Source organism: Sapajus apella, unplaced genomic scaffold (genome assembly GCF_009761245.1).
Source record: "Sapajus apella isolate SASKATOON/1434 unplaced genomic scaffold, GSC_monkey_1.0 scaffold62, whole genome shotgun sequence".
Classification (NCBI taxonomy): Eukaryota; Metazoa; Chordata; class Mammalia; order Primates; family Cebidae; genus Sapajus; species Sapajus apella.
The window spans coordinates 13,380,611-13,451,329 of record NW_022437002.1 but is presented as its reverse complement, the minus strand read 5'-3'; the positions used below and the strand labels follow the sequence as shown (position 1 = coordinate 13,451,329).

The following is a 70,719-nucleotide window of genomic DNA, read 5'->3' as shown; positions in this document are numbered from 1 at the left end:
TGTCTTTATCTGCCTCCCTGTTTGTTTTCCCCCCCCACCCTGACCCCCTCCTCTCCCCGCTGACCTGCTTTTCCTTCTGTCTTCTCTTCACAGTCCAGCGGTTTGAATTCTCTATCCACCCCGCACCAGCCCCCGGCCCTGTTTAATTCCTTGTTCATATTCTCCAAGAGGCTGGTAGAAATGACTGTGAGTATTGCTCACCTCATTCCAGAAATACTCTTCTAAATTCTTCGAGAGGCGCGACGTGGGAGGGCAGCGAGCACCGCACGGGGAGTCCCTTGTGCTTTGCTTGAGAGACCAAGCCATCTGCCTCAGGGTGGCCTTGGCCAAGCCGTGCTCCTCTCTGAGCCTCCTCGTGGGCATTCCCGTGCTGACTCCCCAGTGATAACAGCTGCCTCCTGGGGTGTGGTGAGGAGGAGTGACAGTGCTCCAAGCACATAGTGGGTGCTCAGGAAATATTTGTTCTTCTTTTCACAGTAGCCAGCCCAGCCTCAGGAAACCTCAGGTGACCTCACTGTCACCCTCCATCAGTTCAGCCAGCTTCTCCAGGATTTCACACATGCACACTTGCTCTGGGCACACCCTAGGAAGATGCAAACTTGCCTGTTCCTGGTGGTCACCTATTGTCCCCTTCTTAAATGTCCAATGACAAAGGAGCTGCTGAGTACAGGAACTGAGCTTCGGGCAGCCTGGGTTCTGCAGGTAGAAAGCCAGGTATGCATCTCTTCATGCCCCGCCCTCAGAAAGCACTCTCAAGGCCCCTACTGTGTGCAGGGGAGGCATCAGGCCCTGCCTCCTTTAGGGCTCTGGACCTTGAAGTTGCAGGGGAGATAAGTGTGGTGGCATGAGTCAGGCAAGCATGAGAGGCACAGGCCCTGGGAATTCCGAGACATGAGAGGGCCTTACCTATTGTGCCTGGAGACAGGGTCCCTGGGAAGACTCTGGCAGGAAGTGGACTCTGAGCCAGGCCAGGACAGGAGCAGAGGGTGCCTGCCAGTTCCCCGGGCTGCTCAGCACAGCTGGGGTTCATGCCTGCTCCCCACTCTCCAGCAAGGCTTCTGGGCCATCAGGAGCAGAATGCCGGCCCCCAGAGAAGTCCCCCTGCCTGAACTTTTTTGCAAACAGTAGCCACCGATGGGAACTGAGCCATCCTGCCATGGCCAGGACTAGAGACTGCTCGAGGGGCGCTTTAGGTATGTCCTCAGGGGCATCTTTCTGGAAAGGGGTCTGAAGCCACCTTCTTAGTCTCAAAGGAGCCCGTAAGCCAAACAGGTGAAGTAACTTCTTGTTTTGGCCTTGTTTGCAAACAAGGAAACTGGGGTCAGGAAGGATGCTCTTGGCCTTGGCTGCATAGCTGAATACCTTCTGGAAGGGACTGGAACTCCTCTCCCAGGCCCTGGGGTGATAGAGCTGGTGTTGAGGGGGGCACTTCCTGGGTGAGGTGAGGATGAAGCAGTTCCAGGCTGGTCAGGAGTCAGGCATGAGCTGTGTCCTTCACTGAGGGAAGCAGGCCCAGAGAGGGCTCTGACTTGCCCAAGGCCACGCAGCCTTGCGTGGGCCTTTCACAGCCCACACAACAGAGGGGCATCCTCAGCCTGGTTAGCAGAGGGCAGGCAGGATGGATGGCAGAGTCTCTGAGGAGAGGGGTTTGCTCAGGGAACCTCCTCCTCCACACTCAGCCCTGGGTGAGACCTGTGGAGCAGCCTCGGAGAGAGTGGGGGAGGGGGCTTGGGGCAGCTGGGGGTGACTTGAGGAAGTTCAGCTGGACTTCGAGGGCACCCTGGGGACTGCCAGGGAGCCTCAGGACTCCCAGAGGTGCTCCAGGCACAGAGGGAGGAGCAGGCCTTCCATCTCCCTCCCCTTTCACGGCAGAGGCTGCGTTGGGCCAGGCACCCGGGGAGGAGGCGGTGTCCCTGGCTCCCAGCCCGCCGGTGCAGCAGGGCAGGGCTGGACCAGAAGGGGTGGGGCACCACCCTGGTATTATAAGAGGCAGCCAGGGCACAGAGGCAATGAGCTATCTGCTCAGCTTAACAGCAGGACGCTGGCAACAGACGCTCCCTGCTCCAGTCCAGCCTGCCCACTCCGCCGCCGCTATGGTCTCGGTGCCTACCACCTGGTGCTCCGTTGCTCTAGCCCTGCTCGTGGCCCTGCACGAAGGTGAGCTGCCCGGCCTCACTCACGGCCTCACCCGCTGCCTACAGCTCCCGGGTCTGTCTGTGTGTGTCTCCGCCTAGGGCTGCAGTGCCTCTCAAGCCAGCTGGGGGCAGACAGGGACGGGAGCCCAGCGTCAGTGGCGGTGGCAGGGGGACGGTTCTGCAAATACAGAGGCGCCTGGGCGGGGGCAGCCACTGGCCCTCCCCACGGTCTGCTGGGGCTTCCCTGGAGCTCCTGAGCAGCAAGAGCACCAACTCCCTCAATTGTGCAAGAGGAGGTGCCCGGTGGGTCCCCCACTGCAGGATGTGCCAGGCACCCCAACCCACCTCTCTCTCCGTCCTGTGCATGCAGGAAAGGGCCAGGCTGCTGCCACCCTGGAGCAACCGGCGTCCTCACCTCATGCCCAAGGTGCCCGCCTGCGGCTTCGCCGTTGCTCCTGCAGCTCCTGGCTCGACAAAGAATGCGTCTACTTCTGCCACTTGGACATCATCTGGGTGAACACTCCTGAGTAAGCATCCACGGGGGTGGGGCCGGGGAGGCTCTGGGGCAGGGTGTCAGGGTGGGAGCTATTGGCATGCTGGGGAACCCTGACACAGTCAAGCTCTCCCTGGGCCTCCAGATGGGGGCATTGGCTAATACCAATAGTTAATTGTTTCAACTCCTGTGTGGGGACCACCTGAGCCATAAAAAGGGCTGTCTCCGAGAATTCTTAAGACAGCCTGGTAAGCAAGTGTGGGCCCCTTTTTCCAGATCCAAGTACTGAGGCTCAGAGAGCTTAAGTGCCTTCCCCAAAATCACACAGGAAACCATAAGGGGAGGCGCCATCCTCAGTGGGGGAATGCCAGAGCTCACACCCACTCTGCCATCCTGCCTCTGCATGGTCTTCCAAGAATAATACGATTAGTGACAGCACTCGTGCTTTGACTGTGCCAGGCTCTTGCCAAGCACTGCACGTGCATTATCATCTCAGGAGCCCCCCATCCTCCCCATAAGACAGGATTGTCCCTCAGACGACAGATGAGAACCTGCCCTGTGCTACCTAGCTACACCCGGGGGGGAGCCCAGCGCGTCTGTTCCACCTGCACCCGCGCTGCCTCCAGGCCACTGCATACCTTCAGTTGAAGTTTCTGTGTGTGTTTGTGATGTTTTTCCCTTCCCCAAATTGCAAAAGGCAGGAGAAGCCCTGCACGTAAGCGTGTGTGGAGCTAATCCGCATCCAAACACTTGCTTAGGGCGGGAACCCTGCCAGTCCCTGCGTGCTGAGTCTACCTGGAGTCATTACAACTTCAACCATGCCGTCTAAAATTAGCTCTGTCACTCAAAAGTGCTGGTCCAGCCAGCCACAGGGCCCCTGCCCTTCCCCTGGCCTGCTTGATCAGACCCTGAATCTGAAATCAATCCCATCTGAACACGCGCACACACCCCACTTTCAGGTCAAGGCTCTAAGGCACATTTGTTACCCCTCCAGACAAGTGGGGACCAGGTGGGGGCAGCTTAGCTATGAGCCTGTGTTTACTCCTGTGAGATGGAGTGTCTGCCCTTCCTCCAGAGCTAGGTGAGAGCCTTCTTTGAGAACAGGGGGGCCAGCCCGTCCGAGAGGGGAGGGAGAGTAGGAGGACCCCAATTCCCAACTTCAAGTAGGACCACAGAGTTCCTTCCCCCCACTGCTGGGAGCTCCCACTGAGCTAAGCCAGGCCCAGAGAAGGGGAGGGTCTTGCCCAGGGCTACCATGACCCTTGTGGATGAGCCTGTGACTTTAATGGTGTGACTTCTTGAGGTCAGGGGCTGGTCACCTTTCATCAGCACCCTGGTAACATGGGTGGCTGTCCCAGTGGGGAGCGTGGACAGTCCCTGCCTGCCAGTGATTGTGGTTTATTTAATCCTCTCTCTCTCTTTCTCTCTCTCGCTCCACCCCACACCACTACCTTGCTGGCTGCCCGCCCACAGACAGACAGCTCCTTACGGCCTGGGAAACCCGCCAAGACGCCGGCGCCGCTCCCTGCCAAGGCGCTGTCAGTGCTCCAGTGCTAGGGACCCCGCCTGTGCCACCTTCTGCCATCGAAGGCCCTGGTAGGTGGGCACCCAGCCTGCAGGGGCATAGGGTAACTGCAAGCCCGGATATGCCCTGGGGAGCAGGTGTCTAGGAGACCAGCCGAGGTGTCAAGTGGCGAGTTGCGGGTGAGCAGCGACTCAGGGGGCCACAGACTGCTTTGGGTCCATGGGCAGCATCCCTTCCTGCGGGAGCCAGTCACCCCAGGGGAACTCCCGATGCCCAGCTCTGGGGGCTTCTGGGAATACTCATGTCCTTACTCCTGGCCAGGAGAGAGTCTCCCGGTGACAGCTGAGGCAACGCAGGCCCAGAGAGGAGCAGGGCATGTCAAGCTGCACATTTCATCAAAAGAAGGGCCAGGTCTTGAGCCTGTTTGTGATCTCATCGTAGTGGGCTTTGGGTTCCGACCTGAGGTTCAGGGGACTTCGGAGCTTACTCAGGGGAGAAATGGCATCTGGAGTTGGGAAGCCATGTCACCATCCCAGGGTGGCCCCAGAGTTGCTGGGGGGCCTTTGCCATGTCTCCTATCTTACCTGAGCCTTAGTTTTCCCATCTGTAAAAGGGGTATGAAGTTTTGTTCCTTCCCTCCCCCACATGGAGCATTTGGGCAAACTAAACTGGCTGCAAAATCTCAAGCTCCAGTTCCCATGATGGTTTACAAGAAACTCCTCCTCTGGGGCTCAAGCTGAGGCTCCGCCCCTTCCTCAGTTTCCCCTGCAGGTGGCCAGATTCTGGGAAGGCCAAAAAAGCTGCCTCTTTCTGGGGCTAAGAACACGTTCCTGGTAGCTCAGTTTTCCTTAGTCCCCACCCCGCCTGGGAAGGGAAGGATGCCAGGTGCACAGGGGTGAAAATGGATCTGCTCCTGCAGGCAGGTGGGGGTGGGGAAGAGGTGGGGGCTGGGCTGGGCCTGCAGCCAGGTGGCTTCAGGGCCCTGGGCAGTCCCTCACTTGGGCCCTAATGGTATTCATCCAGGGCTGAAGCCGGGGCGGTCCCAAGCCGCAAGTCCCCGGCAGACGTGTTCCAGACTGGCAAGACAGGGGCTGCTGCAGGAGGCCTTCTCCAAAGACTGAGGTGAGGGTGTGGGACACCTGCACAGATTGAGCACCTCCTGTATGCCTTGCACATTTCCCTTATTCTCTATGTGAAGCAGGCCTGGGTCCTCATTGGGCAGCAAAGAGAACTGAGGCTCAGAGAGGGAAAGCCACTTGCCCAAAGTCACACAGCAGTCAGAGGCATCTGGCTGACTCCAGAGTCTGTGCTCTAACCCACTGTGTTACTTGCTACCACTAGGCCTGGAGTGGACTTTTTAGAGGGTTTGAGCGCTCATGACTGGGAAGGACCACAGTTGGTTCAGGTTGTGCTGAATCAAGCATCTTACACATACTGGGGTCCAGAGGGACCAGATGCTCAGCCTCCTCCCTCTCTGCTGCCCAGATTGCCTCTCCTCTCTGGTGCCTCAGTGTGACTCAGACCTGGCCCCTAAGAGGTGCCCCTGGATGCTTGTTCAACCAAACGAACTCAAGAACAGACACTTGTACCTGGCCGGGCAGCAGAGTGGCTGTAGGAGAGCCTCTGCCCCAGGGACTGCTGGATCTGAACCCCGGCCCAGCCTGGAACAAGCTTTGTGACCTTGGGTTTGTCCCTCAATTTTGCTGTGCCTGTAGTTCCTGTGATTTAAACAGGGGAAACAGAGAAATCGCACCATCCAACCCCGCCTGGGGTTGCTGTGCGGTCAGATGAGCGGAGCACATGAAGCGTTTAGCCCAGGGTCTGTGCCTGGGGGAGCTGCGGAGGGGCTGGCCGTTCCCACTTCTGTCACTGCGGCTTCCTTGCAGCTTGCCAGGTCCCAGGGCCCAGCTCAGCCCCTCAGGGATTCTCACCTTTTGGTTGGGGGCGGGGTTGCAGAAAAATAGGAGAAAAGGCAGGATGGAAAGATGGACAGGACCCAGCATATGCTTAGGAACCTTCTGAGAATGAAAAAAATGAGTACAAGACTTTTCAAATGCACACATTTCTTGGTGTGCAGAGCTGGCTCTGCCAACCTTACACTCGTTTTCATCAGTTCAGGCCTGTTTTTGTTTTACAAGTTGAGAAAGGGGATCAGAGAGGTTGAGATCCTTGCCCAAGTTTCCGTAGCTGGGAACTGAAGCCAGCCTTCCAGCTCCAAGACTAGAGTTCTTTGAGCCAGGATGCGGCCACCCAGCCAGGTTTAAAGGGCAGCAGGGTCCCCTATTTTCTAGGCTGGACTACCTTGAGCTGGACTTTGAAGAATAAGTAGAATTTTAGCAGGTGGCATCTGGGTAAGGGGAAGGCACACAGCCTGGAGGGAAGAGCAGGAGGAAAGGTGTGGGAAGGGGGGGAAGTGGGAAGGTAGACGATGGAGACACGCAGGGCTGTGCTTGGCTGTCCACTCATTCTGGCAGCATTTGATGCTGAACATTAGCTCTATCAAAGCCCCCACGTGCAGAGAAGCTTCTTGGCCTGGGTTGGCCTGTGCTTGTTGTGCAGACCTTGTTTTTAGGCTGTGGCCGCTCTCTGACCCCAGGGCAGCTGTGACCCCAGGATCTGGACAAGGGCTGTAGCCCCATTGCCCCTGCCTCTTGGGGGCGCTCCTGGACAGTCCGTTTCTCCTGAGATGCTAAGTTGACCCTTCTTGATTCCCAGGGACATTTCCGCAGCCAAGAGCCTCTTTGCCAAGCGACAGCAGGAGGTGGTGCGGGAGCCGCGGCCCACACACTCCAGGTGGAGGAAGAGATAGCTCAGAGAGCTGGAGGAGCGAAGTAAGCCCTCGGGGAGACAGAAGGAGAGAAGCGGGCCGGGCCCGTGCGAGACTCTCTGCCTGCTTCCTGGACCGGGGCCTTGGTCCCAGACAGTTGGACCCATTTGCCAGGATTGGCACAAGCTCTGGCCCCCTCACCCTGGTGAGGGAGCCTCCTCCAAGGCAGCTCCATGCCCTCGCACTGCCCAGGGAAGCCCTCTGCCTCCAGACTGCAGAGCAGCCTCCATCGCTGGCTGCTGGCCCATGGCCCTGCTGGAAGGAACTGCCTGGGGAGAACATTTACCTGGAGGCTGCATCCTGGGGCGTGTCCTGGCTGCTGGGCTGCAAACGAGGAACAACTGCAGCCTCGAACACTCATGCTTCAGTCAGCTCGCGAGGCTGGATGGCTCTCCTGGGGCTGGCGTCCTGGCTGGCTCTTCCTCTCCAGCTCTCCTTCCCCAGTCCTTGCGCCTCATCCCCTCCAGACCCTCCTGGTGAGAAGGGCCTGCTCTGCTTCTCCTGTCTGTATATAACTTATTCGCTCTAAGAACTTGGAGAATCCCAATTATTTATTTTAATGTATTTTTTAGACCCTCTATTTACCCACGAACTTGTGTTTTTCATAAATGAGGAAATGTACGCTGGTGTTTTGTCTTGGCCGAGGCAGGGGCTGGAGGTTCCTCTCAAGAAGGGGCTGCTTAGAAGTTGGAGGACAGAAGACAGAAAGGGCTGAGGCAGGTGGCTGGAGCCCTGGGTTCTATTCCTGCCCCTGCTGGGTGTCTGGCTGCTAACCTGCCCTCTCTGGGCTTTTGCCTGTCATATGCCTCGACAGCCCCCTGCAGCTATGATGTCAGGGTTCTAGGACCTATATTCCCACGAGACCAGTAACCAATGGCCAACCCTTTCCTGAGAGCATGTCTGGAAGGAGCCAAGACACGAGGGCACAGGGATTCATCTGCCCCAGCGGCTCTGTCCCAGCAGAGGCTGACTGTAAGGCCCTGAGCAAAACTGTCCCACGAGGGAGGAGACCAGGTAAATCCCAAGGCTTTAGATGCCCCGTTGGCTAGTGAGGGGTGCTGTGATGGAGCCACAGCCGAGCCCTGGCCAGGCCGCTCAGCTTGGGCTTTGGACATCATAAATACCTGCTGATTGAACTCATGAGTCATTACTGCAGTGTGACGCTGAACAAATCTCTTTCAGTTTCTGAACCTCAGTGTTTTCCATCTAGAAAATGGGAAGCAGCAGCCCCTACCCCACAAGGCTGCTGTGGGCACTAAACAGAGAAGTGATGGTGCCAGGCTCAGCCCAGGGCTACTTGTGGGGCTGGCAGTGGTGATTATGGAATAAGTGGGACGGGGCAGAGCTAAGTGGCTTGAGGGGAGGGCGAGATGGGGGCTAGCTGGGGTGGAGATGGGCGGTCAGAGGAAGACTCTGGTGCCACTCCTGTGGCCTCAAAAGATACACAAAGTAAATAGAAAGGCCGAAAAGAGACCAGGCATGGCAGCTCATGCCTGTAATCCCAGCACTTGAAGAGGCTGATGTGGGAGGATCACTTGACCCCAGGAGTTTAAGACCAGCCTGGGCATTATAGGGAGCCCCTGTATCTACAAAAAAATAGTTTTTAATTAGCTGGGCAAGGTGGTGCACACCTGTGGTCCCAGCTACTCTTGAGGCTGAGGTGGGAGGATTGCTTGAGCCCAGGAGGTCAAGGCTACAGTGAACTATATCATGCCACTGCACTGCAGCCTGGGCACCAGAGAAACACCCAAATGAATTGAATACATAGAAAGAAAATAGGAAGGAAATTCCAGGCAGAGGGAGCAGGGAGGATGAAAGTGTGGGAGTGGGATTGATAAAGGAGCTTCCTTAGGAGAGGCCTCAGGCGTCTGGACCATGCAAGGGGACAGCAGCAGGAGGCAAAGCCAGAGAGGCCTTGAAGGCCAAGGTTAGGAGCCTGGACTTCCTCCTGTGGGCCACAGGGAGCCACAAAAGCTCTGTGAGCAGCAGGGGACCTGGGCAGAGCTGGGCTTTGGAAATATGCCACAGAGGGCTGGTCAGGGCTGAGTGAATGAGGAGACCCATGGCAGAGAAGCAAAGTCACTGTACATCCTAGGGATCCTCTGTCCCTCCTGGTGGTGAGGTGGTCATGGGGTCAGCACAGGCCCCTGCTGTCTACTCCAGCCCAGGGCTGGAACACACCTCTCACGCACGTTTCAGCTGAGCCTGATGCTAGGGCAGCCTCACTCCCTGGGAGTGCATTACAGGCTCCCATTTAACATGACCCTGCCGCCTCAAAAGCCCAAAAGCAACAGTCCATGGCCAGGCCGGGCAGCTGGGTAAGGAAGCCCTAGAGCTGCAGCTGTGACGGAGGCCTGGCAGCAGCAGGAGGGGAACCTGGTGGAGGGTGTGTTGGAAGGAAGCATTCACTGCCCTTGGCACAGGCCCCGGGGGCCCAGGCCAGGGTTCAAAGATCACTGACCCAGATGATTGAGCCACAGAGATAATCAAAGCAGGAGAGGAGGCCCAGAAGGCAGGGACAGGCAAGGGTGACACCGTAGTCCTTTAGACTCTTACACCTGGGAACAGGGGCCTCTGGCTGGGGCCCTGCGCTGTAGGGGACTCCGCTCTGGCCCTCGTCCAGTTATACCTCCCTATGGGACAAGAAGTTTGCAGGGCCAGGGGACCATGTGTGCCCGAAGTCTGTCGCTGCTTCTAGCCCACACCCCAGGTAGTTGGAACTTTAGCTGGGTGGGGGAAGGTGTGCTAGAGTTTGGGAAGAAGCAGAGATAAAGTTATGAGAAGCCGCTACCAGGTCAAACCAAACCCTGGGAAAAGGTATCTAAACTTCAGGAAGCTTAGGTTTTCTGGGATAAAATCTCCCTTCCTCCTGCCTTTTCTGTAAATATACAACAGGATTTTTTCAAGGCTTTTTGAGTCAAATTTGCGTTCCTTTTGACTGGAACACTAGGCAGAGGTAGACCAGAAGGGGGCACAGGATGACCCAGATTTACTCTGGTTGTGTGGACAGGAGGAAACTGAGGCAGAGAGAAGTGAAGTCCTCTGTCCAGGGCTGTGAGGCTGCAAATGGGGCCTTTTGCTGCCTCTCCACACCCTTCACTCAGGAAAGAGCCCTGTGGAATTGGAATTCTTTCTCTCTTTCTCTTTGAAAATAGAGTCCAGGCAGCTAGGTCTTCAATTCAGAAAAGTCATTTGCCTAATTACAGTGATAAACTTTGGGAATGTGGCCATCCATTAATTCAACATTTATGAATAATCACCTCTGGGGGGACTCTGGTGAGCAAGACAGACACAGCTCCTGCCTCACAGGCCAAGAGAAGAGTCACTCAGGAAAACAACAGTTAACTATGAAGATAAGAATCATAGCAAACATTCGCTGAGCACTTACTAAGGGCCTTCCACACGTTAACTCCTTGGCTCCTTACAGCAACCTTATGTAGCAAATTCTGTCATTATTATTCCCATTTGATAGGAAAGGTTACTGAGCCACAGAGAAGTTAGGAACTTGCTCAAAGTCACATAGCTAGGATGTGGCTGAGCTGGGATTGAAGCCCCAGGCTCTTAACTTCTGTGCTATCCTACCTGTCTGACAAGGTATATCCACACTGTGATGGAACCCCTGAGGAGGGGGAGTCCAGGGTGACTTCCTGGAGAAGGGGGCATCTAGGCCCACTCTGGGGTAGTCAGTCAAGGAGGAGGGTGGAGAAGGGCGTTCCAGGCAGAGGAAATGGCATAGGGGAAGGTTCCTGTCTTTGAAAGAAGGGAGCTATTCCTGGCCTCTTTTGGGGAGTAAAAGGAGAGGTTCTGGGAAGGGCTGGACGGGGCAGGCAGGAATGGGCAGTGCACGCCTGAACACCAGAGCAAGCCCTGAGCAGCTGGCATGGGGGTGCTGTAGGAAGTAGAGACCGCCACCGCTGTCACCCCCACCACAGCCTCAGAAAATGCCTCCCAGGAGAATACTGCCATGCCCAGCATGCCCTCCATGAGGGCTTCAGGCCTCTGGAAACCTCTGTGGCTGCCCGCCCGGGTCTCACAGCCTGGCAGGAGACAGACGACAGCAAAGTGAAGGGCCAGAAGGTAGACCATGTCGGGAGCCGGTCTTCCAGCTGGTGGGGTGAGGGTGAAGGGCGGGCAGGGCTTGCACAGGCTGGGATGAGGAAAGGGCATGGTGGGAATGGTGTGAGTTGGATCTGGCCAGAGAGTGAGAGAGTCCAGGGAGGGGCAGCTGGCCTGATCCACAGGGGCCAGGCTGGGAATAGCATCCGATGCCAGCAATTTGAACTTGAGTGATAGGTAGCCAGCGAAGGTTGCTGAACGAGGGAGAGCCAGGACGGGAGCTGGCCTTGGACGGCTGGTTTATTGTTGGCTCCTTCCTGGCCAATGCTTCCAGCTCACAAGGGCCCTCCCAGCCCCTCTCAGGGGAGAGCAGAGTGTGGGCCTTGCCTTGGCCTGCCAGGGATCCAAGCCAAAAGCCCTCGGCAGCTAAGAAAGGGGCCGTGTGCAGGCCCGCCGGGAGCCCTGGAGAGGAATGCAGCCTAATTAATTCTCTGCAGCTCACAGGGCCTCGCCTTGTGGGAGCAGCTGCCAGGACAGGCCTGCCAGGATGCCACCAGCCCAGCCTGTCGATCACTTGGTGCTGAAGGCAGCGAGGGGGACTGCAGGCTGGGAACTGAGGGACAGGGGCTCGGGGGGCCAGGCCCTGCCTCCAGACACACACGTGTCCTCCAGTCCCTGCACAGCTAATAAAACAGTCATAGTAACTGTAATAGCCAGCAGGCCCTGAGGCTGTCAGCGCAGCAGACCCTGCTGGTACACTGAGTACCAGTGAGAACATTGCATCCAATTTTCCTACAAGAAGTAAGATAAGTGTTGCTCTCATCTCCATTTTGCAGATGAGGAAACTGAGGCTCAGAGAAGTGAATTTCCCTGCCCAGGGTCATGCAGTCAGAAAGCAAAAGCAGGGAAGCTGGATGTGGACCCGGGCAGTCTGGGCCCTGGACTGTATTAATCATAACCACCATGCTAGACTGGTTCAGCAAGGGAAACTGAGGCTCTGGGGAGGTGGGATGTCTTTCTCAAGGACAGTTGGCTAAAAAAGGGCCTGGGGACGCTGGCTGGAGAGGGAAAGGCCATGCCCCCAGCCTCTGCTTGAATTGCCTCCCCCTGAAGTTTCCCATGGGGCTGTTCCTTCCCTGGCCTGCAGGTCACCTTGAGGGATGTGTGGCTCACGACCTCCAGGCCAGGCAAACTGTAGGAAGTGATCCTGTCTCTGGGGTCTCTACCTATGTGGTCCCAGTCCCACTGCCTGGGGCCTGTCCCAGGAGTACAGTTCCAACATTACCCAAGGTGTCTCAGGCTAGGCTGCACGTGCTCACAGAATCCTTCCACAACCCTAGGACTCCCTCCACAGGCAGGACACTGAGGCCAGCAGAGGCTCAGAGTGGTGCAGGAATGGGCTGGACCAAGACCTTGCCACCAGAAAGTGACAGAACCTGGGCGGGCCCCCAGAATGGCCTGATGCCAAGACCCTGCCCTTCCCTAAGAGCAGGCCGGAAAGGGGCCAGCACATCCATGTCGTGCCTCCTCTCTGAGCCTCAATTTCCTCATCTGCCACATGGAGATGAGGAGTCCAAGGTTACAGGGTTGTCCTAGTGTTCGTTAAAAACAGCTAACACTAAAGGCACTTAGTAGTTGTAAGATACTGTCCTAAGTGCTTTATTAATTTTTTTTTAATTTCCAAAGCCAAAATTTTATTCATGGCTACATAATACATCATTATAAAGCTGCTCCATAATGTACTATATGGGGGTATTTATTGCCCCTTAGGTGTATATTTAAGTTTGTCCAATTTCCCACTGAAGAAGATCAGAAGATGCCACCCCAAATATGCCACTTTTGCATAAGGATTGCTTTGAGCTAAAGGCAATTAAGAAATTGCATGTGGCTGGGCACGGTGGCTCAGGCCTGTAATCCTAGCACTTTGGGAGGCTGAGGCGGACGGATTGCCTGAGCTCAGGAGTTCGAGACCAGCCTGGGCAACACGGTGAAATCCTGTGTCTACTAAAATACAAAAAAAAATTAGCCGGGTATGGTGATGTGTGCCTGTAGTCTCAGCTACTTGGGAGGCTAAGGCAGGAGAATGGTTTGAACCTGAGAGGTGCTGGTCTCAGTGAGCCGAGATCGCGCCACTGCACTCCAGCCTGGGCAATAGAGCGAGACTCTGTCTCTGAAATAAAAAGAAAAAAAGAAGAAGAAGAAACTGCATGTGTAGAAAGGGCTCTTTGCCCTCCCCTGGCTGCCTAAAAGCAGGACATAAATTTTCCTTTGTGAAGATTGTTCCCCTCCCCTCTCCTGTACCAGAAAGAGAATGACCATTAGCACTGAAGTCAAACAGTCAGCAAGAAGACGGGTCTGCGCGAACCAGTCTTGCTGAAATAACCCTGATCTTCCATAAATTTCACCATGTATTTATCTTCCCACAATTTGCCACCTCTAGGAACCCAAAGCCCTTTTCCTCTGTCTTGTCATTTCTCCACAAATTTATCATCCTTTGTTAAAATGGCGGGGGGCTTATATACCATTTTAACAAAGGATTTTCACTTCTTTTCTAAGAATGCAATCAATGCCTTCATGCACATCACAATTAAAGTAGGAACATCAAATAAAATGTGTATGCCTTTTCTCCTGCTAATTAGTCTTTTGTCAGTTTCATTTGCAAGCCCCACTCACAGACTATAAAAGGATACAGGAAAAACCTTTTTTCCTCTCCTACACCACCAATAAAATAACACTGTGTGGTGCACTTGTACATAATTTTTTCTATTTATTCCTTATCCATTTTTTGCTACATTTTAAAATTGAGATATAATTTATACACCATAACACGCACCCTTTTAAGAGACACAATTCAGTGGATTTTAATCCTCACTTAACATCGCTGATAGGTTCTTGGGAACTGTGATGTGAAGCAAAACGTTTTTCTCATCAATGTAATGACAAAACTCCGTGAAGGGAACATTATTCGAGGATCTACTCTACATTTCTTTTCCATAAAGTCGCAGTTTCCAAAAACTTATCAACAACATTAAGTGGGGATTGATTGTATTCGCAGAGTTTTACAAGGATCACCACTGTCTCATTCCAGAACATTTTCACCACCCCAAAAGGAAATCCCTTACCCATTAGCAGTCTCTCCCACATCCTACTACCCCACTCCCAAGCCCTAGGCAACCGCTAATCTACTTCTAGCTCTGTAAATTTGCCTATTCTGGACGTTCCATATAAATGCAATCATACCAGATGTGGCCTTTTGCATCTGTCTTCTTTCACATAGCATAATACGCTCAAGGTTTATCCGTGTTGTAGCATGTATCAGTACTCCATTCCTTTTTACGGTTGAATAATATTTCATTTTAGTACTAGATCATATTTTGTTCATTCATCGGTTAATAGATATCTGGGTTCTTTCGTTCTACTTGAAACCTCAATGACCCTATGGGGAGGTTATGTTAGCGTCATATAGACAAAAGACAGCTCTGAAGAGGTTAAGTAACCCACCAAGGTCAGGTAGCTAGTGAGTAGCAGGGGTGAGATTTGCCTCAGAAATCTGGCTCCGGAGATGATGGCCTTAACCACTGCACCATACTGCCTCCTCAGTCAAAGTAACATATCGTATGGATGCCAGCACAAAAGGAGGCACTTGATGGGCACTTAGTAATGTGTGGCACTTCTCCACAGCATTTCTACAAGTGGCAGCACCAGAAGCTGCCAGGCAGGACCCTAAGCTAAGACAAGGTTGTCAGGACAAGCGATAAAGAATTGCCATCCAGGCGGATTGTGAGGTCAAGAGACTGAGACCATCCTGGCCAACATGGTGAAACCCCATCTCTACTAAAAATACAAAAAATTAGCTGGGCATGGTGGTGGGTGCCTATAGTCCCAGCTACTCGGGAGGCTGAAGCAGGAGAATCGCTTGAACCTGGGAGGCAGAGGTTGCAGTGAGCTGAGGTTGTGCCACTGCACTCCAGCCTGGCAACAGAAGAAGACTCTGTCTAAAACAAAAAAAAAAACAAAAAACCAGGAATTGCCATCTCAGCACACAGGTGACTCTCCTAGGAAGGAGACATCTCTCCACACCCAAGTGGGCCTCTCCCTCCACTGAGCATCCCTGGCCTGCATCCCAGACCTCATTCCTCCACCAATTCCTACCTAGGAAGCCCTGGCTGCTCCACTCTGGGCCCCAACCTCCTGCCACTGGGCAGCAGAGGAAGGTCTTTGGGTGAGATCAAGGTCTGAGCTGCGGTCCTAGTCAGCACAACCCAAAGCATGGTCTTGGGCAGGTCTCTGCCTCCTCTGGGCCTCCATCAATTAAATAATGGGATGAGAAAGCTGACTACTTTCTAGTTAATCATAAAGGTAATATAGCATATGAACAAAAGCCGTTGCTAAAACTATGCAAAGAATATAGGAATCTCTGGATTAAAAAGGACATCTCCCTGCCTTGTCAGCCCAAGAGTGGAATATGTAGCCCTTTTCTATGGATTCAGATATGTATTTTATAGCCAACTCTTTAGAGGTGTTTTAAAATCATAAATAAAAAACATAAATCTTACGCTTGTGCGACCCGCTTTCCTCACGCCGCAGAACTCGTTCCAGCCGGTTACATCCGGCTCCATCTTAGTTTGTTTTAACAGCTCCATGGTGGTCCACAGCGCACAAACTGTGGTCTGTTTTAACTATTTGCCTACTGATGCCATTTGGATGGCCTTCACTTACTGTTTTTACAAACATGCTGCAGTAAACACCTGTTTAAATATCTTTGTCCAGAAAGGACAGATTGTTAGAGGTCAGTCACTGGGTTGGAGGACATCACATATTCAATATCTTGCCAAAAATGGGACTCTGGTTTCCACTCCTACTGCCACTTGGGGATGAACACCCATTTCCCTTCATCCTTTCCAGCACTGGGTTTTATCAGCCTCTTATTTCTTGGTCTAATGAGGAAAGCATTTATTAACATGGAACCTGACATGTAAAAGGTGAACCTGGTTGGATTCGGGTTGGAAGAGGAGGGACGTGGAGTCCCATTCCATCTGGAGTTGGTACAGAGGATCCCTCTAGTCTTCTAGCGCTGGTATCAAGGATCTGCTCAGCTGCAGGTCTGTCCCCCTATGGCTGATGTTCCGCTCAGTCTCTCAGTCCCTCCCTCCAGGGCAGGCCCACCTGGGGAACTTGGGCATGGAGGAGGGACTGGCCTGCCTTCCGTCTCAGCTAACCCACCTCCCATAATAATCATGCCTTTAACAGGGACCTTCTGGGGACATCTTCATCTGAAAGCAAGTGCAATGAGGGGACTTCAGGCATCTGAGCCTGCAGGTGTTTTGAAGGCAGGGAGCATGGGGTGTCCTGGTTGCCTCTCAGCCTGTGGTCCAAACTGGCTCTTTGCAGAAGACTGGAATTCAGTCTCCTCTCTGCCTAGGCTTTGCTGTGTAGACCCAGGCAGGCCCCTGTTCCTTCTGGGCTCCAGGTTCCCACCTCAGCTGCAAGACTGGGGGCATTCCTTTCAGGGAGTAGGTGCAGAATCTGCCCCTCTAAAAGCTCCTCACATGCCACACACATTAAGTACTCTCAGGGTGGGAGCAGGCCTCCTCCTGGGAGGTGGCAGATGAGGGAAGGGGAGGGGCAGAGAGGGCAAAGGAAGTGAGTGCACCCATGCCCCCTCAGGGCTAGAAATCTGAAGCTCCTTCCCTACTACTCTCCACGCTGGCTCACAGGAGATGGTACGTGTGTACATACGAGCCATTGATGTGTGAGCACACATGCACATAGGAGTGGCCTGTGTGTAAAATGAGTTCCTGTACGTGCAGCTGGGGATCTTCCTGCACATCTACGGGCACGTGGATTGCATCTCATGTGATGAGTACTCACGCACAACCCACATACGTGTCTGTTCCTGTTGTATGTATGTGTGTCCATATTGACATGTACATGTGAGTGTTGTCAATGTGTGTGTCTTTCCCTCACTGTGGCTGCACAGATGTGTGTGCATGTATGAGGATGCATGTGCACCTGCGGGATACACATGAAAGGCCATGACTGCCGGTGTGTGGGTGCACGTGAGTGACATGAACACACACACCCACGAGGGAGGGTGTCTGAGTATATGTGAGAGCACACGCATGGCATACACATAAGTGCAGATTGCGGCGTGCATTGGGGCGTGCACCCGAGCATGTGAATCCAGGGGTGCTTGAGTACACATGACCTAACTATGTATGGAAATACTGCCCTGTGGCTCTCAGCAGACGTGAATACTCACAAGCACACATTTGCATAGGTGAGTGGGGGATGCCCCCGCGAGGCCACCTCAGGGTCTGTGAGACAGGACATATCCTCCAGCCCCCATCTGACCCTGGCCTGGACCTCGTCCTCTACTCACCCTGAGGAACAACACCACTGTATAAACTCTGAACATCTGGTTTTATTTACATGTAGATTAATTATTTTAGTAATTAGTAAGTCATTACAACTGTTATTTCTTTTAAAAACAAACATGTCTATATCGTAGACTCAAAATTCAGATGGCATTTGAATAAAAAGCATGGAAGTGGAGGATTTCCCACCCCCAGCCTCCAGGGCTTCCAGGAGAAGCGTGCTGGATAAGCTCTTGCAGGGGTCAGGCAGGGAAAAGGAGGGAGGAGCCAGGGCAGAAACCCCCGCCTCAGTTTCCTGGGCTGCCCAGCCCCCAGGTCCATCCTCACCTCCCGTGGCTCAGGGCAGGGTGGGAGAGGGATGTATCAGGCAAGCCTGGCTGGGAATCAGGAGACTGCAGGCCAGCCCTGCCCAGGTAGCAACCAAGCCAGGCTTGGGCGCTGCCTCATCTGTAGCATGTGGGGTTTCTGTTGCATGGGGCTTAAACACAAGAGCTGCCATCTGCCCACCTTCCTCTGCTCACCTCCCTCAGTCCCCAGCCACCCCGTTTCTGCCCACCCCAGCCCTGCCTTCACTGCTTCCTTGCCCCTCACAAACATCTACTCACCTGTCAAAGCCCACACCTGTGTAACCAGCTGGCCACATACTCATCTAACTTCCCAATTGGACTGTGAACTCCGAGGGCAAGGACAGGCTCAGGGCACTCCTGGGCCTCCACAGCCCACTCCACCCTGGCATGCCTTAAATAGCGGTCACTATTTGATTTTAATGAAAGATAAAGAAAGAAAGGAAGGGAGGGTGAGGGCTCTGTGGACAGCAATAATTGCCACAAACAGCAGGTTGTTCGGTGCCCACAGACCAGGTGAGTCAGGCTGGCCCTTGTCCCGGAAGAACGCAGAGAGTGTCATTTATCAACCTCCTCCCGTGCTAGCAGCACCCAGGCCTTATCGCTTTTGATCCTCACCCAGCACCCGCAGGAAAGCAGTACTGCACTGCCATTTTCTAGAAGCTGACCCTCAGAGAAGATGAGTCAGCAGCTGCCTGAGATTCAAGCTCTCCTTCTCCAGGTTCTCTCCAGCGCTGGCTCCCCCTCTCCTTTGTGGAGTCTCACTCACATGCCCTTGGCACTAAGCAGGTATCTGTGATTTTGCCCCAGGGGCTGCTGACAAGCTCTCAGTGGTCAGAATCTGTGGACTCAGGAGCAGCCCTTGGTGATGGATAAGTGATCTGGGTTGGTGGATAAATGCCCCAGCTTCCTCCCTCCCCAGGAGAGACAGCTCTGAACCTTGCTCTGCAGTAACTCCTGTCTTCCAGAGGTCCCAAGTGGGCAGGGCTCCGGTTGCCTGCCAGCTGCTCATGAACTTGCCTGTACTGGCTTCCTTCCCTGTCTCACTTCCCACATCCCTCATGGCTTCCTGGAATCACCTTGCAAATGAACTCCTTGCCCTCAATTCCAGGTTCTGGTCTATTTCCAGGGACCTCCAATCCAAGACAGAGGAGCAGCAGGTGCAGAGACTGTGTGTGCCTGAGCTGCCAAGAAAACCTTGGTCCAAAAGGGCCCCTGTCTCTCAGAGAGGACATGGGACTTGGTTAGGATCTAAAGCAGCTCAGTGGAGGTCTGGGCAATCCTGAAGAGTGCTGGCCGGCACGAGGCCAGCCCAGCTGCAGCCCCGGGCTGTGCATAGTGTCAGGTTGGGGTGTGGAGCTGCAAGGGAGAGAGGGAGGGAGAGAGGGGATGGGCATGAGCTGTGGGCATGAGCAATGGGCATAAGCCAGGCAGCCAATGCGAGGCGGGGCCTATCTCAGGCTCGAGACCGCACCTATGTCTCCCTCCCTTCTCCAGAAGTGCGCCCCAGGCACCTATGCCCTTTATGTCCAGGGCAGATCCCCACCTGAAAATTCCTGGGCTTCAGCAGGCCCTCTCTGGCTCAGCCCCCTTTGGCCTGGGTCTTTCCAGGCAGAGCAGGGACGCTGCCTGGGGTAAGACTTTGGATGTGAGTATGAGCAACTCAGTGCCCTTCTCTGGGTACAGGGCCTGGGATGGGGTGAGAAAGCGAATGAAGTGATCTCAGCACCCCTTCAAGAGCTCACTTTCCTCAGTTCTCCCAGAGTCATTTGCGCACATTAGATCTTCCCCAACATTATCACCATAGCACCCTGAACACGCCTGATCTCATCCATTCTTGGAAGCTAAGCAGGGTTCAGCCTGGCTAGTACTTGGACGAGAGATCTTTCCCCTCATCCCTACATGCTTTTGGAAGAGGGCATTAATTCACCCAGAGGAATGAAGCTTTCATGGTGGACACTCGAGCACTGGGAAAGACACAGCTTGACTTTGGCAGTTGACCTTCCTTCAACCTCTTAAATCAACCATGTCAGCTCCAAGGCAGCCTCAGTCTCAGGAAGTTAGAAGATCACAGTCTTTGGACCACAGCCAGGTGGACTTGGGTTCAAATTCTGTGTAACTCAGAGAAGCCCCCTAACCTCTCTGAGCTTCAGTTTCCTTGGTGGTGAAATGGGCAGCCAGTGCCCTCCTGGCCTCAAGTAAACATCTACAATCTCTTTTAATCCTCAGTCAGGCGAGGAAGCAACTCTGATTCCCAGTTGACAGAAGAAAGCCCAGAGAAGAGCAGGCAGGCACTGAGGAAGCCAGGCTGTGCTTGGGTAGGTACACAGTTCCCAGACCCATTCAGCACCCACCCAGGAAACCCTTGGCCTCTCAGCCCCAGCCACCACCCAGCCTGGGTCGTGACCTGTCCATTCCAGCCTTTCCCCTGCCTGGCCTGGCCCTGACCCAAGGCTCACCCACTGCCTTTCTTCCTGCACCTGGCCCATGGGGCAGCTGGGGCTAGACCTGCTGTTATCTGCCCTGCTCTGGACACCTTTGGCCTCAGGTATGCCAGGAGCTGGGCCAGGAGGTTAAAGAGACTACAAGCTGATCCTCCTCTCTCAAGAAGGTCCTGGAGCCTCACAGCACCTGGAGTAAGCAGGCATGCCCCAGCCAGAGGGGGAAACTGAGGTTCTCTGACTTCGACCTGGAAAGGGAATCAGAGACCTCCTTGATTTCCCTGTGTGGAGATCAGGAAAGCAAAAAGGGTGGGGATGGGAAGGTGGGGAGGTGAAAAATGAAATCAAAGCCAACAAAGGACCAGCTATTTCACTTCCAGGTGTATACTGAAATGCCTAGGCCTGTTCACCAACACAGTGTGCACTAGAATGTTCATAGTAGCACGATTCATGGTACCCCAAATGGAAACGACAGAAAAGCCCAGCAATAGTAGAATGACTACATAAATTAAGCTACAACTGCAGGAAACCATAGATGATCTCTCGAATAAGAAGCACAAAACAAAGTAGCACATATCATACTTTTCCCTTTCTATACAGTTTCAATATAGGCAAAGCTAATCTACGGTGTTAGAAGTTAGGATGGTTAGGTCCCTGGGGAGTCAGTGGCTGAAAGGAGGCCAGGAGGGACTTCTGGGGTAGTGGCTATATTCTGTTTCTCGTCCGAGATGCAAGCTACGTGGGTGTTTTCAGCCTGTGAAATTTCACTGGGCTGTACGTAAATGTTTTGTATGCCCTTTTGTAGGAATCTTACACTTTTGGACCTCATATAAATTGAGTCTTCTGGTGTACACGTGTTTGCATCTGGCTTCTTTTGCGTAACGCTGTATTTTTGAGATTCATCTATGTCCTTGCATGTAACAGAAGTTTCTCCTTTTTCATTGTTGTCTAGTGTTTCATTGTGTGGCTATACCGCAATTTGTCGATTTATTCTGCTGATGGAAGTTGGGCTGCTTCCAATTCTGAGCTTCCCCAAAGAATGCTACTTTGAATATTTTTGCACCTATCTTTTGGTGAGCATCTGTATGTGTTTCTGCTGAGGTGTGCCTATTAGCAAAGTTGCTAGGTCATAGAATTTACATATCTTCAGCTTTATTTGATACTGACAAACAGTTTTCCAAAGTAGTTTGCCAACTCACACCTCCATCAGCTGTATATGACAGCTTCCCATCCTCACCAGCACCCCATGTGGTCAGATTTCCTTCCGGTTATCCTAGTCCATGTGAAATAGCATCACATTGTGGTTTTCATTTACATTTCCCTGGGGCCTAATGAAGCAGAGCGTCTGTCTTAGTCCAGGTTCCCTAGGAGCAAACCCTGAGACAACAAGGGGAGAACAAGTAGTTTAATCGGCAGGTGTATTAATCTGCTAGGTCTGCCATAACAAAATGCCATGCACTGGAGGGCTTACACAACCGAACTTTATTGTCTCCCAGTTCTGGAGGCTGGAAAGTCCAAGACCAAGGTCCAACGGGGTTCATTGTCTGCTGAGGCTCCTCTTCTTGGTTTGTAGACAGCTATTACCTGCTCTTTTTTTTTTTTTTGAGACGGAGTTTCGCTCTTGTTACCCAGGCTGGAGTGCAATGGTGCGATCTCGGCTCACCGCAACCTCCGCCTCCTGGGTTCAGGCAATTCTCCTGCCTCAGCCTCCTGAGTAGCTGGGATTACAGGCACATGCCACCATGCCCAGCTAATATTTTGTATTTTTAGTAAAGACGGGGTTTCACCATGTTGACCAGGATGGTCTCGATCTCTTGACCTCGTGATCCACCCACCTCGGCCCCCCAAAGTTCTGGGATTACAGGCGTGAGCCACCGCGCCCGGCCACCTTCTCTTTTGTCTTCATACGACCTCTCCTCCCTGTGTGTGGAGGCAGAGAGCTCCGGCATCTTCCTCTTCTTGTAGGGACCCCAGTCCCATTGGATTAAGCTCCTACTTATGCCCTCATTTAACCTTCATCGACTCCCTAAAGGAATTATCTCCAAACACAATCGCATGGGAGGTTAAGTCTTCAACATCTGAATTTGGAGACACAAATCAGACCATGACAGCCTGATCTTAGGGAAACCTAAAGGGAAATGAGGAAGTGAGACAAGGAAAAGGAGGAGGCCAGTGTGTCAACAAGCAAGTGGTCACCTTGGCCATCTGGAGGTCAGTCCCACAGGGAGCCTCTGGGAAACTGTGCAAACCACTCACCTCAGAGCCCTCCCACCCACGAGCATGGGAGCTGGATTATCACGTGCCAGTTCCTGTGGCTCGTGTACTGAGGGCAACTTCAACGTATCTGTGCGTGTGCTGGGGAGAGTGGTGTCAACTCCCAGGCCCTCGTGGAAGCGCAGCCACCCCAGGCACCACAGATACCCTCGGGCCCAGCTCTGCGGGCCACGTCCTTGTGGTTGGAAGGAGCACACTGCTATGGAGTCTTCACTTGCTGTTCAACATCGGATTCTGGCTGTCATGAAGTGGCTTATCCAGTGGAGCTAGACTTTGAGGAGTGAATATTGATGGGTCAGGCAGCTGAGGGCACTGCAGTAGGGGAGAGCGTGACAAAGGTCTGGATGGAGGAAGCTTGGTGTCCAGCCTGTAGCTACATAGGGAAGGGGAAGGATTGGAGACCAGGTGGGGGCCAGCAGAGCCCCACCGTGAAGATCAGATGGGAAGGGTGTCCCTTGGTAGGCTATGGAGAGGGTGTCCCATATATGTACCTAGCTGCTCAGAAACCCAAGCAGGCCTATCCCTAAGACATCCCAGAACGTTGTCTTCCCGGGACCCCCCTACTGCCCCCCTCCCCTCCTTTGACTGTCTCCACTTCAACTTCTGATACAGCAGGCACCCCCAAATCCGAGAATGTCTCCTGTACCCAGGAGACACAGATATCCCCCCAGCAGAGAGAATTCAAGCTAGGCCCCCTGCCCAGGTCCGAGGGCAAAAACAAAGAGGCCAGGAGTCCCAGGGCGGCAGATGCTGCTCTCTCCCTCAGAGGCCAGACCACAGCCTAGATGTCAGGGGGGTCAGGGGCTGACCTTAGGAGTTGGGCCTGAATAGAGGACTGAGCCAAGGTAGGGGGACACCCTAAAACACCGAAAAGCAGCCACTTGGTGTTCAACCTCAGCCACCTGAATCCTGATTACGCTTCTCCTCCAGTGTCTTCTATCAGGTTAGGACAGTTACCTCTGTGCTGTCTGCAGAGTCTGCACAGGGAAAGCAGAGGGTATAGGAACAGCTGGACCCAGGAGTGTGGGCTTGGAGGGGCCACCTTCACACCCACTACCACCACTGTTTTGGCCTGAGGGAGATTGAGAAGTGGGAACTTAAGACAGGTCTGAGCAGGGTCCAACTGCTCTGGATAGCTCTGGGTTTGGAGCCAAGCCATATCCAACTCTATATCCAAATAACAAGCACTTCTCCGTAGACAGAGGTGTGGTCCTGCCAGAACTTGATGGAGGGCCGGCACAGTGGGCACTTGGTTTCTTTGATAAGCCATGTCTCCCTCCCCCATTAATCCTGCTCTGGGCCAGGTGCAGTGGCTCATGCCTGTAATCCCAACACTTTGGGATGCCAAGGTAGGAGGATTACTTGAACCCAGGAGCTCAAGACCTGCCTGGGCAACATAGGGAGACCTCCATCTCTACAAACAAAAAATAAAATAGCTGGGTGTGGAGGCACAAGACTGTGATTCCACTACTTGGGAGGCTGAGGGAGGAGGATCCCTTGAGCCCTGGGGGTTGAGGCTGCAGTGAGCTGTGATTGCACCACTGCACTCCAGCATGGGTGACAGAGTGAGACCTTGCCAAAAAAAAAAAAAAATTCCTGCTCTGTTCATGTGTGTGGCTCAGTGGGGCACTTGGGCAGCCTCCCCACACAGGCAGGCAGGGGGAACTCTTGAGCCATGCCCGGCCATTGAAGCACCCATCCCCTGGGCACAGTTATTGGCTCAAGGATAAACACATGACCCAAGCCAGGCCAATAGGAGTCTTCCCTGAGACTTTTGCTAGTGCTGTCTAGAATTTCTTCTTTTGAGATTGTGAGCTGTAAGGATGAGTTTGTAGCAGCTGGTGGACATCTTGCATCACAAGAAAAAGATCTGCCCAGGGGGAAAAAAAAAGTTAAAAGCAGGCAGGCATAAAATGAGAGCTGGAAAGAGAGAGTTTTAATGACGTCAGTTAAACACCCAAATGCAGCCATGACTGAGACTCCTTGGACTTCTTGTTTACATAAGCCAATTTATATCCTGCTCTGTTTATGTTTGATCAGCTTTTCTGTCACTTGCAGTCTAAAGGGTGCTGATTGAAACAGTAGGTGAGAACACAGCCAAGCCCTGTCTGCACCTTTACATCCCAGAGATGCACAAGATTGCAGGGAGTTCCTTTTACAGGGGCCACTGTGACCAGAATGGTGTAATGAGGCCAAGCTCCGCATTCTGCTGCCCCTCTTTGAGAAGTGACAATTGGCTAATGCAAAGCAAGCTAACACTGCCAGCAGTTTACATTCAAGAGTCCAGAATGTCACTCACACCAGAAGAGCCAAGTCTTGGCAAGCCACCCTCAACCGCATTTTCTGGAGTGTTTTGGAAGGTGGAAAGGGCCGCGATGCATTTTTCTGACCAACAATTCTGGGGTCATTTAATTACTTTTTCACTTGAAATGCGAGGTCAGAGCTATATAGATTTAGGAGAAAGGGAAAGAAATATTGCATTTTTGCAACCTCAGCATAAATAGGCATTGTTGCACATTGTTTAGCTGATTCACTTGTTAATTCAATTAAATTCAACAAACAACCTGAATGTTCATCAATAAAGTTTTGGTTGGCTAGATGTGGTGGTTCATGCCTGTCATCCCAGGACTTTGGGAGGATGAGGCAGAAGGATGGCTTGAGCCTAGGAGTTGGAGACCACCTGGGCAACATAGTGAGACCCTGTCTGTATGAAAAAACCTTTTATTTAATTAGCTGAATATGGAGGTGCACATGTGTAGTCCCAGCTACTCAGGAGGCTGAGGTGGGAGGATTGCTTGAGTCCAGGAGTTCAAGGTTGCAGTGAGCTATGATTGTGACACTGCAATCTGGCCTGGGTAAGAGAGTGAGACCTTATCTCTAATAATAATAATAATAACCATAAGGGTTTGGTTAAACAAATTATATAAATCCACAAATATGTGGATTTAAAAAAATAAGGTAGCCCTAAAATATACTGTCATAGAAATATGTCTGTCATGTATGAAGTGTATTCAGCAATTTGCAGAATGATGTGTACAGCATGGGCCTGTTTTTGCAAGTAAAACCTGGAGGCCTTATTATTTGCAGAAGACTTACCATTTATATACTTGGAACAAAAGGAAAAAAAAAAACTTATCCATGAAGGCTGGGCACATTGGCTCCCATCTGTAATCCCAGTACTTTGGGAGGCTAAGGCGGGTGGATCCCTTGAGCTCAGTAGCTCAAGACCAACCTGGGCAACATAGCAAGACCCATCTCTACAAAAAAAAATACAAAAACAAGGCCGGGCATGGTGGCTCACACCTGTAATCCCAGTACTTTGGGAGGCCGAGGTGGGCAGATCACAAAGTCAAGAGATCAAGCCCATCCTGGCCAACAAGGTGAAGCCTCGCCTCTACTAAAAACACAAAAATTAGTTGGGTGTGGTGGCACATGCCTGTAGTCCCAGCTACTCAGGAGGCTGAGGCAATAGAATCACTTGAACTCAGGAGGTGGAGGTTGCAGTGAGTAGAGATCGCACCACTGCACTCCAACCTGGCAAAAAAGTGAGACTCTGCCTCAAAAAGAAAAAAAACAAAAACAGTTTAGCCAGGCATGGTGACATGCATCTGTAGTCCCAGCTACTTGGGAGGCTGAGGCTAGAGGATCGCTTGAGCCCAGGAGGCTGGGACTGCAGAGAGCTGAGATCACACCACTGCACTCCAGCCTGGCACTCAAGACCCTGTCTCAAAAAATAAAAATAAATAACTGACCAATGAAAGGTAACTCATTCTCTTTGGGAGAAAGATTCAGTTGATGTAAACTTCAGTTCCTATCAGAGCTGTTTCCCCCCACACACAAGGAGTTCCCCTCCTAAGATGGGGTCTGCAAACTGGAAACTTGGGTGTCCTCATGGCATCAGGGCAAGGGTCTCCAGGCCTCATGTCACCCTCCTGTTGGAGCATCTCATCCTGTCTGTTTCTGTCCTAGCTGCTGTTACCAGTGCAGCAAGTGGAACCTGGGGTCTGTCCTGACTTGGGCAAGGACCAGTGGGAGCTCCAGCACAGCTGGGCTGATCAGGAACCACAAGGGCATATCCACTGTGAGCTGGCTGGGACCTGAGGGTTGTCATGCCCCTGTCCAGGGTCCTGACACACAAACAACCCACCAGAGCTTTCAGTGAGTGGCCTTCTGTGTCCTCCCATTGTCAAGACGCTGGACCTTGGGGCATCCCTACCACACCACACAGGAGACAAGCCAGTCTAGGGGCACTGTCTCTGGTCTTCTCTCTGCCTAAACACCCCGTAGGAGGTTGAATATTGTCCCCAAAAAGATATGTCCACATCCTAACTCCTAGAACCTGTGAATGTGATTTGGAAAAAGCGTCTCTGCCCATGTGATGAAGGCTCTCAAGATGAGCTTATTTTGGATTATCCAGGCGAACCCAAAATCCAATGAAAAGAGCCCTTAGAAGAGAAAGTCAGAGGGAGACTTGGCACAGAGGAGGAGATGACATGGAGGCAGAGACCTGAGTTAATCTGTGGTTTACTCAGATTAATCTGTGCTGTAGTCATGAGGACAGCCAGAGAAGCTGGGAGAGGCAGGGAACAGATTGTCCTCCAGAGCCTTCAAAGAGAGCACAGCCCTGCCGACACCTGGGTCTCAGACCACCAAGGTTGTGGTCATTCACCACGGCAGCCCTCAGGAAATGGGTACACACACCACATTGCCCTTTCTAGTCTCCTGTGGTCATGGGCCAAGCAACCTTCCAGACAGGGCTCTACAGAGTTCTAGAGTTCTAGAAGTGGGCAGAAGCCCCTCTGGGCTTTCTCCCCACAATCCCTAACCTGGCTGGGGCTCAGAGGCAAGGATGGGCCACTGGGTCTTCAGGCAGCAGCTTCACCTCACTTTTGCCTCGTCCGTATCTGCTTTTCCAACTCTTTGGTGGCTCCTCTGAGAAGTGGAAGGACTCCCTACATCCCCCTGAGCTGGTAGGGATTTCCCTTACATCACATCTTAAATTCTCTCTACCTGTGGCTTAGAGCAAAACTCCATGACCTGTCCTCCAAGATCTGCTGTGACTCTCTACAGGGAAGGTTTGAGAGAGATCTTTCTCTCTCTTATAGTAGATGATGTTGACTCTCTACCTTCTTCAACTTTCCTGTCCTTCTTCTTAAATATGCCCCAGTTTTCAATCTGGAATCCAGCCCAGTCTCAGATCATCGATGAGCTTCAGGGTAAGCTGACCCCAAATTCAGTTCCAGGGGAGCTTTAACTGGTGTCATGAAATCCCACCCCATCTGCCATAGTCATTGGTCTAGAAACTCAGGCCTAAGCCTGCATGCAGGGCACACTCTTCACCCCAGGAATGGGCATGTGAGCCTAGCCACGATCAAGGGGAGACTTGCTGGGAGCCTGGGGGAAAGTGTAGTGTCCAGCCGTGTGGTAATTTTGAGGGATGCCATCCCAACAGATTAAGCCATTAGACAAAGCAAGGTACAGCCAAGAGAACTTTAGAGAGATGTGCCAGTGTCGCTGGATTAAGCCAGCCCTGAAGCCCAGTGTGTCTCTGGAGTCTGGGGACCTGAGTCAAAATATCTCATCGTTCATCAGGTTTGTGTTGTACTTACTGCTATCTGCAGCCAAAGTATCCTAACCAATACGTTAATCAACAAAGCCAGCCTTTAAGACTTCTGTCTCATGTAGACTTTGAGATTCTCTTCTGAATCCTGTTTTTAACTAAGCCTTGTTCCTTATTCCTCTTTATATCACTGTCTATCTATTTTAATCCTCTCTGAAGCACGTGGATTGGATGCCACTGGCTGAATAGGAGGAAAATCGCATATAAGAACTATGGGAGGAAATACACGTTGCTATGTCAAAGCAATTAGCCGTGTAACACTAATATTCAGACAAAAATCTGGGAGAACTTCTAAACTGTTAACAGTGTCATCTCTGGGGAAGAGAATTTGTAGGGGGAGAGGGGGTAGAGATTTCCCTTTCTAGGTTGTGTATGACTGAAACGTTTGACTGTTTAGAGTAAGTTTTAATTACATTTGTAATTTAAAATCCTGAGGATTAAAAAGTGATCCAAGACATCCTGAGTCCCCTTGGTGTTGGCTCTGCAGGAAGTCTGTCTGCTAGACAAATGACTCAAGAAGCAACAACACTTCTTTAAAATTTAGATACGGATTTTCAACAATTTACAATGGCCTGATCCTAGCTGGTCCAGAACAGTAGATGTTCCCTGCCGCAGGAAAGCCTCAACAAAAGCTTTGCCACATGGGGGTGTGCAGTACTTCAGTGTTTTTCCCTGGGGTCCAAGGCTTGGCTCCTCCTCCTCTCCCATCCCCAAGTCTCAAGGCTGAAGGCACCCCACCTGTCCGAAGTTTTAGTGTCCTCACAAATTTCCAACCTCTGCTTACCCTCCCCCTGCAGGAGTGGTGCTACCCTCTCCAGTGCCCGGTGCTCTCCTTGGTCAGAGCTGAGGCCCCTCAGCATCTCTGGAGGGGTCTGCAGGTGCTGGGGACCAGAGGCCACACCCCAGAGCCCAGAACCCTGTGCACTCTGCTCTGCCTCAGCGTCGCCATCTCTCCCTAAAGCCGTGGCTTCAGGATTCTACTCTCAGATTAGTCCTAAGCAGTGCCGGGAGGACTGTCTCTGACACTCCCTAAGGCTGGGTGAGCCCAGGAGCCCCAGGGTGGGTGGAAAGAACTTCTGCCGCTAGCCAGGAGAAAGCCCAGGGCTGACCCATACCTGCAAGTAAGAGCCAGGGAGGCTGGGCTCGGAGCGTGGGGAAGGGGAGGAAGAAAGACATTAAGAGCTAGGGAGAGAAGGGCTCCCAGGATCTACTCACCCCTGCCCAGTTCCATCTCCCCCTTGGGCCTAGTTCTAGGCTTGGTCCCTGGACTCCGTCCCTCTCCAGAGCCATTGGTTCCAGGAGCAGAAAAAGCCTCAGTGTGATCCTCAGAGGGCACCTCAAAGGCCCCACTTCCAGAACCTCCGCTCTCAGAGAGGCTGAAATGGGGGACCTCAAGGCTGCCCGTGATGCTCTTCCTGGGAGTGGGGTCTGGAAGGCCAAGCCTGAAGGAGGGGTGGACTATTTTGCCCTGTTTCCCCCATACTCCCCTCCCTGGTGAAAGGCTGGGCTCCTGCTGCAAGATGCCCCATCCCCTGGGGCATCCAGAACCCTCTGGACCCCCTTTGCCTCCCCATCCAACCCTGACACCTGCCTGGATGAGCAGCAACTGCCCAGGGTCTACAGTGCCATCTCAACCCCTGTGTTGCTTCCTGGTCCTCAGGGAGGCCACACGTGCCAGGCCCTGTGCTGAGTGTCAGGGTTCAGAGATGAAGACTCCATCCCTGCCCTGCGGCAGCCCAGTGGGTTGGGCAGGCAGAGACTCAGAGGAAAGCATAGCCAGGACTGCCATGGCTTGCACAGCTGCTCCGTGCTCAGCCCGATGCTGGCTGCTGGGATGATATTGAATTGGCAAGCAGGTGACATTCCCAGCAGGAAACTGCTTGGACACCCTCGCCAGACACCGTATTGCTCATAAGCATTGCCTTGTCAGGAGGCCTTCCACAAACAAGCTACTTAAAAAGCCATCGCTGCTCTCTGGCTCTTAAGAACTTAGGGCCGCCTGGCACTGCATACTTTATTAGTTATCTCAATTTTCTGCCTCCCACACTCAAATGTAAGCTCTTTGAAGACAGGGTTTTGCCTGTGTTATTGTATCCCCAGCCACTGTCTGGCACACAGGAGGCACTGAATATGCATTTGTGCCCTCGGTATTTCTGGATGGAGGATGAGGGCTGAACACAGGTCTTGTCCCTTCCTCTCTCTCCTCAGGAACCCAGCCAAGCAGTCCCTAAGTCCTTCAGAAAGCATCTCTTCCTATCTCTCCTTCTCCTCCCCATCCCTGAGCTCAGAGCCCAGCCTCTCTAGGCCTTGCTTGGGACTTCTTAATCTCCCAGGCCCTATGAAAATGCCACCTCCTCCATGAAGCCTGTGTAGATTCCTCCACTGTCACATCACATATTCCTCAATCATAGCCCCTCTCACTCTGACCGCAGTTATTCATTTGTACGTCTGTACCCGCATCACCACCACTCTGGAAGAAAAGACCTTCAGCACTGGGTCTTCAAGGCTTCTATAGAGGGCAGGACTGGGTGTAATATCAGAGCCCAGGAAAGTTTGCTGGATGAATACAGGAGTAAGCGAAGAAATGGATGAATGAATGAATGAATGAATGAATGAATGAACAAATACAGAACTGAAAGAATGGATGAGCTCCCCCATTAGTGAACGAGTCTGTGAAGGAGCACGCAGATGCACGAATGAGCAAGAGAAGTTGCTGAGTGAATGAGTCAGTGACGGAGGGGAGAAGGAGGGAGGGCGTGGTGAAGGAGCCTGGGAAGAAGTGCCCTCAGCTTTCTCCAGCAGCACTGGCATTGGCCTGGCCCTGCCACCCAACAGCCCTGGGCCTATGTTCCATGCCAGCCAGCCCCACGATGCCTCCTCCCAGAGACAGCTTTCACTGCTACTACTCAACACATGCTCCCTGATGCTGGCCAGACCTTGCGCCTGGCAATGAATCAGACAGGGCCCTGCCCTGGGGCTCCTGGGACTGGGGGCAGACAGACAGCCTCATAAATAAACTGGATGGCATGCTGGGCAGACATGTGTTCAGCCGAGTGGTGAGCTCAAGGTTGGCTCCGGTGCCTCAGGCAGGCAGAGCTGTTCTGTTGGAGGAACCGGGGAGAACTTCAGGAGGAGGCAACCTGAGAGCTAGGGCTGGAGGGAGGGGAGCGGAGGGGTGGAGAGAGGGCTCTAGGAGCAGAAAGGACAGTATCAGCAAAGGCACAGCAGATGGAGGGTGCAAAGAGAGCTCAGCAACTGCAGGGGACAGTATGGTGGGAAAGGATGTTTAGGGACATGGGTGCTAGCAGTGAATGCTGGGCACAGGGTCCTCTGGCAGAGTCTGAGATGAAGATCGCAGCAGGATGTAGAGCAGAGTGGGGCACAAGGACACCGGACTGGTGGCCATGTGTGTTCCCGGAGGAAGATGCGAGGCTCCAAAGAAGTATCACGGGGAACATTTCAAGGAGGTTCCAGGGTGCTCAGGCCTGGGTCCTGCTACAGCTCTTGCATTTGAAGTCACCTCCATCATCCTTCTGATCTAGTGCTCACTGTGACCAACCTGGGGCATGTGGGGCCTCTAGACTGGAGAAATTATTTTGTGGGGAAGGAATACTTACAAGTTATTTTGCGATGATTCAGACCACAGAGAAGAATCGGGTTCCTAAAGCAAACCAGGGAATTTCAGAGAGTAACGGAAACCTTGAAACTGGGTGGGCTGATGCCAGGGATGCTACTAAACGTCCTGGAATGCACAGGACAGTCCCCACCACAGAATCATCCAGCCCCAGTGGCAATAGTGCCAAGGTTGAGCAGTCCTGATCCAATAGATGAGCAGACCGAGGACCCTGGATCTAAAAGGGTCCCCCATAATTACAGTTGCTCTTCCATGTTCCAAGAGCTATGCTGAAAGCTTCACACGCATGAGCTCCTGTAATCTACTCCTGCTTGATGGATGAGGAAACTGAGGATTAGAACAGTCTGGGACTTGCCCAAGGTCACACAGCTAGAGGTGATGGAGGCGTGATTCCGAACCTGTCGGTAGGGCTCTTGGCCATGACATCCCATGGCCTCCCCTAGCACCTCTCAGCTGGGGAAGAGCAGGGATGTAGATCCAGGGCTCCACCCTCCATGGCAAATGCCCTCTCCACTGCTGTCCCCCTGACCCACATGGGCGTCTTGGGCTCCTTCACTGCAGAAGCAGAGATTGGCAGCTGGGGACCTCGGTTTGTCAGGGACGCAGTGGATGGGCAGGAAGCAGGTCCCAGGGACAGAGGGCCTTTGTCTGCCTGCAGTCGGGCAGGCAGGCCTAAGCTGTGTGGCCAAGCCCAGGGGCCAGCTGGGTGCAAACTCATTAGACGGCTGCACAGGCTGCCAAGGAGACGGGAGCAATTAGAGGGCTCAGCCCCAGCCAGGAAGTGGAAGCTACGCTGTGGGAGCTTCTGAGCTCTCCCACCCCTGACCCTGGGCCCAGTTTCCTGGGAGGCAGCTGCAGAGTTCTCCCTCAGGATAGTAACAGCAGCTTCACCCTCACTGAGCAAGCCTATAATGTGCTGGGCCGGGCACATTCCACACCTTGCCCTTCATCTCCAAACGCCCTTGGGAGGTTGGAAGTACTAATCCCAATGCATTCACATATTCATCCATTCACCCATTCAACAAATATCATCGAGTGCCTATTACCTGCCAGTCCTGTGCTAGATCCTGGGGATAGAACAGAGAACGAAACAAATATCCCTGCTCTCCTGGAGTGCATAATCTGGAGGCAAGACACAGACAATAAAAAAGGAACAAATGAGAGAACTATGACCTGTGGTCAGAGGTATGGAAGAAACAAAGGATGGGAGGGGCCAAAGACGGCCTCTTTGAGAAGATGAGGAGGAACTGAACTCAGAGGAGGGAGGCGACTCAGTCAGGGCCACACAGCTGTAGGTGAAGGATCTGGGCTTTGGTCCCAGGCCTGCCTGACTCCAGGCCTGACCCTGCTGTCTGTCTCCTGGGAGCCCTCCTCCCAGCTGGGGCCATCACCACATGACACTGGGGTATAACATTGGCACAGCGTCTCCAACTCCTACTCACACCAACCTCCAGAGGGGGGTGAGCTTATCACCTCCGTTTTAGAGGTGGAAGAACTGAGACCCACAAAGCCAAAGCAAGCCCAGGGTCCCAGCAAAGGAATGACAGAGAGTGGACTTGAAGTCTTTCGATCCCCAAACATGTGTTTTCTGCCATACCGTGACCCTTCCTAGCTGAGCACTGAGCCCAGCCGAAATACTTAGTGGACACACAAGAAATGGATTAGCGGATAGACCACGTGTCCTCTTCTCCATTAGAAAACATGAAACTGATCCAGACCAGCTTGGAAATTCCCCAAGTTCATTCTATTCAATCAGCAGACAGAGATGAAGGCAGAGCCCGCCCTGCCCCCAATCATAGTCCAGTGGGTAAGACGGTCATGCCGTTTAATGGCTCGATCAGGGAAAACATTCTTGCAGCAAACGACAGATGCAAAAGCATGGAGGGCATTGTTCAGGACACAAAGAGCAATTTGGAACTTTACCTCTGCTACCTGGATGCGGTCTCAGCCCACCATAGCCTCTGCACCATTTCAATTCCAGCTCTGGCTTGAGTCTGAGAGGGTCTGCAAAGAAGATGCTGAAACTGGCCCCTGGGCTACCAGCTGCACCCAGACTGTGACCTTGGTAGGCAACTACTCCCCTCACTCGACCTTGGCTTCCCTATTGATTAACTAAGGACAGCTGATCAGAGCAAGTCAGGATCATAATAAAAGGTAGGATTTATGAGCACTTTCTTCATGTTAGGCAATCGTCCCTTAAGTTAGGTATATTATTACCCCTGATTTACAGATAAGAAGTCTGAGGCTTAGCGGAGGTGCAGTCACTTGCCCAAGGCTATTGACTAGGAAATCGGCCAATAAGAATTCACATGCAGGTCTATCTGCCTCCAGAATCCTGCTCATGACAAAAAACTACCAACTGGAATAAGTGTCCGTGACCTTTGACCCAGGCCGCAATCGATCCCCAGGACTTTATTTGTAGGAACGAATCCAAGAGAGCCAAAAAGATGTTCCCTGCAGCCATATTTACAATATGGTGGATAATCAGAAGCAACCTGCCTGTCCAACCACAGGGTCCTATTCACTTTACAATAAGGCAGCTTCAGAGAAACTAGGGTTTATTGAGCCCTAGCTCTTTCTCCATACTCTCTTACAATCTCCACACCAACCCTGTGAAGTGGGTGTTGCTTTCCCCATTTCTAGACGAAGGCTCTAAGCTCAGAGACGGTGAGTGATTTGCTGAGAACACACAGATAGGGATGGACATGGGTCTATTCAGAGCCGCCCCCAAGGTAGAAATGGGGAGATGTGTTCTACGAGGAAGGAATTCAAAACTCAGAGAGGGTGAGGGGGTCCTCTGCTCAGGACCACGCAATTGGTAAGCAGGAGGGCTCAGGTTTGAACTTAGGCGCTGGGGCCCCGCCCCCACACTGCCACTTCCGACTGGGAACACCTGGATGAGTCACCTAGCTTCTCTAGGCCTTAGTTCCTCATCTGTAGGTGGGGATAATGATGTCCATGGCATAGGGTGGGTGGCTACTGGGAGGATTAAGTGAGTTTCTGGCCAAGAATAATGGCACCATGTAAGCAGAAGCACATCCAGGCTGGGGGTGGAGAGCGGTTTTACGTGATGGTGGGGGTGGGGATGAAAGAGAGGTTCAAGACAGGGCGGGTGTGAGAGAATTGGGGAGGACAGAAGGAGCCCAGGACAGGGGCTTGGCAGTCTCTGTGATGATTTTCAGAGGCCTTTTAGATGCTGGCCTTTGACTGTGGCCAGGCCTTTCCTCTGTGGACAAGGCCTTTCGCTAGGGTTGCCCCTACCCGGAAGGTGGGGCTGCTACAGTGGTTCCACCTCCAGCACAGGCTGGCTTGGCTGAAAGAAACAAGACATGGTTGCTGAATAAAGGATCTGGCTCAATCTTTTCAAGGCTTTCAGAGTTGGGAAGCCTGTAAAGATCACTTACTTCATCCATCCCCTCCCCTTCCACACTGGGGAGCAAGAACTTACTCGGGGTCACGCGGGGAATAATGTCAGAGCCAGAGCTGGAATCTGAAGTCGTCACGCAGGCCTTTTTCCAATGTGGCACTTAGGCAGGAGGAGCTCCTGCCTCTGCTCCGGCTTTACAACCAGCTGTGGGACCTGGATCCGGGGACTTACGGCTCAGCTGCTGATCTCACAAGGTTGGAGGAGCATTAAATTGGATAATAGATGTGAACGTGCTTGGAAAGACAACCACTGGAATGTGGAGTGAGGCTGGGGCCTCCTTCCCGCACAGCACACAAGGCTGGTGGCAGGGAACGCACAGATGTGGCATGCAGGGGCTGCAGGGAGGCTGAGCTGGGACAAGCCTCCACTGGGGTCCGAGTGGCCCCAGGCCCTGCAGGGCAGGAAGCAGGGAGCTGAGACCCTGCGGAAGGAGGGGAGGCCAGGTAATCCACTGGGCTACTCCGGCAACCTAAGACAGAGACACAGCGAGGCCAAGACAGCTGCAGGTTAGAGCTTCCGCAAGCCAGAGGCAGGAGAGAGGTTAGCAAACAGGGAACAAAACCCCAGAGGCAGACACCCCCGGGCATGTCCCAGCCCAACTCTCTGATGGGCTCGGAGCTGGGCCTGCTCAGATTTTCTGCCCCTTCCCAAGGAAGTAGGCAGCCCAGCCTTAGACTGGAAGAGGCCGATGCCTCCCTGAGGCCAGTCCTTATACCCCTTCCACCATGCAGACTCATCCACAGATTCCCTCTGGGTTTATTGCTTGCCTTCCTTCTTTGCTGGACTCCAGCATTGTCCCACCTGTCTGATGTGGCTCCTGCCATTGGTTTGCCCATCCTTCTTCCCAAACCTTCCATATAGTCCCATTCAGACCCTTCAACTTGGCATTCAGCATCTCTATGATCTAACCTCTGACCTCAACTCCCCTGTTCCACCTCTGCCCCAGTGCTGGACCCTCTATCTTGGGACAGCCACCTAGCTGGCCTGCTCATCCCAGTGCTGTTTTGGCTTGGCAGGGAGCACAGCCTGTGGTGCCTTCCTCTGAAGGTCAGGGGACCATGTATCTGCCCCAGTCAAAGAAGCTTTGGCACAGAGGAAATCCCAACCCTGCTACTACCTGGCAGTGTGACCTTGGGATGTGCCTCAGTTTTCACTTCTGTGAAATGGGGAGGATGATCCTTCCACAGGATTCGAACCTCTTGGCACAGTGCAGATCACAGAGGCGCCACTCTATACACTTCCGCTGTTATTATCACTGTCAACACTATTATTACTTCATGCAGTCCTGTGAGGCAAACACATTCTCTGGAGCACCAGGCCACCAGCCATGTAACAAGGGTGCCAACTCACAAGATCCCGTGAAAGTATTAGAAACACTCACCTCCAGCCCAACTGAAATATGGGATACTGTGGCCCAGGGCTCCAGAGCGGGCTAGCAGCAGAGCTAGACCAGAAGCCTGATCTCCTGCCTCTTGAGCCAGAATTCTTCCCCAACTAGCTGCCTCTCCTAGAAGTCAAGTTCAAACACCAGCCCTTAAGCATGAGAGTCTCAGAGTACACAGAGAGCAGAGCTTGGCTATATATAAGAATCTTTATTGTTTGTTCTCGCTGTTAACTTCCCCTTTGAATCCCCCTAGGTACCTTCAGAGGGTGCTTCTCCCTCCCACTTCCAGCCAAGGCTTGTCTGTCTCTCCGCTGCTGTTTCCCCACTCACTTTCTCTCTCCATCCCTGGGGAGGCCTTTCTCTGACCTTCCCTGGCAGACCCAGAGGGCAATTGCCGGCTTGCCTTTTCACTGCTCAGCTAAAAAGCCAAATTCCTGTCCTCCTGGGGCTCTACTGGATGTTTTGTTGTTCTTAGCCTCAAGGGTCTGCACTGGGGAAGACACCACAATCTCTCCCTTCTCACTGGCCCCCTCTCCTTAAACACGCCCAGTTCCTCCCATCCTAAAAACCAACCAACAAACAAATCAATCCTTTTCTATCCCCTTCAACTGAACTCGGCCCCATTCCTTTCCTCCTCCTTCAGCCCCAGTTCCTGGCAGTAACCTGTTATCTCCAAGTCCATCTCCTGGGCTTCAACCTCCCACGAGGCTGTCTCTGCCTGCCTCCGCCCCCGCCCCACCTTCCACCCAACCCACTCCTGCTCAAGGCCCCAGGGACCTCCATTTTGCTAAATGCAGCCTGCACTTTGCAGTTGTCAACTTGCCTGGGTTTTCGGCATCCTCACTCCTGCAGACCGCACCCTCCAAAGGCCTTCCTGATTCCCGGACTTGATTGACGCCCACTGTTCTACCACCAACTTCTCGGTGTCCTTGGCAGCTCCTCCTTACAATAGTCATTGATGTCCTGTCCTGGGCCCTCTTCTCTTCCCATGTTCTCTCCCTCGCCTCCCCAGTGGCTGAATTTTATCTCTAGCTCATGATTCCTACATCATCCCACACCCACCTCCTGAGCCCCAGGCCTGGGCACCCAACTTGCCAGCATTCACCTCAGGCACCTCAAACCAAGTATGGCTAGAACCATCTCATGATTCTATCTCTCAAGACCCCCTCCCTCCTGAACCCACATCCCTGTAGATAGCCCCACCATCCACCCCTTCTTCTTTCCCACCCGCCTTCCCAGCCAATCACCAAGTCCTGCTGAATCCATCTTCCAAGCAGCTGCCTGTATGAGCACCCACCTGCTTCTGACTCCATCACCGTGACCTAAGCCAGGCTCTCCAGCTGCTCCTGGGAGTCTGCAGCAGCTGCCTAACTGATCTCTCAAAGCCAGACTTACCCCTCATTCCTTTCTCCTTACAGCTTCCAGGAATCTTTCTAGAACACAGATCTTTTGGTCATTTTCCTGCTTAGAACTCTTCACCGTCTCCCATCTTCTCCAGTCAAACTCCCAAGTCTTCGGCATCTCCCTCCCCTGGCTCTCTGCCTCCCAGCCTCCCTGGCCTTTTTGCTTTGCTTTCAGTGCCTCCTTTCCTTGCTGCCTCTAAGGCTTTCCACTTGCTGTTTCCTCTGCCTGGAATGCTTTTCCTTCCCCCTCTCCCCGTCCCCAAGAGATCCAGCCTAGAGTTGCTTCTGCACTTCCTCCCAGCCCGCACTCCCCTGGGGCCCCTGGGCTTTCCATCAGCTGCCAGGTTGTTTGCAGTCAGCCATGGGTGCCTGAGGCTGCTTGACTCATGTCTGTCTCGGCTCCTGGACTGCAAATTCCATGAAGGCCAGGGGCCATGTGAGTCTTCCTCACTCTACAGCCACACTGTGCCTGGCTTATAGCACCCCAGAGCCCCAGCTGACCAGGCTTCCCCTGTTCACACAGCCTGTGCTGACACCCAGGAGCAGACTCTCAGTGTGGAATTTAAGGGCCTCATGATCGGACCCCACCCACCTTTCCAGTGCTCCCTGGTCCTAACCCTTTCTACATGCCTCCCCCGATCCAGACTGGGGACCTCCCCCTCCTCACCTTTGCTCCCTCCACTTCCCTTCCCCTGTCTTTCTTGGCTGTTAGTTATCCAACATAAGCCAGCCCAAGCCCCTATCCTGCTGAACACCTCCATTCCTGACCACACAGCCATATTCCCCTGAATTGGTAGAGCACCCACCCACCATCCCTTCAAGAATCCTCCACTTTCTCCAGGAGGAAGTCACAAAGCACCTGGGGCCCTTCCTCATCCAGCCCCACTTCCTCTCTCAGCACCCCACTACCCACACAATCAACGCCCGTCTCCTCTGACAATGCCCCGTCCCCAAACATGCCCTTTGCTTCATACACTCCCTGCACTTCATACTCTCCCTCCAGACACTCCCTGCATGGATGGCTCTGGCCCTCGTCTCTCTGTGACAAACTCCTCCTTGAGACCAGCCTGAATATCCTCTCTTCTAATTGCCTTCCTTGGTTCCCTAGGGCTGAGGTCTGCCCTCTCCAGAGCCAGGCACTCAAGGACTTATCCTTCAAAGTCGTGTTTCCTGGGTTCGTATCCTGCCTCCATCTCTTACAAGCTGCAGGATCATAGACAAATTGCCAACCCTTAGCTCGCTCATGCATAAAATGGGAGCAGTAACAGCCCCCACCTCACGGAATTTTATGAGAATTAAATAAGGAAATCCAACTGGATGTAGTGGCTCGTACCTGTAGTCCTAGTTACTTGGGAGGCTAAGGCAGGAGGATCGCTTGAGCCCAGGAGTTTGAGATCAGCCAGGGCAACATAGTGAGACTCCATCTCTATTTTTAAGAACATTAAAAATTAAAAAACCCACAATAAGTATTTAACCATGTGCTTGGGCACCTATTGTGTGCCACTGGGAAACTTCTAAGCTCCTTTCCTCTCTGTGGCCCTGACTGGCTAACAAGCCTGTTCTCCATCTGGCCCTGTGCTAAGAGGGGAGACTCAGTGCCTTCTATCTCTGGGTTTCCCTTGCCCAGCCCTGTCCTGGTACTGAAAAGGCTCAATAAATGCTTATTAAAGAGCCAATAGACCACACACTTGGCGCAAATCATCCCATTGTTCCTTCACTTTCACGTGTATAAATCTTATCTCTCCTCACAGGATTGGAGCTCCAGGATATGGGGGTTGGGGGTGCTAGGGAGGGAGAGCAGAAGGGGTGTCTTCATGTCAGAGCATTCAGATTTGGGAGGGAGCTCTGTGCTCCTACATCCCTCTACCCCCCACAGTGCCCAGCCCAAGGAAGGAGTCAAGGAGGGCTTGTTGACAGACAGGCTCACTGGCTTCACCCCAGAGGAGGCAGATCTCCCCCTTTGAGATATTTTCCTAATTACTCCCTGGGCTCTCCCCTCCACACACACATCTGTGTACTTAGACAAGAGCCTGCTTGACATACTCCACAGGGTCTCTTGGCTGCCGGTTCGGAGCCAGCTTGGCCAGTTTCTTCAGAAACTAAAGCAGAAAGAGAAGAAAGTTTTCTTAAAGCCACAGAGCACAAAACCAGCACAGAGGATGAATTCATGCTCATCAGCAAAACACCAGCCCTAGACTAGCACTGACTGATCTCCACAGTGTCTGGACGGGGCACGATGGCACGGCAGAAGAGTTAAGCATGCTGGGCTCTGCACTTGGAGAGCCTCCGATTGGAATCCAGGCTTTGCCACCAAGGAGCTGGGTGACCTTGGCCAACTGACTTAGCCTTTCTAAGCTGCAGTTTCCCTGTCAATAAAGTGGGAATAACATTTGTACCAGCTCAGGAGGATTTAATTAGATAAGTGCTCTAAAGGTTGGTCATTGCTATTTTGCCACTGAATGTCAGAGCCAGAAGGAACTTCAGAGGTCCTCTGGGAGGGAAGCCACTGTGGCCACAGTGAAGGTGGCCTGACCTGGATAAGCCATAGAGCAAATTGGGTCCTTTCCTTCTACCCCTTGTCACCAACGACATTTTTCAGAGAACCAAGAGGTGTTTGCTCCTTCATCCCCTGGACTCAGAGGTCACCTGCCTTGATTTGAAAAGCTCAAATTTGAAGGTATTGAAGGGGAAAGGGCAGAGGCATCCATGCCAACATAGGGCCTGTTGTCAGTAGGCCATTTGTTCATGATGAGCCCCCTCCAGCTGAAGGTGGCACTGCCCGTCAGTGGTGCCATGGCAGGGCAGATCACAGTCTCCACTTGCAGTTCATCCAAGTGCTGTGAACACAGCTCGGACCTTGCAGGGATGAGGACTTTGGAGCCAGGTAAGCAGAGCACTGCCTGTTCACCTTCTCCAGCTGGGCTCAGCTCTCTGGCCTCTGCTCAGCCTGGCCCAGGGTTGCCACCTGCCCACCTGTCTGCCAGATGGAGCACCTGCTCTACTCTTTCCCTTCTACCCAGTCCAGATGCATCTTGCCCGCTGACTTTCCCTCTCCCAGACGCTGGGACAGACCTGGTGGTGCCATCTGGAGGGGTCAGGGTGAGCACGGTGGTGGGGGCATAGTGGGGAAAGGCCTTTTAACTGAAGCCTGATGAAGTATGTGTTTGTTTGTGTGTTTGTTTGAGACAGGGTCTCACTCTGTTGCCCAGGCTGGACTGTGGTGGTGCAATCTCAGCTCACTGCAACCTCCACCTTGCCTGGGGAAGCATTAAAGAGCCTGTTATATCCTCCCGCCAGGGAGGAAGTTGCATTGAATCAAGAAAGCAGATGCCAAGCAGTCTTTGAGCAAGGCACCTAAGATGGGTTTTCAGTGCTGAAGGGGAACCCAAACTCCATCCAGAGAATAGCAACAGAAGCACCTATCATACATTAAGTAGCCACTCTTCCTGGCACAAATTATGCATCATTCCTTTTAATCCTCACAACAGCTTCTTTGCAGGGTGGTTTGCGAGGATGAAAGAAGAAGGTGCTTTTATACCAGAGTGCCTGGAAAAGAAGAGTTTAATTTGGGGCTGGCAAGTGGTGAGAGGAGCTGCCAGCTATTTCTCTGTTGAAGTATAAGCAGAAGTGCCTCTCAGAACAAACCTTCCTTGTTCAGGGAAGTGTCATTTGACCAGTGTGGAGAAAGCATGTCCCTCTTAGCTCTCCAGATACAGAGCCAGGAGGGAGGCCCCTGTGGTTCTGGGGAAGGGTGTGACAGGACTTAACGGTGGCCTCAAAAAGGCTTCTCCCAGTCCCCTTTTGTTTGCAGAGCTGGTCTCTGAGGTATTGGTGGGCAAGTCTGCATAGCAACCAAAAATCCTCCATGTTCAGTGTTCTCCCCTACAAGTTGAGATAATCCATTATCCAGAGAAGACACTAAGTATCCTCCCACCCTCCATGAGTGGAGGGAGGATCTGAAATGATGCACTGGCACAGCTCAGGGGCTGGGATGTTAGTAGAGGGCTGGTTTTGGTTTTCCATATGGCTGAAGCTAGAAGCCCTTCTTGGCCTGGAACAGTAGTTTGCTTTGGGGGCCAGTCATCAAGGGTGCAGATGTGAGTCTAAGGAAGCTGTAACCTTGGAGCCAACCTGTAGAGATCACAGGAGCACGGGCTCCACTGCAACAGAAGACAAGGGTCCACAAAGCTGTGCAGAACATGTCTTCGACAGCGACCCCATGTGGCAGCAACAGAAGCAGGAACACTGATAGGCTGATGAGAACTAGAATTTTTCAAGTCTCAGCACTAGGAGCAGGAGTGTCTCCTTTGGTCAGAGAAATCTGGATTCATTCAGACAAGGGCAGGCAATGGCTTCGATCAGGAGATATAGGACATCCCTTAAATGTGCAAGTAGGTTTTCAAGCAATTACCCAGAAATGTTTAAGATGTATGTAAACAATACTCCCAAGCTAGTGAAGTGGGTGATTCTGGTTACACTTGCAGAGCACTTGATCATCTCATTGGCTCTTCCCAACTGCCTTTCAAGTAGGCATGATTACTCTTATTAAATATATAAGGAAATTGAGGTGCCAAGAAGTCAAAAAGCACTTGCAAGTCTGCACAGCTGATATACGTCAGATCTGAGATTGGAATTTTCTCCTTTCAATGGTCTACAGGTAAGAGCAGCAACCTGAGGTCAAGCAATCTTGGCTTTCCCAGATGCTAACCTGCCAGCCCGTGCTGCATTGCAGAGCTCTGTGAGGAGGTCAGCGAGCCCCAGTAGGCCAGGGGGCCTTTCCAGTGGGGACAGAAGAGGAAGAAAGAGAGCAGGTTCCTCTGAGGGGAAAGTTAAGTTGACAAATGGGAAGTGAGGGAGATGCCACCCCAGCCATTTCCTGCCTCAGAGTTTTACAGGTGTTGTGCCATTGCCTGGGACCCTCATCCCCTGCTCTTCTTATAAAGGCTCTTAGCCTTCAAATTCCAGCTCAAGTGTCCCTCCCTTAGGGAGGCTTCTGAGCCACAGAATCTATAGTGGGTTTCATCCAATTATTTTCTATACATCAGGACAATGTTTCTTTCTTCCTTGAAATTTATCACAATTTGTGATCATTTGTATTCACATTTTTAAAATTCGCTTTGGCCTGCCTCTCTGAGAAGAATACGTGCCCTATGGGGCAAGCACATGATTTTTTTGTTCCCAAGCACACTATCTTTTTTGCTCACCCCACGGTGCTCAGCACATAGTGGGGACCCAGAAAACATTTGTGAGTGAATGATTTAATCACTGAATAACAGAAACTTGAAACAAATGTCCGCCTTGGGCAAGGTGCAGTGGCTCACGCCTGTAATCCCAACATTCTAGGAGACTGAAATGGGTAAACTGCTTGAGCCCAGGAGTTTGAGACCAGTCTGGGCAACAAAGTGAGACTCCGTTTCTACAAAAAATACAAAACTTAGCCAGGCGTAATAGTGTGAACCTGTAGCCCCAGAGACTGAGGTGGGAAGACTGATTGAGCCTGGGTGATGGAGGCTGCAGTGAGCCATGATCATGCCACTGTACTCCAACCGGGGTGACAGAATAAGACCCCATATTTTAAAAAATGTCCTCCTTGGATACAGTGAAAGATATGGAGATGGTCACAAGGGGAACTGGAAGATTCAGGGAAGACACAGGCTCTGTCTCTGAATTCCAAAGGGTAGTCCTAGAGCAAAAGTTGCTGAAAGAGGAGTCACTTAACAAAAGCAGGCTTATCCATGCTTTGGAGAAACTGGGCCCCATGAAAGGCAATGAGTTCCCTGAACCTGTGGGTACAAAGAGACCCTGACCACCCCCTGGGCAGGCTCAAACAGGACTCCAGCAACAGAGAGAGGACACCTGTCAGACCTGGTTATAGCTGCTCAGGAACTCAGAACAGGGATCTGAGGGGGCTCCAAGGAGGAGCAAAGCAGCAGGGTTTCCTGGGGGATTATCAGGAGCAGGGATCTTTGGGCAGAGACACGGGTCTGTCTGCCAAAACTTGCTCATTGCAGTTTCCTGGCTTACTGGCCAGGTAATTGCAAACAAAATAGACTAGGGCCTGGGCAGCAACCACCACCCTTTGCATAGTAGGGTGGGGGGGCCAGGGTGGGGCACGCAGAAGCAGGTACCAGAGCCCTGAGTCACGGAGGGAACTGGTCCCACTAGCACTGCTGAGACTCTGGGGCTCCCTCCACCTTTCTGGGTGATGGTGGGCAAGGAATCAGGCTTCCCTTGTGTGGAATGAGACCTGCGGTCCACCCACACTGCCCTTGGCCAGCACCGGGGGGCAGGAGTCATCAACACTGCCTTCGGGGGGCACCAATACAGGTGGAGGGAGAAGCTTGGCACGGCTGCTTCTGGGGAGGCCAGGGAGGGTCCATGTTCTGAGCCCTTTCTCTGTCCGGGTTCACCAGCTGGAGGGAATCAGAAAGTAGCAAAGAAGGGCCTAGCCCGAGTCACTGTACTGGTAGCCAGTGGCACCTTGACTCTGATGTGGGCATCAGTTTCCTGGAGTAGGCATGTGTTTATGTGAGTTTATATATCTGTGTGTGTATATGCATGTGCATCACATATTTGTGTGTTTGTCTATGTTAATCTCTACACTTATTTTTGTGTGCATATGTTTCTAATTAATTACAATTTATACGTTCCTGCACATGTGTGTTTGTCCTTGTGTGTGTGTGTGTGTTTCTGGGCATACATGGAAATACAACTGATTGCATGAGTTATATACATTCAGTTATTCCACAAATATTTATTTATTTATTTATATTTTGAGATGGAGTCTCACTCTATTGCCCAGGCTGAAGTGCAGTGGCACAATCTTGGCTCACTGCAACCGCCGCTTCCCAGGTTCAAGCGATTCTCCTGCCTTGCCCTCCCAAGTAGCTGGGATTACAGGGGTGTGCCACCACACCTGGCTAATTTGTTTATTTTTAGTAGAGATGGAGTTTCACCATGTTGGTCAGGCTGGTCTCAAACTCCTGACCTTAGGAGATCTGCCCTCCTTGGCCTCCCAAAGTTCTGGGATTACAGGTGTGAGTCACTGCACCCAGCCTACACAAATATTTATGGAGTGCCCACTGTGTGCCACATATTGTCCTAGGTGCTGGGAATATGAAGATAAATAAGAAATTCAAGATTTCTTTCCCCATGCAATTTACATGTAGTATAAGAGACAGGCAATAAATGAGCAAACATATAAATGAATAAATAATCTCAGGGATCACTGCCATGAAGGTGGGGGAAGCAGGGTAATCAGAAAGAATGGCGTGGTACAGGCTACTTTATATAAAGAGGTCAGGAAAGACTACTCAGAAATGCAGAATCTCAGGCCTCAACTGAGGCCTCTTGATTCAGAATCTGCATTTTAACACGATCTCCCAGATGACTGGCATGCACATGAGAAATTAAGAAGCACTAGGTTAAAATATGTTAACATAGACGTGACAAGGTAGGAAAAAGAAAATGAAGGAAAATTCTACATCTCCTTCTGCTACTGGTCATGACATAATAGTTGGCATTTATTAATTTCCTGTTTCCCAGGCAGGGTCCTTTACCTGGCAAGATCACCTTAACAGTCATACCTATGGATCTGAGAGCGGGCAGGGCATGCCCACCCAGAACTAGAAAGATCTTCAGTTACTTTTAGACTACAGCAGTTTCCATACTGTTAGTCCCTGCTCTCACTAAGTACAGAAGTAGGGGAAAGCTGATTTCCTCTTGAGAGGCAAAGTGGTCATAACTCTTCTCTGCTTGTTTACCCAGCAACTTAAGGAGGTTTTTTTGGTTGCTTTTTTTTTTTTTTTTTTTTTTTTGAGATGGAGTTTCGCTCCTGTTGCCCAGGCTAGAGTGCAATGGCACAATCTTGGTTCACTGCAACCTCTACCTCCAGGGTTCAAGTGAGTCTCCTGCCTCAGCCTCCCAAGTAGCATGCACCACCACACCCGGCCAATTTTGTGTTTTTAGTAGAGATGGGGTTTCTCCATGTTGGTCAGGCGGGTCTTGAACTCCCAACCGCAGGTGATCCGCCCACCTCAGCCTTCCAAAATGCTGAGATTACAGGCGTGAGCCACTGCGCCTGGCTCATAAGGAGTTTTAAATGACCAGCTGGCATTCTCAGCTTCCAATTCAGTGGAAGCTGAATTGGAATTCAGTTTACATCCCCTGGTAGAAACGCTCCTTCCTTGGGTGCTAGCCCTTCTAAGTTTCAAGTTTCAGGAGTTATTGGGTGGAATTGTGAGAGACACCACCCTGCTTCTGCTTCTTGACCCCCGGCCATGGATCTGGCTTTGTTAACAGTGTCTACGGCATCCTGTGAAATGGCACCACTGCAGTTTCACAGTGGTTTTTATTCTTCCATCTGCTTCTAGAATTGGTTCATCATTAGGTCACTTTGTAATTCTATTGGTCCAGCTGTTTCTGGGCCATGGGGCACCTGGTATGACCAATGGATCTAATTGGCTTCAGTCCACTGACGTACTTTTCTCTGTGTAAAATGAATTTCTTGGCCCAAAGCAATGTTGTCGGGGCCACCATGACAGTGGAGAAGGAATGTGGTGAGTATGCAGACGGTGTTGCTGGAAGAATTATGGAGTATGGCGGGCAGGGAAAGCAAATCCAAATCCAGAATAAGTGGCTATGCCAGTGAGGACAGATTCCAGTTCCCTTCCAGGAAGAAAGGAGTCTGTCTGATGTCATCCATCCACCACCAGGTGACGTCCTTGGCCAATCTGTTTACTGAGCCCATTGAGCAAATACTGGGGTGCCTGGGGAAAGAGGCTAATTAGTATCCACAGAGCAGGTCACATCTTATCCATCTGTTTATTAAGATCCTTGCAGGGTCGTTAGGAGCATCTGATGAATGCTCCCACAGGATGCAAGTATGTGTATGATGCGGGGTCCATTCTAAGAGTCCAATATCATGGCTCTTCCAAGCTTCCTTTTTACCAGTCCTTCAGTCCTTCTCTTCCAAGACCCTGTTCATGTGTCCAAATCAGCCAAATCATTAGCCACTTACCATGAATCACTGCAGAACTTAGGCCTTCTGCTCTTCGAGATCAAGACAATAAAATATACCACTCGACATACTACCCAGTGTGATGATTTCCCTACTCTGTCCTTCAAGGATATTTTAAATGGGGTTGTAATATCACAATGTCTCACTTCCAGCTGGTGCCAGCATACCATGCAGAGTCATTTGTAAACCAGGCTCAGATTTTCTCTTCAATAAGTTGGCTATAGGGCATTTCTATGAGCATAAACGTAGGCTGAGAAAGCCATAGCATGCTGGAAGAGTCAGCCACTTGCTCATGCAATGTACCTGTGCATTCAGGATGTGCCTGGGCCAGACCCATTTATACCATCTCCACTTGATAGAGGGGGCATTGTTGGGCATGCTCAGTTTAATGGCTAGGTTGGTGAGACAACATGGTGGGTAGCTCGGATTAAATGGTTACCTCGTTGTCCACGGTCAGGTGTTTAGCCTCTGACAGTGCCAAGGGGCAAGCCAGGAACTGTTTCTCAAAAGGTAAATAGTTACTTTCCAAAGAAAGCATGGTCTTGCTCCAGAAATGAAGGGCCTTTACTGCGGTTCCCCTATCTTGCCTTGCCAAAGGCTCTGTGGAACATTGCAGTCTGCTGCAGACTCTTCAAGCACCATTGAATCTAATAGATCATAAGGACTTGGCTCAGAGTCTAAGCCAGCTCTGATCCCATTCAAAGCAAGAAACTTTTGATCGCTCAGGAAATAGTGTGAAGCAGTAGACAAAAATGTGGTATACACTGCCTCTAAAATCTAGAATAGCCCACCCAGTGATGTGCCTCTCTTTTAGTGGTCAGGGATGCAAAATTCAATAACCTTCATTCATTCAATCCTCATTTTTAAGGGAATATTCTGAATTCCCTAAGACACGATGTCCCCAGACGTGACTGAGACCCCTGTATTTTCACAGGCTGTTCCTCCCTCATTCTGGAGAACAATTGTATTTCAAGGTACCTGCTGTTTTATGATCTCTAGGACCTATCAGCATGACATCACCAATGTACTGGACCAGTGTGATGCCTATGAAACGATGAAATGATCGTGGTCCCCATGAACTAACTTTGGCATAGAGCTGGAGAGTTGGCTCAGCCCTGAGGCAAGATGGAAGGTGTACTCCTGCATGTCCCTGTCATGAGAAAGCAAAGTACTTCTGATGTTCTCCGATGATCAGGATACAGGAGGGAAAATAGTTTCTGGGTGTCAAATCCACATTAATTTGTTCCAATCATGAGACCGCATTTGGAACATTGTGGAACTATAATTGGAATCGCCGCCTGATTAATTAGAATCATCCATTTTCATTTTTCAAGACTCATCCAATTTACACACCGGCCAAACTAGAAAGTTAACTGGAAGCACAACCCCCGCATCTTTGTTTGACAGTCGTGTTCATCTTTGTGCTTCTGCTTAATATGCATTAATGCTCTTGACTTACTATTTCGATGTGATATGGGAAACTATAGTGCCTTTCCCTTGCCCTGTCCTTGCTCTAAGGGTCACGGAACCATTGCAGTAAATCTGCCAATCCGGAGAGTATCTATTCTAACTCTGTGCTGAGAACCTGGGGAAGTACCCACTGAGAGTACTGCTGTCTGCATGAAGCAGACTCAGATCAACATTCCGTTCAGCACCTGATCCCTATAAAGCCCCACTCTCATTGGTGAATCTCCGGGTCATCTGGGTCTTTAGAAATTAGCATTAATTCAGCCGGTGTGGGGGCTCACGCATGTAATCCTAGCACTTTGGGAGGCTGGGATTAAAATATTAAAAATAGAACAATTAGCTGGGCGTGGTGGCGCTGACCTGTAATCCCAACTACTTGGGAGGCTGAGGCAGGAGAATGGCTTGAACCAGGAGGCCGGGGTTGTGGTGAGCTGAGATCACACCACTGCACTCCAGCCTGAGCAACAAGAGCGAAATTCTGTCTCAAAAAAAAAAAAAAAAAAAGGAAAGAAAGAAATTAGCATTAATTCAGGGTTAATGTCTAATAATTTTCAAGAGACCTAAGATCTTTGCCAGTACACTGTTATCCTGAAATATGGCCATAGGTCCTCTTGGAGAGGGACAAGAGAAGCTTGAAGGAATTAAATTATATTATTAGATAGTGTTTCCTCAAGGGTGACCACTCCATTCAGGAGACTTGGGTTCTGAATTTTTTTTCACACAGGCTGGAGTGAGTGGCTCAATCATAGCTCACTGTAGCCTCAACCTTTTGGGCTCAGGCAATCCTCCTGCCTCAGCCTCCTAAGTCGCTAGGACTACAAGCAAGTGCCATGATACCAGCTAATTTTTATAATTTTATTTTTTTGTAGAGATGGGGTCTCCCTCATTGCCCAGGCTGCTCTCGACCTCCTGGGTTCAAACAATCCTCCTACTTTGGCCTCCCAAAGTGTTGGGATTACAGGTGTGATCCACCGTGCCCAGCCTGGTACTGCATATTGATTGGGGTGAGAGTCTGAACATTTTTTATTGTAATGGCTCAAGTTATTTTCCATTGATAAAAGGGATTTATTTAACAATGGCAACTACCACCAGCATGCCTTACCCACAGAGAACAGCCTTTGGGTGGGGGATTTAAAGAGGTTGGCAGTCCCCTCCTCAATGATAATGTACAAGGTCTTGGACAAGGTAGTAACTTCTGGGATCTCTTAAGGATCAAGGTTCGGGATAGGAGGACAGCTTTCCCCTGATTTTCTTACATCAAGAAATCTCTCCCAGCTTCTCAAAACAGAGTATTGAATCCAGAGTTCAGACAGGCTCATTGACTTCAGGAAACTAAGGCTACCGGTGCCATAGAACAGAATTAAGGGCAGAAGGAATTCAAGAACTTGAGTTGAAATGTCTGTTTTTAATGGCACCAGACAGCTTAAAGAAGGAAATAGTGATGAAAACGTCCCAGATCCTTACCTCAAGGCATGGACCAAAACCTGGGAACTTTCTATGGTTTTTCCCCTTGCAAATGAACACCCTGAGGCAAGCAGTCTTCAGCCTGAGCGGAGACAGTCCCTTTAAGAGGGGAGAAGGGCCAGCTTGGCCAGTATGGGGACTCTGTGGGACTTGAGTCTGGGTCTCTGAGTGCACCGTCCTGTCACTGCTCCCCACCCTTCCTGCTCACCTGGGCCTCACCTCCCACCCTCCATCCAGCCACACATGCAATTCACGGGCTATGTTCAGTCCCAACTTTGCTCGTGCTGCTCCTCCCATCTGGAATGCCTTTCTCCTCCACCTCACTCAATTCCGATTCTCAGTTCTCACCTCTTCTGGATTAATTCCTGACATCAAATCTAAAATAGTATTCCTTCTGATACACCATCCACATGTGATATGATCAGAATTTCGCCAAGATAAGTTAGTAAAGTCTTGTAATTCTGTTGGTAAGTAAACTTTTTCCTCCAAAGTTTGACTTTATAATTGGTCACCAGGAACTTGCTGGAATCTGATCTAGTCACAAGCCTGCAGGCACAAGGAGGAGTGCTGTTTTCCTTCCTTGCAAATGAACACCCTTAGGCAAGGAGTCTTCAGCCTGAGCAGGGACAACCCCTTTAAGAGGGGAGAAGGGCAGTCTTGGCCAACATGGGACACTCTGGAAGGCTTGGAAGTCTAGGTCACCGAGTGCACCATCCTGCCTGCCTTTATTCTGATGCTTAATTCTCACCTCTTCTGGATTAGAACCCTGCAAAGGTTGAGAATTCAACTAATATTGTAACTCAGCAACCCACCAGATCAAAGCAGGCATCTGGGGGTTTGGTTGTGTGAGCCCTGCCTTGATAAGAGATGAGATTCTTTTTCCAGACCATAGAAAGCTCCCGAGTTTGGGTCCATGCCTTGGGCTAAGGCTCTAGGGATTTTACATCACTCTTTTATTTCTTTAAACTGTCTGGTGCCATTAAAAACAGACATTCCAACTCATAGTGCTTGAACTCCTTCTGCCCTTAATTCTGTTCTATGGTACTGGTGGCCTTTAAAGTCTTGCCTTTGATGGCCACTTCATTTTAGGTGACCACAGGGGGCAAACCTTACCCCAGGACTCAAAGCACCTGCCCCACACACTTGGCTGGTCTCACCCACCCATCTCTCCCCACTGCTTGGATGCTGGGCCTGCTGTAAGCTGATTGTTCAGGGTGAAACCCCTGCTTCCCACCCCATATGCCCACTGTTTCAGGGACCCAGGCTCTTTCTGGCAGCAAAAGTTCGCCCATCCCAATCTTAGCCTGCTCATCCAGCCTGCAGCATCCTGCTTGTGAACTGCAGCCTCCCAACCCATCTGTCAGCCAGGATGCCAGCACCCACCCCAGCCTCACCCCCAGGAGCCAGAGCTCCAAACCTGGCCCAAAGAGGCACCAAGAAACCAATCTTGGCAGCCTTTTAACCCAAAACCCCAGAGGAGCCAGCTCTAGGGGACAGTGTGTGGGGCTGAGGGTGGCAGGGACGGCACAGGGCAGGAGATGGCAAAGCCAGACACAAGATTCCAGACTAGATAAGCTGCTGGGAACGGGGAGGGGGCCCGGGTGCAGCATTCCTGGGCAGTGATGCCATCTCCCCAGCATAGAGGGCGGCAGGCAGGAGCCTCTTGTTCCCCCGGAGGACTCGTCCTCGCCGCTATCTGATGAGGGAGCTGTCGGTTACAGGAAGACAAGACTATTAACAGGACAACTCTGGAGAGCCAGAAATTAACCCACCATGCCACAGGTGGGAGGTGCTGGGCGGGGTGGATAATTGTGGGGCCTTGCAATTAAGGCATCTTCAGAGATGGCACTGGGATCCTAGTCAGCTGGGGACCCCAGAGGACTTTGGGAAGGGGAGTTCAATCCCTGCTCCCTACCCTTCATGCCTACCACCCTCCATCCAGCCACACATGCAATTCACAGGCTATGTTCATTCCCGCCTTTGCTCATGCTGTTCCTCCCATCTGGAATGCCTTTCCTCCTCCACCTCACTCAGGCCTGCCCTTATTTCAAGACCTTGCACAGGCCCTGTCTTATTCAAGAAATTTTCCTAGACCAATCTTATGGGAAGAGGTTGCTCTGAGCTTGCACAATACAGCCCCTTTATCTACTTCGTAATTTATTTTTGAGACACAGTCTCACTCTGTCACCCAAACAGGAGTGTAGTGGCGTGAACTTGGCTCATTGCAACCTCTGCCTTCTGGGTTCAAGCAATTCTCCTTCCTCATCCTCCCAAGTAGCTGGGACTACAGGCATGTGCCGCCAAGCCCAACTAATTTTTGTATTTTTAGTAGAGACAGGGTTTCACCACATTGGCCAGGCTGGTCTCAAACTCCTGACCTTGGGATCTGCCCACCTCAGCCTCCCAAAGTGCTGAGATTACAGGCATGAGCCACCACACCCAGCCCAGCCCCTTTATATTACGGTGAGAACACAAGACTCAAAGAGGGGCAGTGATTTGCCCAGAGTCACACAGCAGAACCAGGGCTAGAACACAAGACTCCTGAATCCCAGACTAAGATTCTTTCCACCACACCATGAACTCTCCAACCAACAATCAGCTTGAACGTCTTGTGCAAAACTCAGGACATAGAATGAAAGCCCCCAGTGGTTCAAGGAGGATATGATCATATTCATCAAGCATCTGTTTCATTCCACATTCTCTGCAGGGATTGGAGCTGCCAAGGCAAGCAGGCACAGAAGCAACCCTGTTCTCGGGGAGCTTGCTGTCTACCGGGCAGAGAAGACTCTGCCACGGGGTCATCCAAAGATTTGTTCAATAGTAACCAAGAAAGGGCTCAAAGAAGAGGCCCAGACTGCCGGGAGCTTGCATCAGAGGCATTTCACCCGCTGGGGCTCAGGACAAGCCTCTCTAGAGATGCTGTGCGTGGGCTGAGATTTGGAGAGTGAGTAGGTGGCAACCAGGCAATGAGGTGGGATGGGAAAAGAACATTCCAGACAGAGGGAAAGGCCAGCAAAGGAAGTCCAGGATGGCTGGAGCTCTGAGTGAGGTGAAGGCAGCCTGAATTCTAAGAGGGAGGTCACTGGGCCCAGGTGATGCTGGACCTCCAGCAGAGACATCTGTTCTTCATCCTAGAAGCACTGAGAAGCCCCTGCAGGATTTTCAGCAAGGAAACCACGTGAGCCTGGTAAGAGTCTAGCTGCAGCACGGGGAAAGGGCTGGAAAGGAGCTAGGTGAATGTGGGAACTGCCAGCAGGCTGCTGCACCAGTCCAGTGGGCAGTGAAGGAAGGAGGCAGCAGGAGTGTGTAAAGATGGAATCTTCTGCGGCTGTGGGTCTGGAGACTGGGGGAGTTGAGGGAGAGAAAGGAATCAAGGAAACCCCACTTGGATTTCTGGCCTGTGCAGCGAGTGGAGGGTGGGCAGCTCCTGGGCTGGGGGAAGGAGCTGAGAGTGAGATAAGCTGAGTTAGAGCTGCCTTTGAGCTACTGCAGCTCAGAGCTAGGGACCAAGAGGTGAAGGGCAAGTGCAGATGCAACCCAGACTGTGGGGCTGTGGGCACGAGGCACCTGCTCTGAGCTGTACCTTCTCATGGAGCTCCTTTAACAGGACAAGGGTCCTTGCTCCATTTTCCAGAAGAGGAAAATGAGGCCCAGACAGTGGAAAACAGTTTTCCAGGAGTTTCTATGATAAGAACTTGGTGAAATCAAGATTGGAACTAGATCTGCCTCCCCACAACCCCACCTACATTTCCCACCTGAAGCTGCCCTTAAGATGCCTCCATGGCCTGAGCTTGACCCAGAGAAATAGGGCCAGAAGCTCATGACACAGATGGCACTGCAGGCAGCTCATTAGCATAGGCACTCAGAGGGAACACTCCCTTCAGGGAAGGAAAGGCAAGGAAGACAGCCTGGAGGTGAGTGGGGTCCCTGTCCCTGTAGTCAAGGCCATTGACCACTCCCCAACCTTTCTGTCCATCGCACAAACATGTATGCACTGATGCCAGCTTTGTACTGAGCCCTCTGCTGGTCCCTTCACACCCAAGAGGGGTGCACTGCCCCCATTACACAGTTGAGGAAACCAAGGCTCAGAGAGAAGACGGTCACAAAGTGAGTTAGTGCAGAAAAGGGCCCAGGAGTTTCTGGCCCCAGAATCCCAGTTCACCCTCTCCAAGAGCTGGAAGGGGTTCAGTGAGCAGCTGGTGGAGGAGCCAATGAGGGACCCTGGGCTGCAGCGGGCCTGGAGCCCAGGGAGTGCAAAAGGACTGGAGGGAGGTGGCTGGCATCGGAGAGCCTCACAGCCAGCTGAGGATCCACGATAACATGTCTCTGCCTCATCCCTGCACACTCAGGCCCAAGGCAGCATCCCGACCCAGAGCCGTCCCATTCCCACCTGGACTGTTGCATCCAGTTCTCCCCCTGTCAAGCTTCATCTGGGGCATTATGGTCAGGGCTGGACTCTCTGGTGCCTTTATTCAGAAGAGACTTGGACAAAAGGGCCTGAGACAGAGCCGGCAGTGGCCTCATTGGGTGGGGAGAGAGCAGGACTCATGCAGTGGGTGGAAGGGTGCCACTGCTGGGCCCTTAGCCTGGGGAAGACATGCCTGGGAGACAGTGGACCCTGCTCTGTGAATCTCAGGGGCAGAGTGGGAAGGCCCAGCTGTGCAGAATTGGCCAGTGCCCTGCAGAACCTGAGGGATGGCACAGAAGGGGCAGGGCTTGGAGGGCCAGATCTGGAGGGAGAGAAAAGAATTCCAGGGGGGCAGGCAAAAGGCCGGCGCCATCTGGGCCAGCAGGGGGTGCTGCCGCAGCAGAAAATGGCCCCGTGGCCAGCAGGGAGCCTGCCTGGCCTGAGGTGAGTCGGAGGTTACCCAGGCTTCATGAGCCTGGAGCAGGGCATTAAAAAGGCACCCACTCCATAGACCCAGCTACTGAGGCACAGCCCTAGCATGGGAGACCCACAGTGGAGTCATGAATAGGCTGAGTCCACACGAACAGACTGGAGCGTGAATCCTGGTTGCTCCTCTCTGTGTGACTCTGGGTGAGTGACGGTCAGCCCCAGCCATAACACAGTACTGCAGGTAGGGCAGCTCACAGCAGACACTTGTTTCTCCCAGCGGGGGCGGCTGGGCAGCCTGGCGGGGGGCTGTTTCTGGAGTGGGCCCTCCTCCTGGCCTACCCTGTACACTCACATGAAGGGAGAGTTCTGGTCTCTCTTCCTCTTCTTATAAGGCCGCAGTCCTATGGGAGTATAACCTCATTTTACCTTCATTACCTCCTACAGACCCTGTCCCCACACACATTCACGTAGAAGGTCAGAGCTTTAACAGATGAATTTGGGGGCACCAGGAGCATGATTCTGCCCACAGCAGCAAATCCTTTCCTGCAAAGCCTCAGCTTCCACCCCTATGGAGTGACAATGCTCACAGCACTTGCCCTGCAGGGTTGTGAGACATGAACAGGATCGTGCAGCTGAGGCCCGGCCGCTGGCCCAGAGTAAGCGTCCATGAGAAACAGGCAAAGTCCTTCCCAAGGAACCAAGCAGGGGTGGAGGCATCTGGACCAGCTCGGGGGATGTCTGTGTCCTGTGCCACACAGGGCAAGGCAGGGACCCAGCTTATGGCAGAGTGGAGCCTTCAGAGCCGGAGGGGGCTCCAGGGCCGGGAAGGCAGGCAGAGCACCACCGACGGGGCTGGGACCTCGGCCACTTGCCACATTTGCCTCATTTGACCAGCAGACACTTATCAAGCTGCTGACTCATGCCAGGCAGTACCAGGCACAGGGGAGGAGGCATGCTGGTCCTGCCCTCCAGACTGCAGCAGGGGGCGCCTCCTGCTGGTGTAGCTTGGTAGCATCTGTCCCTCATTGACACCACCTAAGTATCCCCTTGTGATATGACCTCTTTCCCTGTCATGAGGAAACTTCCCCTGCTTCAAACTAACCTCATAAGGTTGGTATTGGTGCCCCGCTACTGAAAAAGGAAAGCTCAGAGAGGTTAAGTGACTTACCCGAGATTGCACAGTAGAAACAGGGTTTATCTGGCTCCAGAGCCTGTGTTCTTTCCCGCACACACACTGCCTAGAGTGGATTCATGGTTCCTTCCCTATGATGGGCCCATCTAGGACCAGAGGGAGGCTCTGGAAGAACCTTCCACAGTGAGCACTCAGGGGTCCTGAGGGACCCTGGGAAGCCTTATGTCCTGGGTAATAATTGTGGCTCTGCTGCAAATTGGATGATCTTGGGAAAGTCTCTCGCACCAAGCCTCAGTTTCCCCATCCCTCAGATGGGGCTAGAAGTTCATGAAGCACAGGACAGAGCACAGCCCCTGCCCTTCACTCCTCACCTCTACCAAAGATCCACCCTCAGGATCAGCCCCCACCCCCGGGGCAGGCGGTGGCTGTGCTGAAGGGCACTCCACCTTCTCAGAGACATCGTCCCATGGGGATTGGGGACGCACGCTCCCAGCATAAGACGCCCTCTTGATGTGCTGGGCACCCCTTGAGGCTTCCTGAAGGCCCTCAGCAGACCAGCTCCGGCTGGGGAAAAACAGCATCTGCAGGCACAGGAGACCCAGGAACAGGGGATGCCCTGGCCCACTCTGGACTCTTCCTTGGTCTCTGGACCTTCAGGGCTCCCCTGGCCACAGGGGATGTTGCAGGCTTGGCCCAGCTTGGAAGGGCCCCTCAGCCCTGGTATACCCAAATAATAATTAAATTCCCTGGTCAAGCCCATTGGATCAGAGGAACTCCCTTCATGTGAATATGGACATCAGGCCACTGAAATGCCACACCGACTGCCCACCTTTCCCCAGCCTCTCACTGAAGATCCTGTAGGGGAAAGGTGCTTCCACTAAAAACGATTTGGTGCTTTGGAAAATACGTGCAAAAGTTGCAGGCAAAAGAACTGCCAAGACACCCCCCAGCCAAGCCTGAGGTAAGGCTGCAAGTGCTTTGGAAAGAATTTTTGGCAGCCCAGGTAGATCGTGTTAACCGAGATGTCCAGTGTGCCTCAGAGAAAGGCAGCATTAGGAAATTCAACATCTGTCGGCCTCCAGGACCTGGCGGTGGGAGAGCCTGCACCCTGGCCAGGGTGGCACACATGGTTCTCGTTTGCATTTCAGAAGCAGTTTCGGTTTTAGTTGCATAAAATAAAGGTCTTTCTCTCTCTCTCTCCCCCTACCACTGTAAAAGTAATGCTTGTTTAAATAAGCTTGGTAAATATGACAATAAGGAAAACATATAGCCCTGTCTCAACAAGGAAAGGCCCCCAGCCCTGTCTCACCCCAAGCACGCTTGACATTCGCTGACGTCCTTTTGTTCCTTTGCTTCCCCCTGTGCCTTAGAACGTGCTCCGTTGTCTCCTGCTCAGTACATGTAAGATTTCATGAGATTTCCCTTTCATTCTAAGTTCTTCCTCCTCCGAGAGGTTGATCCCATGGCACACAATCTTAAAATTGTTTCCTGCTATTCTGCACAAAGCTGTGACGCATACCTTTGTGCCAAAAGCTGTTTCCAATTTTTTAAATATTTCCTTCGAATTGCTTTTTCCGAGTGGGATGGGTGATTGGATGGGAGAGGAGTGTGGAAGGTTCTGGATCCAAAGGAGGCCCCTCTTGAAAAGGTGATTCTTTGCACCTGTGAGAGACAGAGATGGTTACAGGAAAGATGGCTCCTCAAGCGAGGAGCCCTGTACAATTTGTCCTTGAAATGGCCGGAAGACATCCCCAGGGACACTCTCCCTTCTGCTGAAGCCCACAAGGATGGGGGTGTCACAAGTGGCCCTAGAAAGAAGACTGGGGCTCCTGATCCTGACAGAGGCCCATCTTTGCTTCATCTCAGAAGCAGCAGCTCCAGCGGCTGGAGATTTCTTGTGGGGATCACAGTCTGATGTGTGACTGTCATGTTGTCTGTGCCACTGACGAGCTGTGTGACCTTGGGCAAATTACTTAACCTCTCTGAGCCCATTTCCACATCTAGAGAATGGCAATAATAATGGCACTGACTTTCCTTGAGTTGCGGTAAACATTAAGTGGAGTAATGTTTGCAGCACCCTGAGCCCAGGGTTGGCCACACCACTGCGACGTCCCACGTCAGCAGTGACACCCGCACTGGAACTGTTGTAATGACTATGCTTTTGCTGCATCTTCCACGCTGTCCAGAGCTTTCCTCTGACTTCTCAGTCTTCATTCCTTCAGGGTAAGTGGGGCTGAGAATGATTCCCTCCTCCTAAAGTTGTTGGAATGGGCCCAACACGTGTAAACTGCACAGACTCCATGGTATCTTACGTGGCAGCCTGTTAGTATCCTCCAGTGGAGGAACTCGCGACCTTTGGATCAGGCTTCAGGGGCAGCCAAAGCCTATTTCTGGCTCTACCGAACATGCTGGCTTCAACTTCCACAGAATTCCTCCAATTCCAAACCCCAAGGATCTGGGGTCGCACAGCACTGAGGTCCAGTCCCAGGTTCATCTCTCCCAGCTGCATGTCCTTGAACAAGTGCATCAGCCTCTCTGAGGAGCCTCGAGTTCCTCATCTGTAAAGTGGGGACTCCAATCATGGAGTTGTTAGGAAGAGTCCACGGACTCAGGAGTGTTCATTGTGTGTGAATTTCCTTTCTCCTGCAGATCCTGAAGGGATTCGGTTGTTATGGGGGAATGAAAAAGATTTAAGAGAAAAAGCCTAAATTCTGGGCAAGATCAAGAATCCTGCTTGAGCAGTGGTGAATCAGCGTTCTCAGCCCCGCCTGCTCCTATCTCCGAGGCTGCTTGGAAACACCGGTTAAGTCCCAGATTTAGCCCCAGAGTCTGACAGCATGGCGCAAAGGCCTGTTTTTTAGCCAGTTCATGGCTCTTCTGCCTCTGTGAAGAGAATGGGGATGGGGATGGGGATGGGGGCGATGTCACTGGGCACACAGTTATGAAGCCCTGTGTACCAGTCCCCATGGAAGCCTCCAGGGTTAAAGATGAGGTCCCCACTCCAGAGACCCTCTGTTCTCATGGCGGCTGGAAATCAAGACTGCAAATTAAGGAAGATGAGCTAAGCTGAGATGAGCTGGCAAGTGAAGGAAATAAACAGGAGTGCGCAAAGGAATAAGGGAAGGGCTGACTTCCGCTGGAGAGGAGGTGTTTGGGTGGCGATTTGATGGAGGAGAAGGGGCCCGCCGAGACTTGGGTGCAAAGGTGCTGGGCAGGAAATCAAGCATGATATGCATAAGAAACAGCAAAGAAGCCAGGGGCTGGGATGTGGTGACCCAGGCGGGTGTGGGGGGAGCCAGATCGCCACCACTCAACCTGAAGCACAAAGCAGTGGGGTTTTGGATGAAAGGATGAAGTGAGGAAAGACAGCAGATCTGTTCTGTGTGGCTCATGGGGGCAGCTCCAGAGGGGCAGCTTCCAGCGCACCCTAAGGCCAGGCTTCCAGATGGACAGAACCATCTAAAGGTGGAAACAGGTTCTTCATAAGGGAGTGAGCTCCCCGCTGCCAGAGGCACACACGCCAGAGGAACAGATGACTTGGAAGGGAGCTCCAGGTTGCACTGGGCTGCACACATTCATTCTCTTGGTCACTCAGTGGACCGTGGACAGTTATGGATGCTGCTGTGACCTATGCTGGATGCAGGGGTGACTGAGATGCGTCTGTTGTGCCACTGCTCTTGGGGAGGTCATTGCCCAACAGGGAGGAAACCCTGGGAAGAGGGTGGAAAGGATGTGGGGTCACCAGAAGGAGGACAGAGCAAGGATGAGGGCCGCAGAGGAAGGAGTGAGAGGAGAAGGACAGGGGAGGGAGGGAGGAGGGAGCATTTGTGGCTGGAGAGAGGCGTCATGGTAGAGGAGCACAGGAGGTGGGTTCCTGGACTCCCCCTTCCCCCTCGCTATGTAACTCTGGCTGCACCAGCTCCTCGTGTGCTAAACGGGAACAGGAACCCAGCTGCATGTCCCACTTGGAATGCGGCTGGCTGTGGCAGGCAAGGGCTTCGAACTTTTATTGCTGCTAAAGATTCACAGGAATGTTGGACAAGCAACTCACTGCGCTCAGAGCAGAAAGCTGGGGTGGCCTCGGAGGGGCCTTGAAGCCTTGCTGGGGACTCTCCAGGCTGGCCCACTAGGAACCTCGGCTTGACCTGGTGAGAAGGACCGCCACACACCCCTTCCTGCCCCGGTGGCCTGAGGACGGGAGATGGGTGAGACAGGACAGCGGGCCTCCCCCAGCACAAAGCATGTGCCTGGCCCAGGGCAGTCCCTGGCCTGCCTCCTGCTGCTCAGCCCTGGAGAGGGAGGTCCATGCTCAGTGGCATTTTCAGAGCTGATGGGTGCTAGGGTGGGAGCTGGGCGCTGGCACCAATCACAGCTCCACAACCAACTGTTCATTAATCCACCCCCCATATTTGCTTCAAAATAACTCATTCAGCCTAGAAGAACTGCTGGCAGCCTGCCAGGGAGGGCCCCAGAGGAGGGGCCCACAGAAGGCTCTGTGCAGACAAGGACCCCGACAGGAGGACAAGAGATGCCCCCGTTCTGAGAATGTGCCCCTTCCTCATCATGGGGACTTGCCCCAATGTGGCTCTGCCATGGACAGGTGAGGAAACTGAGGCTCAAGGGGGCAGGGATGACTCAGCAAATCAGATGGGGCCGCTCTGCAGTGGACACGGAGGGACGCTTGGAGAGGCTGAAAAGAGGGGGCAGAGAGAGCTCCTCTCGGGGTTCCATTGCCTTCTGCCAAGAGGAAGACACCAGCACCCTACGATCCAGCCAGAGGGGCCCAAGGCTGAGGTGAGGAGGGACTCCAGGCTTCAGGGTGAGGCTGCCTCAAATGCTGGGAGAGCGTGCTGGGATGCGAGGCCTGGATGTCCACCCGGGAGTTGTGGGCCACCATGTCCAGTGCTAGAGGCCGCTGCCCCTCAAGAGCTTGGCCACAGCCAGGTCTCTAATAGAGTGGTGTCCATGTCTTTCTCCTCCTCCCACCAGCCCCGGGACAGCCTGGAAATGGCCGGGGCTCAGGACTTACCGGTCAGGGTGGAGCTCAGGCCGAAGCAGGATGCAGCCGCTGCCCTCCAGACCCTTTCTCACTCTTCTCCATCAGCTGCGAAGCTGGGGGATGGCCCAGGTGCACTGGGGGAAGGGGGGTGTGTATGTGTATGTGTGGGCATCACTCAGAGAAGGCCACAGAACATCAGAAAGCAGGAGCTCTGCCCCACATGTCGGGTACAGGGCTGAACTCACTGCCTTCCCCTTCTGCTCCTCTCTCCCACCTCAGAGAATGAGTCCCCATCAACCACCAGGGTTCCCACAGCAGACACTTGTGCCTCCTCCCGCCCACCTCCCACATCCAAACCACCACCCAGTCCAGCTCAAGCCCCTCTGAACTCTCGGAATCCACCCACGCCTCACTCCCAGCCCACCAGAGTCCAGGCCACCATCATCACCCCTTGGGCCTGCTGCCAGCTCCTTGTCTCCAGTTTCCCTGTTCTGCATATCCCCTACTAGCACACACACACACATCCACACCCACATGTGCACACACTTACACACATATACACAGACATATACATGTGCATACACAATCTACATGCACAGCTATATACATACACATATACAAACACATAAACACGCACACACATACACACATATGAACACACCCACACACATACACACACAAACACACATATATACAAATACACCCACACCCACATATGCACACATCTATACACATGTATATACATACATATACACACAGACATGTACATGTGCATTCACAATCTATATGCACAGCTATATACATACACATAAACACACATGCATATACACATACACAATACACACACCACATATACACATACATACATATACATGCACACACATATACATATACACAAACACATACACATATGCATGCAATACACACATATATACATACACACAAATATGCAAACACATACCTACACACGTACACAAACATACACACATATACGTAGACATATGTACAGATACATACACACATACACAGACATATACATGTGTATACACACACCTATATATACACACGCATATGCACAAACACACACAAATACAATATACACACACACAAATATATAAACATGTACTAACACACATGTGCACAAACATACAAACATACACCTGCATACATACATGTATATACACAAACATACACAATACACACACATGCATGCACACACACATACACACATGCATGCCCCACTGGCTGTCAAAGGGATCTTTCTACTCCAGTGTGACCAGATTACAACCCCCTGCGCTCTGTAACCTGCTTTGAGGCCACTGGGGCTGGGCCTGCTTACCTCACTGAGAATCTGAGGAGCAGAGATTTTAAACACAGGTTGGGCTTATTACAAATATCAAATAAATATAAATTAATGCTGTGTGTAGAAACGTGTACAAATCTAAATCAGTAAATCAAACGCAGGTTTGGGAGTCAGCAGATTTGGGTCTGAATCTTGGGGGCCGTTTCTTTGGTGACTGTGTGACCTTGGATGAGTCACACTACCTCCCCAAACCCTTTCCTCATCTGGTATATAAGGCTGCTAAGGGCCTTCAGCATCAGACTTCAGGAGGTGTCTGCACCATGCTGTCCAGTTGGCCTGGTGAGCTCACTTGCCTTTCAGCACTGCCCTCCCTCTGGGCCCCACAACCCCTCAGCGCCCTGCTAGACTCTGTCTCTGTCCTTTTGCCTACCTGCGAGTGTCTCACGAACAGGGTCCGGGACAGATGCTAATTATGTTGGATGAAGGAATGAATGAATGGGTGAAGTGTGAATCCCTGTAGGTGGACATGTAGGGACACGGTCACGTGTTGAATCAGACACAGACACAACACAACACACACACACAACACACATACACATGCACAACACACAGATACAGACACATCACACCACACATAAACAATATACACACAACACAAAGTCATACACACCACACATACACACATAACACACAAAACATACATGCACACATACCACACATAGCTATACACCACACTACACAAACGCCACATACAACACACATGTGCACAGACATGCCACACACACACCACACATACCACACATATACACCACTCCACACATGCACAAAACACACTTAGATACACCACATCACACACACGCACACAACACACATGATACACATGCACACACACACCACACAGACACATCACACATACCACACATAGATATACACCACACCACACACACAATATACACAACATACATGCACACAGACATACCAGGCACAGACACACACCACACATACCACACATAGATATACACCACAACCACACCACACACATACACACACAATACACATGCACACACACAACACACATAGCACACATAGCTATACATCACACACCACACATGCACATAACTCACACAATACACATGCACACACACCACACAGACATACCACACAAAGACACACACACCACACATACCAAGTATAGATATACACCACACCACACACACGCACATGCACACACAACACACATTCACGTACACACCACACATACCACACATAGACATATACCACATGCACACCACACACACACATAACACACACAACATACATGCACAGACATACCACACACCACACACAGACACACACCACACATACTACACATATACACCACACCACACACACGTACAACACACACAGATACACTACATCACACACATGCACACACACACACACAACACACATGAACACACACAAGACACACAGACACACACACCACATACCACACATAGGGCACACCACACTCACACAACACATACAGACACGCCACTCCACACACAACACACATACACATACACACCACACACAGACACATCACATACATGGATATGCACACCACACACAGATACCACACACACAAATATATACCACACATCACATGCCACACACACACACACACACACACACACACACCCCACACCCTGTACACAATTCCATTCCACACCCCTGCCACTCAGCATCTTCTTCGCCCTCTGTGGTGGCTCTGGGGTGTTCTGCCAGGGAGAGGCGTGCCAGCAGGGCACCCCTGGGCTGCTCATCTCCACTGGGGAGCTGTGTCCACACCCCCTTGGGCACAGCTGGACTTAGCCTGAACCTAAGAAGAAAGGGCAGGGCAGCTTTTTGAGGCTCTGGAGTCTGTGAGTCCTGACAGCAGTGCAGAGCCCCAAGGCAGCTGCTGGGCCTGAGACGTTCGGGCCTGCAGGGGACCTCCCAGGGGTGCACGGGGGCTGGCCCGGCAGGGGCCCAAGGGGTGGAGGGCTGGCAGCAGGCAGTGCCGCCGAACGCCCACTTGCACCAGCCGCTAGCTTCCAGGGCCTGCCCATGAGCCACCGGGCATGCTGGGCCCTGGCGGCCCTGGGGTGTCCTGCCAGAGAGAGCCGTCCTGGGTAAGGGTGGCCTGGGAGGGACAGGGCGGACAGGGTCATTGACACCTCGAATTCCCCCCAGGTGAGGACACCAGGCTGGCGGCCAGGGCCACCCCCAACTCGCAGTGTGGCCTGACACGCGCCGCAGACTTCTGCACAATTGGGGGGTGGGGCCAGTAGAGGGTCCAGTGCTGCCCCTGCGCTGACCACCCCGCGTTGGGGATTCCCGTCCCTCGGCGCCAAGTGGCCTGGAAAGGGGCTGTGGCCACAAGAGGGCGTCGGAGCTTCACCCAGCAGGGAGCCGTGGCCATGAGGACTCCAGGTGGGGTTGAGGGGCCGGGCTGAGCTGGAGCTGAATCTTTAGGGAGGGGGCAGACTCCCTCTGTGAACCCCAGGTAAGCCCTTAGTCACGCTTTCTCTCTTTTCATCTGATGGTAGCACTGCCTGGCTTCAGGAAATGTTTGCTGAGCACACACACGAATGAACGAAGTGAAGGAGGTATTATTATTAGTCAGTATTTTGCAGGTAAGGAGGCAGCTTGGCACCTACAGGGATTTGCCCAGGTCACACAGCTGGTAGGTATGGAGCCAGTGATGCCCCTGGTTCTGTCTGCCACAGAGCTTTGGAGAAAGCGCCAGAAGCAACCCGTGGCATTACCAGCACCCAAGTGCTCAGAGCAGGGACAAAATCCTGGTCCTGGGCACCTCCAGGGACCCCTCTGCCGCAGAGGCCAGGCCTCTCTCTGGTCAGCACCGAGTCAGTAACCATCAACAAGAAGGAACCAAAAGCTCCTGGCGCACTGCCACGGCACCTGACATTCATTCTCATGATGCATCACTGTCCTCTGGGTTACAGAGGAGGAAGGAAAGGACTTGCTGGAGGCCACACAGCTTCCAGTTGGAGGTCTTTGGCCGGGGAAGCCACACTCCCCTCGCCATGCTACGTCTCCGGGAGACTGCTTCCGGGAAGGAGCTCCTAGCCACGTCTCTCCAACTGCTCACCCAACGTGGGTTTTCTCGCCTGTTTGGTGGGGCAGAGGCGAATGACGACATAGCCCAGCCGCGTAGACTTCACCTGGCAGGGGACTCCTCCAGGGCAACGCTGGCCATTAGGGCCCTGTGAATACAGAATCCTGATCCGTGACACAATTCCGTCACCACTTCCAGATTCCCATGAAGAAGCCAAAAACATAAACCCTTCAAGCTGCAAGCCAGGATACCCCGCCACCACTTTGGGACAAGAACCCCTCATCCTCAGCCCCGCCCTCCCTCTCCCCCTCCCTCAGCCACCTCCCCCACTTCCACTCACCTCCCTTCACACCCCCACACTCCCCAGGACCTGAGGCCTGACCCCACCTTCTCCACCAATGCCTGCCTTCATCCTAGGAGTTCCCGGGACCCCTGACAAACCGGCCAACCCTCTGCTTCTCCCTCATCACCAGCAACCTCTCCCAGCCAACCCCACCCATGCTACGGCCTGGGTGTCCTCACCCAGAACTACCCCCTGATATTTCCTCCCTCCCCGTACTGGCCTCCATCCACGGCCCTCCTTCACTCTCTGACCTCAGCACGTCGCCTTCCTTCTCCTGGGGGCACTTTCTTCTCTGTCCAGCCTGGATCCCAAGCAGCCTTTCTGTAGCCCCCAAAAGCCTCCCCCAAACTCTGCAAAGACTCAACTATCGGGTAGACCAGCTGGCCCTCCCCGAGGAGCCCATCTGCACCCTGAGCCCTGGACTCCACCCTTCCCTCCTCCCATCTACCCCTCTTCTTCACCTTCTCTTTCCCTGTATCAAGAAACATGCTCTAGCCTGGGCAACAAAACAAGACTCCATCTCTATTAAACTTCAAAAAAAAGCCGGGCGCAGTGGCACATGCCTATAGTCCCAGCTGCCTGTAGTCCCAGCCACTCGGGAGGCTGAGGCAGGAGGATCGCTTGATCCCAGGAGATCAAGGCTCCCAGCATGGGTGACAGAGGCACTCTCAGAACTTTGGGAGGCTGAGGTGGGAGGACCACCTGAGGTCAGGAGATCAAGACCAGCCTGGCCAACATAGTAAAACCCAACTCTACTAAAAATACAAAAATTAGCTGGGCGTGGTGGTGGGCGCCTGTAATCCCAGTTACAGGGGAGGCTGAGGCAGAAGAATCACTTGAACTCAGAGGCAGAGGTTGCAGTGAGCTGAGATTACACCATTGCACTCCAGTCTGAGTGACAGAACGAGACTCCCCATTTCAAAACACAAACAAGCCCCAAAACAAAAACAAAACAACTCTCTCTTAGCCCCACGCTTGGCTCCAACCAGGACCCATCTTTCTTCCTGCTTCCCAGCAAAACATATTCAAGGGTTACCTTTATGGCTAATCTCACTCTTGCACCTGCCGTCTGCTTCCCAGGCCGGCTGCTGACCACCCCATATTCCACCAAAACTGTTCTTACTGAGTCACTCAACACATTGTTGCTAAATACAGGGAGTGCTTTTCCCTTCCCACCCCCACCGAGAGGCAGACAGCATGAAGACAACCCTGTGAAGTAGATACTGTGATTGATTATCCCCATTTTGCAGAAGGGGTACTCAGGCATGAGATGGTAACAGATTTGCTCGAAGTGAAGTAGCAGGTAAGCCTCAGAGCTTATCAGGCTCCCTCCCCTCAGTATCCCACAAGAACCTCAGACTTGCCACAATCAAAATGAGCTCACTGACTCTGCCCTGACCTTCTTATTCCTGGCCAAGCTGGGCGCTGGATCAGACAATTAGAAGCAGCTGGACCTTGGGGGATTGTGTTAATGCCGGTGAAGTGCTTAGCACAGAGCTCAACACAGAAATGCTCAATGAGGGCCAGCTTCTATGTGTTGCTATGACACGCACATATACGCGCACACACATGTACACAAACATATACACACATGCACGCACGCACACATACACAAGCCATCCAAAGTCTGGCCACTCAGCACACCGGCCTTTTTACACTTTATCAATCAGAGCAGCATGGATTTATAGCCATGTGTGTTTGGCATAAATGCACTATTTTTCAAAAGCCAAAATAAAACTCCAAGAAGCTGTAAAAACCCAGGAGTTTGGAATATTCCCTGCAGGGTCAATTAGGGTGAATTAGAACCTACAGATGTGAATCTACCCAACCACATAATGGCAACTTGGGCAGTGCACCTCGGAATGCTAATGAAGGCAGCCGCTGATGGGGAGAGAGCCAGGCTGGCCTTCCGTCTGAGGCCTGCGGGGAGGGGGCAGGACCTCGCTCACCCCTGGGCTGTGTGATGGGGGCAAGGCTGGGCCCCACTCTGAGCAGCAGTTCTGGAGATGGGGCTACTGTGTATTACTCAGGAGGGGTAAGTTCAGTCCTTATGTGAGGACTTAAAATTCTGTGTGTAGTCATTTTCATCCCTCGGCAAACATTTCAGGACTTGTAATAGTGGTTACAGGAAAAATGGGAAAGTCACCAACATTTGCTATGAATGACTATCTCTGTAAGACAGAGTCATGCTCCCCTTCAACTCACGGAACTCAGGAGTCCCTGCTTTGGACAAGGGAGAGCGTAGGAAGCTGGATCCAGTCTCAGGTATCACACCTAGGGATGGTTACAACTTTCCTCATTCTACAGATGGAGACTGATACCTGACTCCCACACCCGGGATAGTAACCTCTCCACGCATGTGACCCAGGCCCAGCCTTGCCCACCTCCCTACGTGGTGAGGTCACAGCCCTGCCCATGGCCCTGCCTGCTCCCTCAGTGCTCCCCTTGCCCAGGAAAGAACACAGCCCTTGGATCCAGAAAGCCCGGCTCTGCACGCACCGCTGAGCAACCAGGAACAAGCCTGGTTGTAAGATGAGGAGGATAACTCCTGTAAAACGCACACAGTGCCCGGCACGCAGTAAGTGCTCAACCAAGGTTAGACGGTTTAAAGGCCCTCACAAGCCCTTCATGAGAAAGGATCTATTACCCCTATTCTGCAGATAAGTAAACTGAGACTCAGAGAGGCTTGGCAACTTGCCCAAGGTCACAGAGCTAAGCAGCAGGAGGAGTAGGAGCTGGGGCTCAAACCAAGTCTGCTTGGCTCCAAAGGGCTCAGGATAGACCGGGCCCCATCCCCTCAGCAAGAAAAGGAAGAGGGAGGGGTAGAGAAGGGAAAGAGGAGAGAAAACAGAAGGGAGGTTTGTCGTCGGCAGAGAGGACACCCCGGCAGAGGTGAGGCCAGGTGCAGGGAACTGTCTTGGGCAGAGGTCCGGAGTTCACAGGTGCCAGTGGGGGCAGTGCGGGCTGGCAGTGGATGCCCTCACCCTCTCTCTCTTCTCTAGTGACCTTGCCGGCTCAGCTGTGCCACCAGCATCCCAATGAGGTGCTGCAGGCAGGGATTTGGAGTGGCACTCCCACATGACAGGACTCAACAGGTCCTCCCCTTGCTAGGACCAGAGCCAGGGTTCTGGCCTCCTCCCCTGGTAACCAAGTGCCCCCAGGAGCTCTGTTTAGGGCCATGGGGGCAGGAGGTGGGCCTGAGCCCTGAGCAGCCAACAGCCTGAGGTGGCCTCCAACCAACCCCAGAGATCTGGGGCACCTGCAAGGTGGATGGGACGCACCCACAGCTGCCAGGCTCCCAACGTCGCCTGAGGTCCCTGCCCATCTCCCCCTGAGGCCTCTGACAGCTGGGAATTCCTTGGGCATGACAAAGTTGGCCAGGCAGGGGGCTGGGAACCTGGCCTGGCAGCCTAGGCAGAGTTCTGGTTACAGCTCTGGCTGCAAGCTGGCTGTGAGGCCATGGGCATGTCACCCCCACCTCCCTGGGACTCAGCCTCCCCACAGCCAGCCGTGGCAGTGCGGGCCTAGCCTGGAATTGGCCGCATTGGAAAAGGACTTTCCAAGCAGGGAACCTCAGAATCTGGATTCACAGAAGCCAGGGGCTGGAAGGAACCTCTGGCTGTGATTTCCTAACACTGGTTTACAGCTGACAGTGTCAGAATCGCCCTGGCAATGTGCGAAAATGTAGATCTAAGGGATCCCCTTCACCTCCAGCAGAGGAATGGACTGTGGACCCAGGCACCTGGAGATTTGACAAGAATCCCAGATCCACGCCCTCAGAGGGTTTCTTGCCACTTCTGCGGGGGAAGCTCTTCCAGAGAGAGGATGCCCCAGGATCCCTAAGCCTCCTCAGAAGCCTAGAGCTGGGTTCCAGCTTTCACTCCCACCAGCAAACTTTCCATAGAATTCTCTGCCACCACCTCTCGGTCCAGGTCCTCTCCACCCAGGCCACAACTACTGGCCATTCCCACTTTCCCTCCCACCCAAGGCAGAGGCTGGTTTTTTTGTTCTCTCCTTTTTCAGTTGAGGTCAGACTTGCATACTTGCATAGAGTAAAGGGCACTATTTTGAAGTGAACAACTCGATGTATTTTTTTTTTAAATACAGAGTCTCGCTCTGTCACCCAGGCTGGAGTGCAGTGGCTCGATCTCGGCTCACAGCAACCTCTGCCTCCCAGGTTTAAGCATTTCTCCTGCCTCAGCCTCCCAAGTAGCTGGGATTACAGCCATGTGCTACCACGCCTGGCTAATTTTTGTATTTTTAGTAGAGACGGGGTTTCACCATGCTGGCCAGGCTGGTCTCGAACTCCCGACTTCATGATCCGCCCACCTTGGCCTCCCAAAGCGCTGGGATTACAGGTGTGAGCCATCCCACCCGGCCAGCTCGATGTGTTTCTACCTATGAACGCTCCGTGTCACTACCCCCAGGCTAAGCTCTAGACCATTTCCCTCACCCCACAGCGCTCCCATCAAGACTCCCTGCCTTGCCTCCCACACTGTTCTGAGTCCGTCACCATGGATGGATGTGACAGGCTTGTTTCTGGAGTGATCTGTGCTTTCAGCACCTGGAATGCAGGGTCTATGAAGACAGGCTGTCCTATTCCTTACATTGCCTGGCACCAGGCAGGTGCTGGGAAGCCTGCGGCTCCCTCCAGTGGCTCCCACTAGCTCCTAGACACTTCCCTTCCCCTTCCTGCCTCAGCCCTGACCTGCACACAGCTCAGACACACCTGCTGACTCCAGCCATGCCCATATCCAAGCTCACGCCCACCCTTGCCTGCTGCATTTCCTCCAGCAGCGCTTCCCACTTAGGATTGTGTGGCCCCCAACTCCTACCCACTGTGGCCTCCCTCACCCCAGAACACGGCAACAGTAGTGTTTTGTCTCCTGTGCCCGTCTCACTGCCTCACCCTGCTGGGTTTGACAATTGCACTGCCACCCATTAGCCCTACCATACACCCTCATACTCACACGTGTGACCATGGGACAGTCACTCTCCCTCTCTGGGCCTCAGTTTCACCATGTGTAAAATGACACAATCAGGCTAAGTGGATTCTGTGAGCTCCTTTGGCTTTGATAATAGCAATTGTAAATAAATATTTGTTAGACAAATAAA

At 52.4% G+C, this 70,719-nt stretch overlaps 1 protein-coding gene and 1 long non-coding RNA gene across 4 annotated transcripts; one reads left to right on the top strand and one right to left on the bottom strand.

Moving 5' to 3' along the window:
- The first annotated feature begins 2,005 nt into the window (after nucleotides 1-2,005).
- On the top strand, nucleotides 2,006-7,597 carry EDN2 (endothelin 2). Its single transcript, XM_032247152.1, has 5 exons — nucleotides 2,006-2,157; nucleotides 2,506-2,662; nucleotides 4,102-4,224; nucleotides 5,177-5,275; nucleotides 6,869-7,597. The coding sequence occupies exons 1-5, from the start codon at nucleotides 2,010-2,012 to the stop codon at nucleotides 6,960-6,962; spliced, it is 621 nt and encodes a 206-aa protein (XP_032103043.1). The 5' UTR covers nucleotides 2,006-2,009; the 3' UTR covers nucleotides 6,963-7,597.
- Nucleotides 7,598-21,590: 13,993 nt separating this feature from the next.
- LOC116529368 lies at nucleotides 21,591-54,864 on the bottom strand. 3 transcript variants are annotated; one of them, XR_004259476.1, is made up of 3 exons: nucleotides 54,281-54,864; nucleotides 22,087-22,326; nucleotides 21,591-21,782 (listed from the first exon to the last, which is right to left on the bottom strand). It is a non-coding gene; the product is annotated as an uncharacterized LOC116529368 (long non-coding RNA). The 3 variants fall into 3 exon arrangements; XR_004259477.1 differs by lacking the exon at nucleotides 54,281-54,864 and adding an exon at nucleotides 31,710-31,856; XR_004259475.1 differs by lacking the exon at nucleotides 54,281-54,864 and having other exon boundaries at nucleotides 22,087-23,316.
- Nucleotides 54,865-70,719: the final 15,855 nt, after the last annotated feature.

What these genes read in the sequence shown, in the direction of transcription:
- EDN2 (XM_032247152.1), top strand. Translation starts at nt 2,010, where the DNA reads ATGAGCTATCTGCTCAGCTTAACAGCAGGACGCTGGCAACAGACGCTC. An exon ending in GCTCGTGGCCCTGCACGAAG is followed by an intron (nt 2,158 to 2,505) that starts GTGAGCTGCCCG and finishes CTGTGCATGCAG; the next exon opens with GAAAGGGCCAGGCTGCTGCC. An exon ending in TTCTGCCATCGAAGGCCCTG is followed by an intron (nt 4,225 to 5,176) that starts GTAGGTGGGCAC and finishes GTATTCATCCAG; the next exon opens with GGCTGAAGCCGGGGCGGTCC.